The sequence below is a fragment of the Hermetia illucens genome, chromosome 6, assembly GCF_905115235.1.
Source record: "Hermetia illucens chromosome 6, iHerIll2.2.curated.20191125, whole genome shotgun sequence".
NCBI lineage: Eukaryota > Metazoa > Arthropoda > Insecta > Diptera > Stratiomyidae > Hermetia > Hermetia illucens.
Window position 1 is genome coordinate 64,571,555 of NC_051854.1, and position 68,624 is coordinate 64,640,178.

A 68,624-nucleotide genomic window follows, 5' to 3' on the forward strand; every position below is an offset into this window, starting at 1 on the left:
GACCTGTAAGGCACTTCATGAACCTAGTACCCTGAAGGAGGTTAGTAACTGGAGACCCAACTACAATGAGATCTTAACCACATTTCAGATGACATTCACAGATATACTGAGATTCTCCCAGACAGACTAACTAATCATCTTCTAATCTAAACAATGCTGAGATTCTCCGAGACACAAGGTCAAAGATCCCAAAACTAAAATTTACTCCGGCAACTACCAACAACATTGTTTTCGTTGGCAGCATTTTGGTTGATCTTTTGGTTGGCGAGACTACTACGACAGAGGTTCACAGCCTAGTCTACGTTGCAGCTGCCACAGTTGTTCGTCTCCACAATCAACATTTTGATCCGAACAACACCATTTGGATCAGGCAGAATATTTGTGGAGAAATGTTTGAAGCGAACATAGTCGTTGTAGTAGCGTGGCTCCCACATCTTATAGATTCATGTGAGATTCTCGAAGAAATGACCACGCCTGACATAACTGAAGTTGGCTTTGAAACAACCTTTGAAAACACTTGAAATTGGAAGGTGCCAGGAGTCGACAAGATTCACAAATTCTGGTTAAAGCAGTTCAAGAGCACCCACAGAGGAAATTCCTGGGGGTTTAACGTGAGTACCTGTCGTGTAGGCAGAATCCCACGGTCCTCTTCGGACACGGATTGATTTGTGACCACAATCAGAGCCCCGCCATGACTAGCATAGCGGTACTGGTTTATATTGAGTGCAGGCTCAGAATTCATACCAGTGGATGCGAGGCCTATCTAACACCTCTGCCGCAACTAAGGGGTATGGCACCCGAATAGCACAGCGCAGCTCCACGCTTGAGCTCCAAGGAGCTCTGCCCGCGATGTAGGCATAACCACAACCACCATGAAACTCCCACTAAGGGGCCAACTGCAAATAACTGGGCCGAGAACACATCCTCCAGGAATTCTCACAGAGGATCATCCCGGTTCCCATGGTGCCAGATAACCTCCAGTGAGGCTTCGTGTCAGAGCCACTTCAGATGAGTCCCTTGCAGACTCGGGTCTGATCGCCCTCCTCGAGTACCCGGGGACCCACAGGGAAGTAATTTTATTCAAATGATCCCCGGTCCGAAATTAGTTTCATAATTTTTCACCAAGGAACGGCACCCTGCCCTTCAAAATGCCAGCCAATTAATATTATTAAGAATACGCAGGTTGTAAAGAATACTATTATCAACGGCGCAAAAACCGGAACTCCAGACACCCCGGTTTTGCTTCGAGGTTCACCAATCCGATATCCTTAAAAGCTATCTGGCCATCGCTCCATTTCAAGCACGTCTTCTTTTTCTACCACAGATATTGCCCTTATAGATTTTTTGGGCTGGATCATCCTCATCAATGCGGATTAAGTGACCCGCCCACTGCAGCCCACTGAGCCAAATTTTATCCACAATCTGACGGTCGTGGTACCCTCCATATATATCGTTGTTATGTAGGCTAGGGAATCGTCGGGGCCAAAAATTCTTCGGAGGATTCTTCTCTCGAACGGGGCCAAGAGTTCGCAATTCTTCTTGCTAAGAACCCAAGTCTCGGAGGAATACATGAGGACCTGCAAGATCATTGTCTTGTACAGTAAGAGCTTTGACCCTATGTTGAGACGTTTCGAGCGGAACAGTTTTTGCAAGCTGAAATAGGCTTTGTTGGCTGACAACAACCATGCGCGGATGAACATCGTAGCTGTTATCGGTTGTGATTTACGACCCTATATAGGAGAAATGATCAACGGTCTCAAAGTTGTAGTCTCCTATCCTCATTCTTCCTATTTGACCAGTGCGGTTTGATGTTGTTGGTTGGTTGGTTTTCGGTGCTGACGTTGCCAAAATATACTTTGGCTTGTCTTCATTGAAGTGCAGCCCAAGATCTCGAGCCGCCTGTTCGATCTAAATGAAGGCAGTTTGTACGACTCGGGTCGTTCTCCCCATGATGTCGATATCGTCAGCATAGGCCAGTACGTGGGTGGACTTAAAGAAGATCGTACCTCTTGCATTTACCTCAGTATCACGGATTACTTTCTCGAGGACCAGGTTAAAGAGGACGCACCCCTTGTCGTGGGCCGTTGTTTTGAGAGTGATCCTGCTGCTGTTATCTGGCCTAGCACATTGGTCAGAGTCAACCTAGATGGTGCAACTATTGTCCAAATTCCATCAGTTTTTCCATCGCTTACCGCAGAGAGAAAATCAGATCTGTTGCTGATTTGCATGATGATGTTCTGGGCGCATGGGGCGATCCGGCCTAGCAAGATAGAGGAGAATATCTTATAGATGGTACTCAGCAACGTGATACCTCTATAATTGCTTATTTATTTATTATTTTAAGACGACTTTTAAGTTTCCGACGCGAAATTTTCTTCATAGTGCTGTAGGCGAAGTGAAAATAATGCTGATTCGTTTAAGGCATTCTTTTGAGTTGACTCAGCTAAGTAAGTGAGTCCAAATGAGTCGGCTCACCGAAAAGAGTCATATTTCCCAACACTAGAGGGAGAATGAACTGGTCAGTTGAAACTTCCCTCTCCCCCGGTCAATCCAATATGAAGAATGTTTCTGATGACGGAAGGAAAAATTATCGGTGATCAAATGTAGCCTTGGTAGACTCCGCGTTTTACTTTCAATTATTCAATTTCAGCGAAGTCTGGACGAAGTGTTACTAAAGTGCTACTAAAAAAGAAATTGAGGAACAGAGGAAGCAAAACGAGGATCTGCAAAACGGTGAAAAGAAAGAAAACGGCAAGAGAATTCGGTTCGAGAGCCCAAGTGTCGGACACGGATAGTAACTTTCATCGGAAGAGGAGATGTCCACCGACAACACGGACGACACCGGCACCGAAGAGGAAGAAGGTGGGAACCTTCCACCTCGGCCGCCACCGCCTCGCCTCGGCCGCCGACTTTGCCGTCCATAATCAAGAAAGCAGAAAAACCTAAGTCGTCGATAAAACAACCGAAACCAACAGGACAGGAAGGTCCTAAGGCAAGAGCAGGAAAAGGTACGGTACCCGTAATTCTACGGCAGCCGTCAAAATGGCCCGCGATAGAGAAGGAGCTAAGAAAGAAGAAGATTAATATCCTTCAGACTATGAGGATACACCTTGGTATAAGGATAACTCCAGAGCAGTCGAGCGACCACCGGAAGCTATCGAACTTCTTTAGAGAACATGGAATTCAATTCCATATCTATCTTCTCCCAGAAGGGAAGAATATTAATATATTAATCCGGGGGATCGAGGGAATAGCGCCCGAGGATGTAAAAGAAGACCTCGAGGACCAGGGCTTTCACCCCATCGAGTGCTTTTTCATCAAAATGAAAAACGGACCCTCCAGGCTACTCAAAGTTCTAATGCCGAAAAATGAAACCGGCATCTACAACGTGAAATCGATTTGCCATCTGATTGTACAAATCGAGTCACGAAAACCCAGAACATCTCAATCGCAGTGCCGCAACTGCCAGCAGTTTTGGCACTCTGCGAACAACTGCTACGCCGAATCACGTTGTGTAAAATGCGAGGGATCGCATCATTACAAAAAATGCGAAAGAAAACAGGAGCAGAAGGCAACCTGCACCAACTGCAATGGGGAACATCCAGCCAGCTACGGCGGATGTTCAAAAAATCCTAAGAACATAAAGAAAACCTTCGCCCAGATGCCAAAATTTATCCCTTCCCCACAGGTATCCCAACCAACTAACAAGGCGACAGGAGAAAAAGCAACAGCATCAAAAACTCCCTCTTCCACAGAACCCGAAGCCCGTACAAATGGATCAAGTGCTGAGCAGCATGCAAACACAGATCCAAAATATGATGGAGTCAGTGTCGACAAAAATGATCCAAAATCTGTTAAGGGGGTCATCCCGTGTGAAGGCCGTTTTTTTGCCTTTTTTTGAAAAATTATTCTGAAGGACTGATAAAGATAGAAACGTGATTTTTTCACCATATATTTACTGATATCTCTAGTATATGTGATAAATTTTTCAGCTTAGCTCGTAGCTAATTTTCGGAATACGTGTTAATTTATGCACCCATCTCCAAAAAAAGGTGTTTTTCTGCTGCCACGCTGGAGGGCGCTGTGTTCATCTGAGGAAAAAAAACTAAACGGCATTTTAATGTGGACAATATTCCACGGTCCGCAAACTAGGATAATTAGAAAATATTAAAAGGTAAATTTTTGGTGGGCTTTTAAATTTAATTTTTTGGATTTTGGTGTTTTTTACGGCTTTTTTTATGAATAAAAAAAAAACGACAAGTCCGATTGCAATTATCCTAGTTTGCGGACCGTAGAAATATGTAGTAAAGAAGTCGTGAAAATTTCAAAGAATTTGGTTGGATAGATTTTGAGCTATGGTGGCAGCCGATTTTCAAGATGCAGTTTCGAGAAAAACGCATGTGAAAATTTAAATGTGATTATCAACAATAAAATTTTAGCTCACCATTAATCTGCTATACCTGGTCCATAGAAAGCACCCTCCGTTTCTTCAAAAAAGTCTTGTAAGGCCGATTGTTGCTCTCTGGTTTCAATTCTGGCTTTTTAGCGAGGTCAGTCGATCGTCGTTCGGACGGCCAAATTCGCGCTTCATTATGGCGGTCGGCATAAACCTGACATATGTGACCAACTTGACATCCTATTCTCACTAGGATTTTGAGAATACCATTGAATCCTTCATTGAAAATAATTACTGTCAGAAAAGTGGCTATTTCTACGACCTTGGCCCCAGAATGAAGGTGTTTAGGAGCGAAAGTCCAGATCAATGCATTTAACGACTCATTGATATTCTGGGTCTCTCCTCCTAAACATCTGTTCAAGAGATCATCTCGTGATAAATCTTCGTCGATTGGTTTGATGACTGTTTGAACTTCTTCAGTCAAAGGTGCCTTCTCGTGGTGGAAACTATCCAGTTCTCCTTTAGCTTCCGCTTTGCGCCATTTGCACCAACTGCCCTCGCCTGCTGGACAATTTTGATGCTGAGGATTTTTGTCTGTAGAACATTTATGGAAGAACGTTTCTCAAATTTCTTGCTTCATTCCTTCTATCGAATTTGCGTGTCGACGAATAGCCAGCCTAAAAAATGTAGTGAGGTCCTTATCAGTAAGTTTTCCAGCCCCTTTTCAACCAATGCCTTTGTGATTCTTCTTTGTATTTCTAAGTCGCGTTCCCATTCTTTTCTCCACATGTCTTACGTATTCCTTTTTAAGGTTTTGTGTAAAACAAAACCTTATTAAAATCGATTCAATGTCTGTCTGTCTGTCACACGCATTTTTCTCCAAAACGGCTAAGCGGATCCGAACGAAATTTGGTGGACAGATGGAAACTATGAAATCCCACGCATACAGTGAGTGGCATAAATTTAGGTGGAGTTTAAAGGGGGGCTCCCCATACATGCAAAGGGGGGATTCAAAATTTTTTTTCACCGGATATAGTTGTGTAGGGTGTCAAATGAAAGGTCTCGATTTGTACTTTCCGAAACTGATATAAGTTTTGGCATAAATTGCAAAGTGCGTGAGTAATGAGTCAAAATGTACGCACTTGAAGTGAGACAGGACTCATTTTCGGAAACTACCCAACCTACAAATCCGGAAAAAAATCATGGTGGTGCGCCTAGATGAAATCTAGGCCTCAAAATATGTCCCATTCCGATATCTGCTCAAATAAACTTACTAATAGTATATTACTACTTTTTAGAAATTTACTGAAAAACCCCCCTTAAGTTCATCCTAGGACTTCCGAATTTTGTACCAGTATAGAGGACAATATTTTGTGTATACTTGCAAAATTTCGGAGATATCTGGCAATTAACACCAAAGTTATAGCAGTTCAAACTTAGCAATTTCGCGCGATTTTACCGCTTCCAAAGCCATGCAAATCAGATGCTGATGTCATAATTACCCGGAATAATTGACATTCGCGTGAAATATTAAAGTCGCATTTCTGAAGAATCTACTTATCAGCAGCACTTTTTAAGATTTTGTGTAAAACATTTATCTGAAATCTAATCTTCGAGAGATGTCCTATTCCGGTATCTGCTCAAAAAATTTACTAATAGTATATTATCAACTTTTAGAAATAGACTAAAAAACTCCCCTTAAGTTCATCCTAAGTGTACTAAATTTTGCACCGACATAGAGGACAGCCCCATGAAAATCCAACTATTATTGGGAAAGTTATAGCAGTTCAAACTTATCAATTTCGTGCTAATTAACAGCATTCTAAGCCATACAAATAATATGCTGACGTCATAATTAACGAGAATAATTGAAATTCGAGTGAAATATTAAAATTCCATTCAAGAAGAATCTAATTCTCCCTAGCCCTTTTTAAGGTTTTGTGTAAACACAAAACCTTATTAAAATCGGTTTACTGTCTGTCTGTCTGTCTGTCTGTCTGTCTGTCCGTCTGTCTATCTGTCTGTCTGTCTGTCTGTCTGTCCGTCACACGCATTTTTCTCGGAGACGGTTATAGCGATTGAGACCAAATTTGGTAGAAAGATGGGAACTGTGAACGCTCACGCATACAGTGAATTACATCCTTTTACGTCGAATTTAAGGGGGGGTCCCCATACATGCAAAAGAGGGCTGGAAAATTTTTTTTCATCAAATATAGTCATGTGGGGTATCAAATTAAAGGTCTCGGTCAGTACTTTTCGAAGCTGGTCTTAGTTTTCACACTTGTTAGAAAGGTGGGGAGTGCGGGGGGTTGAAAGTGACCATTCCTTTACGGGGGCCATTCTCAGAAACTACCAAACCGAAAAATCTGAAGAAAATCAGGAGGCTGCCACTATATGGTGCCTGGGCTCCGAAATACCTTCCATACTGATATCTGCATAAATAAAGTTAATAATAGTATATTACTATAATTTTTAGTAATTCGCAGCAGAACCCCCCTTAAATTTATGCTAGGACCACGAAATTTCGCAACAATATAGGGTATAACATAGAGCATGATCTTACCAAGTTTGGTGGAAATCGTACTATTACTAACAAAGTTATAATACGTCAAAGTTGTCGCTTATTTGCAAATTCAAGACTATGAATGTCAATATCATCCGAAAGTGGATATTCCCACATAATATATGCATATATTACGTGCTACGTACTAAGAAAAACACAAAACCTTTCGTACCTGAAGCGTCCAGCTTCCGGTTTCCCGACTTGTTTATATTTGATGTTGGTTAAATTCTTGGCATTTGCTAATAATATTAAACTGAGAGCGTGAAGCGTATGAGGTTGACCATTATCAACACAGGGCTTTCCATCAAATGATTTATTTAAATCGCTTTCTAGAAAATAGAGGGCAATGGAATTTTTAGCTATATTACACGGAGCTGTCGTGCACTCGTCGCTCCTCACATCTTTTTCTTTTTCTTCGGCCTTCAGTTCACAAGCGGGGGTCGGCTCGTGGTGATCGGTTTCGTCATTTTATTTTATCAAATGCCTGATCAGGATGTAATCGCGAGACCTTTAAATCCCCATCCAGCGTATCAAGCCACTATTGTTTTGGCCGGCTTTTTGGTTGCTTATCATTGCTTTCGATGTTCTGACCAATACTGGTTGTTGAATTCTCGTTAGCGTGGATTACGTGACCACACCATCGAAAGCGCCTCTCTTGCAGTTTTTCCACGATCGATGCAAACCCATGTCGATCGCGGATATTCTCATTTCAAACGTAATCAAACTGTGTCACACCACCAGTGCAATGCAACATCTTCGTCCCTATTACCGCAAGACGCCGTTCATTGTCCTTTATAGTCGGCCGACACTCAGAACTATAGAGAGCGGCAGACGGACGACATTGCAGTAAATTTTAGATTTAGTATGTGCGCTGATACGTCGATCACAAAGAACACCAGTTGGGGAATGCCACTTCATCCAGGTTGCATTAATGCGTGAGACAATTTCATTACGCAGTTCTCCATTGGCTGATAGCATTGACTCGAGATATTTAAATCGCTGAGTTCTGGCAATGGCAGTAACCTGTCCTTCGAGATATTTAAATCGCTCAGTTCTGGCAATGGCAGTAACCTGCCCAGAATTGAGCGATTTCAATATCTCGGGTCAATTACGTTATGCTCCTCACATAGGGAAACACAAAACCTTATATACCTGAAGCGTCAAGTTTCCGGTATCCCGACTTGTTTACTACTACGTATATTTTATTATTTGCAGAAATTTGCAGAAATACCGGAGAAAACTCCAGCAAAATCCAATATACAATATACAAAACTTGTCGCAATTGGAACATCCATGTTCATGCTTGCTAAAAGTTTCTTTGCTGATGTTGATGCGAAGTCCTTTTTCTTCTCTGATAACTATCGATTCCCATGAAATACTCGTTTTTTAGTGCAAGCATGACGTTGAACGTTAAAGCGATCTCCCTTCGTACGATCCATTTAAAAAAATCACTGAACACACAAACAGCACAATACTTACAGCAAAATATAACTGAGTATAGCTTGAAAGCCTTTCAGTGCTCACTCTAGACTGGATTATCCTTTTTATTCCAAACAGCAAATAAGTTTAGACAATTGATTGGTTTTCCATCTTTTTATGTTTATACCTGTGTTCGAATTTATAAGGCTCAGGTAAAAAACTAACAGTTAAAAAGAGATTCGATGCTCTTTCTCATCGAGTACTCTAGCCGCGGCTGCAAACTCCTTACCTGTTTAACCCTGTAATTTCTGAAGGACTTGGAATATCGGAAAATCCCTTTGCCCACACTAAATATAGATACAATAGATAAAATAGAAACAATAGATACAATTCCTGCAAAAAAAAAATCGATTTCTCCAACCCGACACACGGGATGACCCCCTTAAATTCGCAGATCCTTCTAGGCAACCCAACCAAGAATCACCATGGAAAGCATAAAGCTTAACATCCTCTCGTGGAATGCAAATTCCCTAAAAGGAAAAATGGGAGAATTGAAATAATTCCTTTACGAGGCAGAAGTAGACATTATACTCATCCAAGAAACGTTCCTCAAACCAACAGACCCACTAAAAATACCTACTGGCCATGGAGGAGGAACCGCAGTCATCATCAAGAGAAACATCGAGCATCACCGCCTGGAAACACCACCCATCACAGAAATGGAAGCTACAGTCATCGACGCAAGGACAGGACCAGCAGATGTAAAAATTATATCAGCCTACCGACCACCATCAGCAGATAGTTTGCCAGAGGACTTTCAACTGCTCCTCAACGAGGACAAACCGACTCGCAGGCGATCGCAACGGGCATCATCGCGACTGGGGAGCAACACGAAACACCAAAGCGGCGAGAGAACTACTCACTTTCCCAAACGGAAACGGAGCAAGTCTTCACGCACCAGAGGAACCAACACATTATGGACGTATCACAACCGGCACCATAATCGATGTGGCTCTAATAAAGAATTTCAACAACCACATCACATTCAACGTGTTGGACGACCTATCATCGGACCAAAAACCGGTGCTATTTTCAATATCATCATCAACGGCGCAACAACCAGTATCCTGTCCAGGCCTGCCTTAATAAGGAACTCCAGACATCCCGGTTTTGCGCCGAGGTCCACCAATTCGATATCCCTAAAAGCTATCTGGCGTCCTCACCTACGCCATCGCTCCATCTTATGCAGGGTCTGCCTCGTCCTCTTTTTCTCCATAGATATTGCTCTTATGGACTTTCCGGGTGGTATCATCCTCATCCATAAGGATTAAGTGACCCGCCCACCGTAACCTATTGAGCCGGATTTTATCCACAACCGGACGGTCATGGTATCGCTCATAGATTTCGTCATTGTGTAGGCTACGGAATCGTCCATCCTCATGTAGGGGGCCAAAAATTCTTCGGAGGAATCTTCTCTCGAACGCGGCCAAGAGTTCACAATTTTTCTTGCAAAGAACCCAAGTTTCCGAGGAATACATGAGGACTGGCAAGATCATAGTCTTGCACAGTAAGAGATTTGACCCTATGGTGAGACGTTTCGAGCGGAACAGTTTTTGTAAGCCGAAATAGGCTCTGTTGGCTGACAACAACCGTGCGGATTTCATTATCGTAGCTGTTATCGGCTGCGATTTTCGACCCTAGATAGGAGAAATTGTCAACGGTCTCAAAGTTGTATTCTCCTATCCTTATTCTTCCTGTCTGATTAGTGCGGTTTGATGTTGTTGGCTGATTCGTCTTCGGTGCGGACGTTGCCACCATATATTTTGTCTTGCCTTTATTGATGTGCAGCCCAAGATCTCGCGCCGCGTGTTCGATCTGGATGAAGGCAGTTTGTACGTCTCGGCTGGTTCTTCCCATGATGTCGATATCGTCGTAGTTGGGTGGACTTAAACAGGATCGTACCTCTTGCCTCTACCTCAGCATCACGGATCACTTTCTCCAGGGCCAGATTAAAGAGGACGCATGATATCGCATCCCCTTGTCGTAGACCGTTGTTGATGTGGAATGGTCTTGAGAGTGATCCTACTGCTTTTATCTGGCCTCGCACATTGGTCAAGGTCAGCCTAGTCAGTCTTATTAATTTCGTCGGGATACCGAATTCTCTCATGGCCGTGTGCAGTTTTATCCTGGCTATGATATCATAGGCGGCTTTAAAGTCGATAAATAGATGGTGCAACTGCTGTCCATATTCCGACAGTTTTTCCATCGCTTGCCGCACAGAGTAAATCTGATCTGTTGCTGATTTCCCTGGAGTGAAGCCTCTTTGGTATGGGCCAATGATGTCCTGGACGTATGGGGCTATCCGGCCTTGCAAGATAGCGGAGAATGTCTTATAGATGGTTCTCAGCAACGTGATACGTCTATATTTGCTGGACTGTGTGATATCTCCCTTTTTATGTATGTGACAGATTATGCCTCGCTGCCAATCGTCAGGCATTGATTCGCTGTCCCATACCTTAAGCACAAGTTGATGAATCAATTGGTGTAATTGGTCGCCTCCATATTTAACCAATTCGGCTGTAATTCCATCGGCTCCTGGCGACTTATGATTTTTTAACCAATGAATTGCACGGACTGCTTCTCCTAAACTTGGTGGTGGCAGTATTTGTCTGTCGTCTTCAGTTGGCGGGACCTCCAACTCACCGATGTTCTGGTTATTCAGTAGCTCATCAAAGTACTCAACCCATCGCTCCCATATGCCCATTCTGTCGGAAGTCAGATTTCCCTTTTTGTCTCGGCAGGATGAGCATCGAGGTATATAAGGCGTCATCCTGGTGACTTGTTGGTAAAACTTCCGCACCTGATGCGGTTGCTCCCTGTACTTTTCTAGTTCACAGACTTGTTGGTTCTTCCAAGCTTCCCTTTTCCGTCTGTGAAGTCGCTTCTCCGCTCCACGGAGTTCGTGATAAGTCTCTGCGTGTGCTCGCGTTCTTTGAGAATGCAACATTACTCGGTATGTGGCATTCTTCCGTTCCGTTGCTAGCTTACATTCATCGTCAAACCGGCCGTTCTGACTTCTTTTGCGGCTGGGGACAAGTATGTTTGTGGCCGTATCCATGATAACGTTCTTCAGGTGATTGTGAAGATCATTTTTTGATGCTTCATCTCCAGGTCCTCTGTTGACTGCAGTTATTGCGGCGTCAATTTCCCTCTTATAGGTGTCGCGGAGGACTGTGTTGTGGATGGCTTCAGTGTTCACTCTCACCTGATTGTCAGAGGGTATTCTAGGTGGTATTGTTATTCGAGCTCGGAGCACCATATACAACATATTTATTGAAAATCCGCCGAAAACGATCAAAAGCACAAACTGGAACACCTACCGCCACATTCTAACACAATATGTCACAACGACAAAACTTGAAACATCGGAACAGGTAGAGACAGAAATCCAAAACCAAACCGCCCACATAACTTCAGCCAAAGAGGAGAGCACAACGGAGACAGAAGCAAACGACCAACAATACTACCGGCTGCCAAGAAATATTAAAGAGAGAATTAGGGAGAAAAACCGCATCAGGAAAAGAAGAAGAAACACAGGAGATCCCAATCTGAAAAGAGAAGCGAATCGGCTCACCAACGTCATCATAGAAAAAATCAACAGATTTATAATAGAAACGCACAATAGGAATACTTCCTCCAAAACTTAGAGCCAGGAATCAACAACTTCTGGCGGCTCACCAAATACTCCAAAAGAGGCTCGAGAAAACGAATGCCTTCAATTCATGGTCCCAACGGCCTTGAATTCTACAAGGAGGGAAAGACCGAAGCTTTCGCGGACTCATTCGAACTCCAGTTCAGGGAGAACACCACATCGGACGACGAAACAGAGGACAAAAACGAGTCAGAAAATGAGGCACAAGATGACTCAACACAAAGAGAAGGCTTGGAATTGTAAACAGACCAACTGGAAGTCCAAACCATCATCCAAGGACTAAGCAGCAAAAAATCCCCAGGCTGGGATATGATTAGAAACGAGTGCATCAAGAACGCACCGACTAACATCGCAGAATTAATCACCGCAGTAATAAATGCAGTACTTCGACTTAGAACATATCCAAAAACATAGAAAAAGTCCATCATCATCCTTCTGCCAAAACCGGGAAAGAGTCCAACCTTCCCACAGAACTGGAGACCCATGAACCTACTTCCAACAATAGGAAAAATTGCAGGAAGGATAATACGTAGCAGACTGCAGGACCAACTCACCGCACTCAACATCATCCCAGAGGAACAATTCGGATTTCAACGAGAGCATTCATGCGAGCTACAACTGGCCAGAGTAGTCCAGCACATTTGCAATGGATTGAATAACCGGAAATCGACCGGACTAATCATGTTCGACATATCGAAAGCTTTCGATAAAGTCTGGCACCCAGGCCTCTTAGCCAAACTGGAGGAATTCAAAATATCACATTCACTGATAAAACTAATCGAATCTTTCATTACAGAACGGAGTTTTAGGGTGGCAATGGAGCAGCACCAATCAACCGAAAGAAGGATAGAGACAGGAGTACCCCAAGCATCACCGCTTTCACCACTGTTATACACAGTATACACGGTGGACATTCCACGAAAATTCAACCGCCTGATAAGTACCTTCTTATTCGCGGACGACACATGCATCTTCCACACTTCGAAACACGCACGCTTCATCACAGATAATCTCCAAAAGGCAATCAACCCGGAGAAGACTCAGGCAATCTTCATCACAAGAAAAAGAAAGCAGAAACCGGGAAACATCAAAATTTAGAAAACTAAATATTACGAATAGACTTTTGCTTTATAAACAATTAATTCGTCCATCGCTGCTATACGGAAGCAGCGTCTTTTACCAAACTTGCAAGACATATAAAAAACAATTACAAATATGCCAGAATATAGCTTTAAGAAAAATCTTTAATGTCCCGCGATACATTAGGAACATAAACATACATAACGATATAAGAATAGAACCTATAGATAAATTTATTAAAGGCAAAGCCCTAAAATTGTACAAAAAAATTGAGACTCATAATAACAAAAAACCAAAAATTTCAAAAATAAAAACAAATAAAAAGGAAACCTATCCAAGTTTAAGGGCATTAGTATTTTAAGATAAAATACAATTATTGTAAAATAATATAGAAGTATTGTAAAGGCCTACAAATAAGTTCTGTCGGTTTTCGCAATAGATGGCGTAGCTTGTTTTTTGTTGCATTGATCCACATTTCCAAGCATTCATCGAATAGCTACTGTCAATAGGCACAAACGTCAGTATAAATTATTTAATTGAAGTGTAAACAACAATACTTTTTTCATCAACGAAAATGGCCAATTTTGTATCAAATAACGTGTTTTTGCGGGAAGTTCTACTTCATTATTTCAATATGAAGAAAAAAGCAACCGAAAGTCATCGCATTTTGGTGGAAGTTTATGGTGACCATGCTCTATCTGAGCGAACGTGTCAGAGGTAGTTTGGACGGTTTAAAAGTGGCAATTTTGACTTGGAAGACGAAGAGCGCGGCGGACGGCCAACAATTTTTGAAGATGAAGAATTAGAGGCATTGCTCGACCAAGATCCATCGCAAACGCAAGAAGAACTTGGAAAAACACTTGGAGTCACTCAGCAAGCCATTTCCCACCGTTTAAAAGCAATGGGAATGATCCGAAAGGTCGGCAATTGGGTTCCGTATGAACTGAAGCCAAGAGACGTCGAGTGCCGTTTTTAAGGTTTTGTGTAAACACAAAACCTTATTAAAATCGGTTTACTGTCTGTCTGTCTGTCTGTCTGTGTGTCTGTCTGTCTGTCTGTCTGTCCGTCTGTCTGTCTGTCTGTCTGTCTGTCTGTCTGTCTGTCCGTCACACGCATTTTTCTCGGAGACGGTTATAGGGATTGACACTAAATTTGGTAGAAAGGTGGGAACTGTGAACGCTCACGCATACAGTGAATTACATCCTTTTACGTCGAATTTAAGGGGGGGGGGGGGGGTCCCCATACATGCAAAAGGGGGTGTAAAATTTTTTTTCATCAAATATAGTCATATGGGGTATCAAATTAAAGGTCTAGATTAGTACTTTACAAAGCCGATCTTAGTTTTGACATTCGTTGGAAGGGTGGGGAGCGCGGGGGGTTGAAAGGGATCACTTCTTTAAGGGGGCCATTCTCAGAAACTACCAAACCGAAAAATCTGAAAAAAATCAGGGGGCTGCCACTATATGGTGCCTGGGCTCCGAAATACCTTCCATGCCGATATCTGTTTAAATTAAGTTAATAATAGTATATTACTACAATTTTTTGTAATTGGCTAGAAACCCCCCTTAAGTTCATCCTAGTACCATGAAATTTTGCAGTGATATAGGCTATAATATAGAGCATGATCTTACCAAGTTTGGTGGAAATCGCACTATTACTAACAAAGTTAGTATTTGTTGCTTCTTTGAAAATTGAAGACTATGAATGTCAATATCACCCGAAAGTGGATACTCGCACATAATATATGGATATATTACGTGCTACATACTAAGAAATACACAAAACCTTTCGTACCTGAAGCGTCCAGCTTCCGGTTTCCCGACTTGATTCACGCGCGAACAACTGCTCCAACGACAAGAAAGGAAGGGTTTTCTGTATCGAATAGTTACTGGCGATGAAAAGTGGATCCATTACGATAATCCCAAGCGTCAGGCAATGTGGGGATACCCCGGCTATGCCTCATCATCGACGGCCAAAGCGAATATTCATGGTGAGAAGATCATGCTGTGTATATGGTGGGACTAGCTGGGTGTGGTCACGGACAAACTCTACCGACGTCAAATGATGCGTTTGAGCCGCGAACTCAAGAAAAAACGGCCGCAGTACTAGCAAAGGTATGATAAAGTTATTTTTCAACATGACAATGCTCGTCCACATGTTGCACAGCTCGTTAAAACATATCTAGAAACTTTGAAATGGGAAGTCCTACCCTACCCGCCGTACTCTCCAGACATTGCTCCTTCTGATTACTATTTGTTCCGGTCGATGCAGCATGACCTGGCTGACCAGCACTTCTCCAATTACGACGAACTCAAAAAATGGCTCGATGAGTGGATAGTGGCCAAGCCGGCCAATTTTTGGCGCGATGGTATCTATGAATTGCGTGAAAGATGGAAGAAAGTTGTGGCTAGCGATGGGCAATACTTTGAACAATGAATGTATAACCAATTTTTCACAATAAAGCTTCAAATTTAAAAAAAACCGACAGAACTTATTAGTAGGCCATAAGTTAACGTATAAGTATTTTAAGATAATTTTTAAGTAATCATAAGAAAAAAACGAAAACAACGCAGCGATTAAAGATTGACAACAATTTCCACAAAGAAAAGGGGAGCAAAGGTGTCGAACACCAGCTCCAGATGTATAACAGTTTCAAGGATAGCATGGCTATGCTTTAGAAAATCCTTTTATTGTATTCATTATTGTAAGCCTTTTATTAATTGAATGCTACAAACGTTATTACATTGTTTAAAATTAGTGAATGCACAAAAGAAAAAGTAAAGGGCGGGATTGAGATACATCTTTTCTAAATTATAAATTTCTGATTAAACTGAAAAAAATGTCGTTACTGCTCCTCCTCAGTCGGATGGGTTCATGATCGTTAATGCCGTGTACATAGCCTTTATTACCTGAAAAATAATTGAGAAAATACATTAAAAATATATTTAGCTGATTTTTAAAGAAGGAATTATATTCGATAACAATGGTGTAATGTGGATATAGGAGGATCAGGTCGATCATCCTGAGTGGCCGATAACGACCTAGAGGGCAGAGCTATCCCAGAAACCTAAACAAATTAGATAAGTTGACCGTGAAGGTCCGCCCGCAAAGATTAAAGCTCCATCAAAGTGCTCGGTTGACACGTTCTTGGACGCCTCTGTGCTAGCCAAGCTTGGGAAGGTGGGGGGTCCTTTGAGCGCTTTGATCCCTCACGCTTCATTACTACAAAACATACACGTTGTTTTGTAGTAATGAATGAATGCGTGGGTCCGCACCGGATTCCAAAATAGACATTAATAGGGACTTCGCGACGGCCTGTCCAATGATAAACAGAACGCGAACTAAAATTGGAAAATAGAAAAGAAAAAAAAACGGCTGGACCGCGCGCGTGGAGCCGTAAGTCTCCGGACCCGAGTGCCGCGATCAAGGAGGGGAAGATCCACGACGGATCACAGTCCCAGTTATTGCCTCTTCTACCTCAAACTTTGAATGAATGAATGCTCATACGTTACTCAAATATAATACTAGTCAATACAGCAAAAAAACATCTACTTTAGAACCTAGGAATATGCTTACTCCATTATAATCCGGTGGTCCTCTAAGCACCGTATAAAGTCTTGGAAAGCTTCCTCCTCCGTTTTCTCTGGATCATAGTGAATATCTGAAAACCATTCCATTATTATCTGCAGATGAGCACTCAACACACAAAGATACAAGGCCCCAAGGAAATCATTTGCTACCTGTTCCAGCGCGAGTTGCTGTTGGAACATGCCCTGTATAAACAACGAAATCCAGTACCGAAAGGCGTTCTTACTCCAATCGTATGGGAACCAGCTTCCAAATCCAAGTTTCGTGTCGTGAGAAAGTGCCGCAGCAAGGATATATGCTAAATTTGCCCCCAAGTAAAACACGGCAGCCATCGTCGAAATCAGTCTGCAAAAGCGGATTACCTTCTTCAATTTATCCTTTTCCTTGTCCGTCATAGGTCGGTCGTCTAGACGCTTCAGCTGTTCATTCATTTCGATAAGGCTGTGGGTCTTAATCTCAAAATTACATAGAACTTAAGCGAGCAGGCTGTCACACAAATGTTCATAGGAATATTTGAATATAATGAAGAATAGTTCGATGATGAACGAGGCGTGATACAAAATGTTGGTTTTGTGTCGAAGGCGATACTCTTCGTTTATAACCATTCCTTGGAACTTTAACGTAAAATAGATGATTCCGAACGCCTGGATGCTTTCAATTCTGTTTTCTGACGAATTTTTCGAACCGAATAACATTTTTGGATTTTGCTAAACCCTTTTATATTTCCAAATTTATATTTGCAGGCTAATATGCACAGAAATTAATTCGCTGTTCGAAACACACTAACCATCTTTTAAGCGAGCAAATCTGAACTAGCATAATGAATGATAAATACCACTTCCTTCCATTGTAGAGCTAACCGCAAAGAAGATATGCATTTGTGATACCGACCCATACAATAAGGAATTAACATTCAGAGACAGAGAGAGGTGGGATTCGTGGATATTTAATGTGATGTGTTTGACGCGAGCTGATTTTATTCTCAAGGATAGTGTCTCGGACACTTGGATTTATTGATTGTTGTAAGTTTTATTCCCATGCATTTTTCATTCAATTTATTCGGAAGAATTGGGTTAACTTTGGTGGACAAAATATGGATAAACCGAAATTCCAAGCTTCACTATACTTGATAGACAAGAAGTAGCTTCCTTCAAGCTGCACTTTTTAGTTTTAAACGTAAATATATACTCCGGGAGCGACTTACCCCCTTCACCAATACAAAGCTACTAAAAACAATTGCGATTATAAGGCTCACTAATTACTTAAATTACTTTTGAAAATGTTTAAACTATCAACACTATTACCTCAGTGTGAAGACCTTTTTTCGTTTTTTTTTTGGAATTTTTTTTGTGAGGAACTGAATAAAGGTGCAAATACGAATTTGTCACCATATATTTACTAATATCTTGAGCATGCGTAGTAATTTATTCAGCCCTATAGCATTGTTCATTATTGAAATCCAGAGCAACTTGTACACCCACCTCCAAAAAAAGGTGCTTTACTGCTGCCACGCCAGAGGGCGCTATGATCACTTTAAAAGAAAACTGTAAAGGGCATTTTAATGTGCGGACTTGACCACAGCCGGCTAACTAGGATTATTAAAAAAGATTAAAAGCTAAATTTTTGGTGCCTTGTTAATTTTTTCTTGGAAATTTTGGTATTTTTTTCAAGGCTTCTTCAATGAACAAAAAAAAATGGCCGAATGAATCGCAATTATCCTACTTTGCGGACCGTAGAAATATGTTCTGAATAAGTCGTGAAAATTTCAAAGAATTTCTTTGGATAGATTTTGGGCAATGGTGGCAGTAGATTTTCAACATGCAGTTTCGAGAAAAGAGAGGCAGTCAAAAGGTAGTATAGGTCCCAGGGCGAAACGCGGACCCACGATGGAGCATAAGACCTGGGAAACATCTACTGAACCAACACCAGCAACTGTATCACCAAACCCTATCTCCACCTCCACGTGGTGATCACTGGGAGTTCTTTTATCATGAAAAACTGCAGACGGAGAAAGATGAAGGCGGGTCCCCCGCGGCTAAAAACGAGACAAAATGTACCAGCTGGTCATCCAGGTTCCGGGTTGGATAGGGCTGACAACCCTACACGGAAAACCAACGCTACGAAGTCACAGAAGGAGCCTGGAACAGGATGGATTTTGAAACGACGAACCCGGCAACGAAAACGGGTTTTGCGTATTTCCTCATGCGCTCCCTGTACACACCGAATGCTGCTGAGCAGCTAGCCGATACCTTGTCCCAATATAAGGCTGATGTAACAGCAGAGCAAGAGATGCGATGGACAGGGACTGATTTCCTGAAGAAGAGCCGCTACACCATATATTATAGCGGCCATTCAATAAACCATGTGCACGGAGTAGGTTTCTTAGTCAGCCAAAAAATTAAATCTGCTGTCATCGGCTTCGAAAATGTAGGCGAAAGGATGTGCACGCTGCGTTTAGGATGCAAGTTTAGAAATATAAGCCTCATAAACGTTCACGCCCAACAAAGGAGACTGCGAAGTCGGAGAAGGATACTTTCTACGAGGCAGTTGAGTGGACCCTCGAAGCTTCTCCCAAGTATAATATCATAATCATACTTGGAGATTTCAACAGTTAAGTAGGGACGGAGAACGTATTGAGGCGATACGTCGGCTCCCATAGCTTACATAGGGATACCACTGATAACGGCCTGCAAATAATTCAGTTAGCAGCATCGCACGAAATGGTTGTGGAAATATCTGGTTTGCGGGGAAAGCGGTCCACACACATACGTGGGACTGTCCCACTTCCAACCAAATTGACCACGTGCTGATTGAACCCCGCCACCTGTCAGCCTTGATGAATGTCAGAACATATAGGGGGGCCAATATAGATTCGGACCATTATCTCGTTGGCTACAATCCCCTCTGACAACCAGGTGATAGTGAATACTGGAACCATTCACAACACAACCCTCCGCAACGCCTATAAGGACGAAATGGATGCCGCAATAATCGCAGTCAGAGATCCTGGAGATGAAGCATCAACATATGATCTTCGCAACCACCTGAAGAACGTTATCATTGACAGGGCCACAAACATACTTGGCCCCAGCCGCGAGAAAAGTCGGAACAGCTGGTTTGACAATGAATGTAAGCTAGCAACGGAACCGAAGAATGCCGCATATCGAGTAATGTTGCAATCTCAAAGAACGTGGCCATGCGCGGGGACTTATCACGAACTTCGTCGAGGCGAGGAGCGACTTCATAGACGCAAAAAGGAAACCTGGGAGAATCAACTAGTTTGTGAACTCGAAAAGTACAGGGAGCAATCGCACCGGGGGCGTAGGTTTTATCAACAAGTCAGCAGGATGAAGTATTAAACACCTCGATACCCATCTTGCAGAGACAGACAGAGAGACATCTAATTTGAGACTGAACGGGTATATTGGAGCGATGAGTTCAGTATTTCGATGAACTCCTGGACAATCAAAATATCAGCGAAATGGAAGACGACGGACAAATACTGTCACCACCAAGCAGAGAAGAAACAGTCCGTGCAATCCACCACCTTAAAAACAATAGGCTGCCAGGAACCGATGGAATTATAGTCGAATTGGTTAAATATAGAGGCTACCAACCATACCAAGTGGTTCATCAACTTATGCTCAAGGTGTGGGGTAGCGAATCAATGCCTGACGACTGGCAATGAAGCATTATTTGTCTAATACATAAAAAGGGGGATATCACGCAGCGCAGCAATTATTGAGGTATCACGTTGCTCACGTTGCTGATCTCTGCTATCTTGTTTGGTCGGATAGCCCCATTGGCCCAGAACAATATTGCCCCATAACAAGAGGCTTCACTCCAGGCAAATCAGCAACAGATCAAATTTTCTTAATGCGGCAAGCAATGGAAAAACTGTTGGCATATGAACATCGGTTGCTCCATCTTTTTATTGATTATGACACCACAATCAGGGTGAAATTGTACACAGTCAAGAGAAAATTCGCTATCACGAAAAAATTGATATGACTGACTAGGCTGATGAAGCAGCAGGATCAATATCGAGACCATTAAACATCAACAATGGTCTAAGACAATGGCCCTATTATACGTTCTCTTTGACCTGGCCCTGGAAAAGGTAATCCGTGATGCTGAGATAAATGCGAGAGACACGATCCTCTTTAAGTCCACCCAACTACTGGCCTATGCTGACGATATCGAATCGTGGAATCCAGATCGATTAGCCAGCATGAGATCTTGTGCTGCACTTTAAGGAAGGCAAAACGGAATATTTCGTGGCAACGTCAGCGCCAACAACCAACCAATCAGCATCATCAAATCGCACTGGTCAAACCAGGATAATAAAGATAAAAGACTATAACTTTGACACCGTTGGTAATTTCTCCTATCTAGGATCGAAAATCACAACCGATGCAATCCGCGGTTGTTGGCTGCCAATAGAGCCTATTTCAGCTTACAAAAACAGTTTCACTTGAAACGTCAGGACGCCAGACAGCTTTTAGAGATATCGAATTGGTGGATCTCGGAGCAAAACCGGGGTGTCTGGAGTTCCTTATTAAAGGAGGCCAAGACCGGATACCGGTTGTTGCCCCTTTAATGATGTTATCAGGCGTTTAGTCTGCCCCATGTATATTTTATTACAGTCTCTGCGCGTTATTCAGTAGATCCCGTTTTTTTCTTCCGTTGCCAAAGGATCCTTGGCGCTTCGCAATAAATTCTGCAAGGTGGACGATCAACTCGAACCTACAACTTTCAATTGAAACTTTTTTATCCAATTCTTGATGTTGTTAAATAAGTAGAAATACGGGATACTTATCTGTCTCGTGGTTGCCTCCTTATGCTGCGAGAATAGTGTTGTATAGGCATGCCTATGGTGTTGCTTGATTTTCCTTATGATCAGGGATTATACCCATTCTTAATAGCGGTGTCAATAATATGCTGTCGTTCCGTATTGAAGCCGTATTGTAATCAGCCGGTGAATCATGCAATTATAGGCTGCCATTTTTGGGGAAAATCTAAGGTGTGAAGTTGTTGGTATCGTAATTTAGGCTTATGGTATATCTCGAACTTAAGCTTCCCGCTAGAGTTGACGATATTCAGATCAAGGAAGGATAGAGCCACATCCTTTTCTACCTCTAGTGTATACTCGATTTTATGATGAATCCTTTTTATTGAGAAGATGACCATGTTGATATCGTCTCTTCTAACAATCACAAATACTTCGTCTGTATACCTAAACCATACTTTCGGCATTATTCCTCTCGAATCAATTTCTTCCTTGATTACGGCTAGAGGGGGTTCCACATCACTACTCCCGGAGCAATTTTGTAGAATCTATCCCGAAACGCAAAATAATTTTCGTTCACGAAGAACCTGGCAAAGTTTGCTTATATTCGAACGTTTCTTCTCCAAGTTCGAAGATTGACTCTTTCACTGGCGCGCCAGAAAACAATGCCTTCACATCGAACGACAAGATCACCTTGTCCTCACCCATCCCCTCAATGCGTTGCAGCTTCTGGATTACTCCATGAGAGTTAGCCACTGAATAATTACTATTCGTCGTCCCAAAGGCCAGGCACTCAGCATTCCGTTAAACATAATCATCCCCAAGAGTGGTCCTAGGACGGACCGTTGTGGAACTCCTCATATTGTTTGAAATTATATAGGTCCTACATCTGAATCGTAGCACAGAACATATCGATAAAAAAGTCGGCAATGATGCGCACCCAATTTAATTAGGGTCACTAATATTTTTCTCCATCTCGCTGAATTGACATACTTCAAGAGTTTTAATTGTCTAGTTTCCTTATCACGACGACATCTCCGCATCCTTCTCCGGTGCACATTAGTTAATTTCATCATTTTCTTCGACCCTTGCGGTTGGGCTAGCTAGGGACTCCTGCTGAATCGGTGGAATCCTGTCAATACTCTGTGCACTTCTTCCTTCAATTTAAACCTCTCCTTCTAACTTTCATTAGACGCCAAACGTGCGAAATGTTGCACATTACCAAATGGCGTAAAAACGCGGGCACTACAGATTTTAGATTTTATTGCAACAATAAATATTAGATCCTGATGCGATCCCAACACCCCATGTATAAAAGACTTGAAATTTTATTCACGACAAGAGGAAAACTGAAATGCCCAAAAGGACTCTCCCACTTTCCCGAGAGGTGTGATGACAATGCCTATTGACGGAATATTGCAGTGGAGCTCGACTTAAATGCTGGCCCACTTGTATGCCTATTTTCGTCAGTTTTCAGTTCTTTGGGGTAACTCCTCCCTGTGGTTTTCCAATCAAGGCGAATAGTCATTTTAGTTGTTTCCAACCTTAACATTTTTTACAAGTGGTAAGGTATTTTGGGGAAACTTCTTGCAGTTAAGTAAAACTATCAAAAGGAAAAGTTTCCAATTTAACTATAGATTTATGGCTTTTTTAAGAATTGCACGTGTCTATGTGTTTTACTTAAAACGAACTATAATATATAAAACAAAGGAACTATTATACTTATATAAAACTTACTTGCAGTTGTTACTACGCCTTCAGTGCTGGTTTGGTAATAATTTATTTCACTTGACTCTATAGCCTTATATACCTTAACCTATTAAACCAATCAACGTAACCCCTAGTATTTAATTAGTTTTTCTGAAATGGTAAAATCCCTTCATTACCTGGAATAAGCTGGATGAACAGTTGCCCATATCGGTTCAATAACCTGGCCTTAGTCTGTTTAAATATTTTCAGGCTTTCTGCGGGGTCTAGTCTGTGGACTTTATGTGTCTTTCGTATAATATCCACGTTGCCCCATGGCCGCTCTCTACTATGTTTCTTGGGACTGCTGACTTGGCATGCCCTAATGTATTTTTTGCCGCTAGTTCCGCTTCTTTGGTGTATTCTTCGAATCGTGTTTTTACCAACCGCTTAGTCTGGCCTATATATATGCTGATGCATCCGGGCATGCAATCTTATAGATCCCGCTCTCTTCTTCCTTATATTTTGGGTACTTTACGCTTCTAAGTCAACCCGACCGATGAAAGGGGTAAATCGCTCCCAAAATATATATCTACACTGAAAAATAAAAATTGTAGTTTGGAGGAAGTTACTGGTCTATCAATCTTCACAACCACCTGAAGAACGTTATCATTACCGCAAACATACTTGGCCCCAGCCGCAAGAAAAGTCGGAACGGCTGGTTCGAAGATGAATATAAGCTCGCAAGGGAACGAAAGAATACGCATACCGAGTAATGTTGCATTCTCAAAGAACGTGGACACGCGTAGAGACGTATCGCGAACTCCGTCGAGCGGACAAGCGACTTCAGAGACGGGAAAAAGGAAGCCTGGGAAAAACAACAAGTCTATGAACTCGAAAAGTACAGGGAGCAACCGCACCAGGCCCGCAAGTTTTACCAATAAACCAGCAAAATTAAGCCTTACACATCTCAATGCTCATCTTGCCGAGACAAAGAGGGAAATCTGATTTCCGACAGAATGGGCATATTGGAGCGATGGGTTGAGTACTTTGATGAGCTACTGAACAACCAGAACATCGGCGGGTTGTGGGTCCCGCCAACTGAACACGACGGACAAATGTGCCACCACCAAGTATAGAAGAAATAGTCCGTGCTTAAAAATCGTAAGTCGCCAAGAGCCGATGGAATTACAGCCGAACTGGTTAAATATGGAGGCGACCAGTTACACCAAGTGGTTCACCAACTTGTGCTGAAGGTATGGAACAGCGAATCAATCTGTCTCATACATAAAAAGGGAGATATCACACAGTGCAGCAATTATAGAGGTATCACGTTGCTGAGTACCATCTATAAGATATTCTCGGCTATCTTGCTTGGCCGGATTGCCCCATACGCCCAGAACATCATTGGCCCATACCAAAGAGGCTTCACTCCTAGCAAATCAGCAACAGATCAGATTTTCACTCTGCGGCAAGCGATGGAAAAACTGTTGGAATATGGACAACAGTTACACCATCTGTTCATCGACTTTAAAACCGTCTATGATAGCATAGCCAGGGTAAAACTGTACACGGCCATGAGAGAATTCGGTATCCCGACGAAATTAACAAGACTGACTAGGCTGACCCTGACCAATGTCCGAGGCCTGATAAAAGCAGCAGGATCACTCTCAAGACCATTCGACATCAACAACGGTCTACGACAAGGGGATGCCCTATCATGCGTCCTCTTTAACCTGGCCCTCCTCAAATCCACCCGACTACCTGCCTACGCTGACAATATTGACATCACGGGAAGAGCAACCCAACAGTCTACCTTCATCCAGATCGAGCAGGCGGCGATTGGCGCGAGCTCTTGGGCTGCACATTAATGAAGGCAAGGTGAAGTACATGGTGGCAACGTCAGCGCCAAAACCAAAAGAAAGGACAACATCGAATCACACTGGTCAAACGAAAACAATGAAGATAAGAGACTACAACTTTCAGACTGTTGATAATTTCTCCTATCTAGGGTCGAAAATTACAAACGATAACATCGATGACGATGGCGATGAAAGCCGCGCGCGGTTGTTGTCAGCCAACAGAGCCAAAAACTATTTCACTCGAAACGTCTCATCATAGGGTCAAAGCTCTTACTGTACAAGACTATGATCTTGCCAGTCCTTATATATTCTCCGGAGACTTGGGTTCTTAGCAAAAAAAACTGCGAACTCTTGGCCGCGTTCGAAAGAAGAATCTTCTGAAAAATTGTTTGGCCCCTTACATGAGGATGTACGATTCCGTAGCCTACATATCTATGAGTGATACTATGACCGTCAAGTTGTGGATAAAATTCGACTCAATAGACTGCATTGGGCTGGTAATTTAATCCGTTTGGATGAGGATGATCCACCCCGGAAAGTCTATAAGGGCAATATCTTTGGAAGAAAAAGAATGCGAGGCAGACGCTGCCTGAGGTGGAGCGATGCCGTAAGTCAGGACGCTAGACAGCTTTTAGGGATATCGTGGTGGACCTCGGTGCAAAACTGAGATGTCAGGAGTTTCTTATAAAGGCAAGCCTAGACTGGATACCGGTTGTTGCGTCGTTGATAATGATGATGAATTAGTGTCCGCGTTTCCCGTGTTTCATTACCATTTTTATGTAGCTTGGATTGTATTCTGACCCTAGGCATAGAAGGATTAGGCATGTGTAATGCGGCTATATTCTTGACATCAGGTCAACATGTTGATGGTCTACTAGCCGTGGAAAAATCGCTGTTGAATGGATTACTGAGAAAAATTAATCAGCTCCATAAAATTATAATATTTACCATGGAGACCGAACAAATGGGAGAAGTACGATTTGTGGACATCAAAGTAGATAGGGGGAAGACTTGGAGTTCGATGTATTCAAGAAGCCCACAACCACTTAACGAGTCATTGCTATCAGCTGTTTCCATTCATACCAGCATAAGTTCGCGGTTTTTCACTGTATGATACATAGAATGCTAAATATCCCCCTAACCAGATCGAGATTATATTAAAGAAGTGGCTTATATAAAAGACACAGCGAGAAAGAATGGATACAGCACCGACATTATACATGCAATAATAAGGAAGAGACAGGCTGTCAACAACGGGAAACAATTGACCTCTTTGCTAGGCTACAACGACAAAACAACAGTAATATTGAGCATTACAGTTAAGGTTAGGGTATATAAGGTTATAGAGTTCAGTGAAATAAATTATTACAAAGCTAGCACTGAAGAAGGACCCATGTTGTGTGCGGAGCACATGTCTGCATTTCTTAAAAAACAATAAATCTTTAAATCTTAAAACGAACTATAAACAAGTCGGGAAACCGGAAGCTTGACGCTTCAGGTATAAAAGGTTTTGTGTTTCCCTATGTGAGGAGCATAGCGTAATTCTCCATTGGCTTGCCAGAACTGAGCGATTTAAGTATCTCGAAGGGCAGGTCACTGCCATTGCTAGAACTCAGCGATTTAAATATCTCGAGTCAACGCTATCAGCCAATGGAGAACTGCGTAATGAAATTGTTTCACGCATTAATGCAACCTGGATGAAGTGGCATTCCCCAACTGGTGTTCTTTGTGATCGACGTATCAGCGCACGTGCCAAATTTAAAATTTACTGCAACGTCGTCCGTCTGCCACTCCCTATAGTTCTGAGTGTTGGCCGACTATAAAGGACAATGAACGGCGTCTTCCGGTAATGGGGACGAAGATGTTGCATTGCACTGGTGGCGTGACACGTTTCGATTACGACTGAAATGAGAATATCCGCGATCGATATGGGTTTGCATCGATCGTGGAAAAACTGCAAGAGAGGCGTTTTCGAATTCAACAACCAGTATTGATCAGAACATCGAAAGCAATCGTACGCAACCAAAAAGCCGGCCAAAACAATAGTGGCTTGATACGCTGGATGGGGATTTAAAGGTCTCGCGATTACATCCTGATCAGGCATTTGATAAAATAAAATGACGAAACCGATCACCACGAGCCGACCCCCGCTTGTGAACTGAAGGCCGAAGAAAAAGAAAAAGATGTGAGGAGCGACGAGTGCACGACAGCTCCGTGTAATATAGCTAAAAATTCCATTGCCCTCTATTTTCTAGAAAGCGATTTAAATAAATCATTTGATGGAAAGCCCTGTGTTGATAATGGTCAACCTCATACGCTTCACGCTCTCAGTTTAATATTATTAGCGAATGAAAACAATTTAACCAACATCAAATATAAACAAGTCGGGAAACCGGAAGCTGGACGCTTCAGGTACGAAAGGTTTTGTGTATTTCTTAGTACGTAGCACGTAATATATCCATATATTATGTGAGAGTATCTATTATACTTTCGGGTGATATTGACATTTATAGTCTTCAATTTTCAAAGAAACAACAAATTTGAGGTATTATAACATTGTTAGTAATGGTGCGATTTCCACCAAACTTGGTAAGATCATGCTCCATATTATAGCCTATATCACTGCAAAATTTCATGGTACTAGCATGAACTTAAGAGGGGTTTCTAACCAATTACAAAAAATTGTAGTAATATACTATTATTAACTTAATTTAAACAGATATCGGCATGGAAGGTATTTCGGAGCCCAGGCACCATATAGTGGCAGCTCCCTGATTTTTTTCAGATTTTTCAGTTTGGTAGTTTCTGAGAATGGCCCCCTTAAAGAAGTGATCACTTTCAACCCCCCGCGCTCCCCACCCCTCCAACGAATGTCAAAACTAAGACGGGCTTTGAAAAGTACTAATCGAGACCTATAATTTGATACCCCACATGACTATATTTGATGAAAAAACATTGTACACCCCCCTTTTGCATGTATGGGGACCCCCCCTTAAATTCGACGTAAAAGGATGTAATTCACTGTATGCGTGAGCGTTCACAGTTCCCACCTTTCTACCAAATTTGGTGTCAATCGCTATAACCGTCTCCGAGAAAAATGCGTGTGACGGACAGACAGACAGACAGACAGACAGACAGACAGACGGACAGACAGACAGACAGACAGACAGACAGTAAACCGATTTTAATAAGGTTTTGTGTTTACACAAAACCTTAAAAAGGGCTAGGGAGCATTAGATTCTTCTTGAATGGAATTTTAATATTTCACTCGAATTTCAATTATTCTCGTTAATTATGACGTCAGCATTTTATTTGTATGGCTTAGAATGCTGTTAATTAGCACGAAATTGACAAGTTTGAACTGCTATAACTTTCCCACTGATAGTTGGATTTTCATGAAACTTGGCATGTGTATGCACGAGGCTGTCCTCTATGTCGGTGTCGGTTTTTTAGTCAATTTCTAAAAGTTGATAATATACTATTAGTAAATTTTTTGAGCAGATACCGGAATAGGACATCTCTCGAAGATTAGATTTCACATAAGTGTTTTACACAAAATCTTAAAAAGTGCTACTGATAAGTAGATTCTTCATAAATGTGACTTTAATATTCCACGCGAATGTCAATTATTCCGGGTAATTATGACGTCAGCATCTGATTTGCATGGCTTTGGAAGCAGTAAACTCGGCGAAATTGCTAAGTTTGAACTGCTATAACTTTGGCGTTAATTGCCTGATTTCCATCAAATTTAGCACATATATACGAAATATTGTCCCCTATGCTGGTACAAAATTCGGAAGACCTAGGATGAATCGAAGGGGGGTTTTTCAGTAAATTTCTAAAAAGTAGTAATATACTATTAGTAAGTTTATTTGAGCAGATATCGGAATGGGACATATTTTGAGGCCTAGATTTCATCTAGGCGCACCACCCTGATTTTTTTCGGATTTTTGGGTTGGGTAGTTTCCGAAACTGAATCCTGTCTCACTTCAAATGCGTACATTTTGACTCCTCACTCACGCACTTTGCAATTTATGCCAAAACTAATGTCAGTTTCGGAAAGTACAAATCGAGACCTTTCATTTGACACCCTACACAACTATATCCGGTGAAAAAAATTTTTGAATCCCCCCTTTGCATGTATGGGGAGCCCCCCTTTAGACTCCACCTAAATTTATGCCACTCACTGTATGCGTGGGGTTTCATAGTTCCCATCTGTCCACCAAATTTCGTTCGGATCGGTTTAGCCGTTTTGGATAAAAATGCGTGTGACAGACGGACAGACAGACAGACAGACATTGAATCGATTTTAATAAGGTTTTGTTTTACACAAAACCTTAAAAACAAAGGTACTACTTTTATTAAACTTGCTTGCAGTTGTTACTATGCCTTCGGAGCCCTATTTCTAATTTGGATCAGTGGGCGGACGAAACCAATGTGATGTTGATAGCTTAATTATGCTTTTGAAAAAGTTTTTATCATTGCTATACTTGTAAATTTTTATTAATCAATAAAACAAATTTTATTACATTGTGTATGTTAAAATTACTGAATGCATGAAAATAAAGAACAAAAGGTTGATTAGAGCTACATCTTTTCTTTCTAAAGAATAAATTTCATTTTTTATTTTTTCACATAAAAGATGTCTTTACTGCTCATCACTCTGATGGGTTCAGGATCATTAACACTGTGTACATAGCCTTCATTACTTGTGCAATTGAGAAAATACATTAAACTATGTTTAGCTGGTTGTCAAAATTTGAGGAAAATATTTATGATACTAATGCGTAATTCAAATGGTTTTGGGAGAATAGAACCTTCAAATCCTGCTTCTCGAAAATTCTTGACCCTATAGGCGATTCATTCCAAGCATAATTATTAGGTGCCTTTGAAACAAGTCGGAAACTAAAAGTTTTAGGTGTGAAAGGTTTTGAGGCCACTTTGGGTAAAAATATATGGGCTCACGATGGTTTCGTTGATAACTAGTTCGCAGTGTTAAAGTTCCAGGAGATTGTTTTGGATTTTCTATTTATGTCAACACAACTTTACTCAAACGCGCTAAAGACAAGTCTCGTTAATATTATCTCTTACGTAGCAGTTATTTGACGCGAAAAGGGATAATTTAGACTTACTGTAGCTTCCATTTTCCACCAAACTTGACATTAGGGGAGCTTCGCAGAAAATATTCTAAATAAAACAATATTGTTCTATTATCTAGGGTGGTTTCTATTTTTCTATTATCTTGGGTAGTTTCTAAGAATGGGTCATTGAAATAATTGACACTGTTATACCATCGACACTGGTCCCATTTACAACGAATGTCAAAACCAACTCCTTCGAAAGGTAATCGAGACCTTTTATTTGATACTTCACATGCCTATATTCGGTGTTGTTTTCAGAAAACGTGAAAAAGTGGCTCAATTCTCTTAAAAAATATTATGTATCTGTCAGTTCCGTGCACCTCGTTTGGACCAGCAAAGCACTTGAAAGAAAATAAGAGGAAGCTGGAGGCGATAATGTGTGTTTATATTTTTCAGCGAACCGAACCTGCGGTTGTAGAACCTAAGAAGAGCAACCCACCCAACGTGCCATCCCATCGCGAGTACCATTATAGCTTCTGATTAATTAACGTTTAAATATAACAAATATAAAAAATAAATGAGACTCAATTCACAAATAATATCTTTACTTACCGACATGAAAGTAGCCAAAGTTACTGGTATCTGTTTTCCAGCCAATATAATTTTCCTTTCCTGCGTCATCTGCATGAATATAATAAGATGTTTACGGAATTTTGGTGATAAGTCCATCCAATTTGACGAGTAGAGCATGAAAACCATCTGATCCGTTTTTTCCATAAACTTGTTTGAATAGTAACAAGATGGATAGATTTCTGTAATTTCCGCCACCATGAATAAGAATACAGCCGCAGTTTCGGTTAATGATGGTGAGAATCTTAGATATATTAAACCCGTAGTTGAAAATACGAGAATAGATGTGATGAATTGAATGAAAATTGTAAAAGAGAGAGTTTTCTGTATTATTTCGAAGAGTCTGTAAAGTTGAATGGAATAAAAATCCTTCTATATTACTACATAATCAAAACAGTAAAAAACATCTCCTGGGCTAGAATCTACTTACCCCATTACAATTCGATGATCCTCTACACATTGTACGAAGTCCTGAAAGCTTTCTTCCTCCATTTTCTCAGGATCATAATGAATATTTGCAAACCGTTCCATTATTATCTGTAAATGGGCGCTCAACACATTCAGATACAACACCCCAATAAAATCATTTGCTACATCTTCCAGTCCTAATTGTAGTTGAAATACGGTCTGGATAAACAACGAAACCCAATAGCGGAAGGCATTCTTACTCCAATCATATGGGAACCAAGTTTCAAAACCAAGTTTCTTGCCATGCGAGAGGGCCGCAGCAAGGGCATGCGTTAAATTCACCCCCAGGAAGAACACGGCCACCATCAACGAAGTCAACCTGCAAAAGTTGATTTCCTTCCTCAATTTATCCTTTTGCTTATCCGTCATAGGCCGGCTGTCCAGATGCTTCAGTTGTTCATTCATTTCGATGAGGCTGGGTCTTAGTCTCAGAATTACAAGGAACTTGACGGAGCAGGCTGTCACACAAATGTTCATAGGAATATTTTCCAGTAATTGCCTCAAATTTTTAACGAAGAACAGTTCGATGATGAACGAGGCGTAGTAGAAAATATTGGTGAAAATATAATTGGCAACAACATGTATTTTATGTCGCAGGCGACAGTCTTCGGTTATAACCAATCCTTGGAACTTCAAAGTAAAATAAACGATTTCAAAAGCCCGAATACTTTCAACTTTGTTTTTCAAAGAATTTTTCGGGCCGAATAACACTATTGGATTTTTTGAGGACATTTCAACTTTTTGCTATGCCGTTTTATGTTTCACCTTTTTGTTATTAGCGAATGTGCTTATTAAATCCTTGTTCGAAACACACTAACCATCTTGTGAGTGAACAACCCTGGACTAGGCTGATGACAGGATAAATACCAGTTTCTTTCATTATAGAGCTGACTGGTAGGAAAATATGCATTTGTGATATCAGCCTGTTCAATAAATATTCCGATACACCGTTGAATGTTATACGTAACCATATAAGAAACATACATATCTAATGTGGCATTTTGACATGACCTGTTTTATTTTCAAAGATAGCCTCTCAAATCCTTCGATTTATCGATTGTTTTACGTTTTTTCCCATTGTTAATCATTGATTTTACCCGGAAAGAGTAGAATAGGTTGAGAGAAGAGATGGTAGAAAACCGTGAGTCTATACACTTAGCGCATAGGTTTCCCTATCATACTTCCTGGTATGCTTTTTTGGACACTGTCCGCTTTAAGAACTCTCCTTATATTAAAGAGGCGTCCATATTTATCCTCGAATTTATCATTCCATGGATGCATTCATCTTAAGTTTGATGAGTTGAATAAATCCACAGGAACTATAGGCCCGTCTTCACCTCTTCACCACATTGACTCTAGATAGCCGAACTCACTTCCATGATTTTCCCCAGGTTTCAGTTAGAGGGTTAACTAGTAAACACTGTAGAAACGTAAAATTCACCGCCAATTCCAATTTCGTTGCAGAATCCATTACAGAAAAGTTCGCATGTCGACAGTGGGTGGGAGGGGACAATCACTTCAATTTACTACATTCATCATCATCGACGGCGCAACAACCGGTATCCGGTCTAGGCCTGCCTTAATAAGGAACTCCAGACATCCCGGTTTTGCGCCGAGGTCCACCAATTCGATATCCCTAAAAGCTGCCTGGCGTCCTGAACTACGCCATCGCTCCATCTTAGACAGGGTCTGCCTCGTCTTCTTTTTCTACCATAGATGTTACCCTTGTAGACTTTCCTGGTGGGATCATCCTCACCTATACGGATTAAGTGACCCGCCCACCGTATCCTATTGAGCCGGATTTTATCCACAACCGGACGGTTATGGTATCGCTCATAGATTTCGTTATTGTGTAGACCACGGAATTGTCCATCCTCATGTAGGGGGCCAAAAATTCTTCGTAGGATTCTTTTTTCGAACGCGGCCAAGAGTTCGCAATTTTTCTTGCTAAGAACCCAAGTTTCCGAGGAATACATGAGGACTGGCAAGATCATTGTCTTGTACAGTCAGAGATTTGACCCTGTGGTGAGACGTTTCGAACGGAACGGTTTCAGTAAGCTATATACTCTGTTGGCTGACAACAACCGTGCGTGGATTTCATCATCGTAGCAGTTATCGGTTGTGATTTTCGACCCAAGATAGGAGAAATTATCAACGGTCTCAAAACTGTATTCTCCTATCCTCTTTCTTCTTCGTGTTTGACCAGTGCGGTTTGACGTTGTTGGTTGGTTGGTTTTCGGTGCCGACGTTGCCACTATATACTTTGTCTTGCCTTCATTGATGTGCAACCCAAGATCTCGCGCCGCCTGCTCGATCTGGATGAAGGCAGTTTGTACGTCTCGGGTCGTTCTTCCCATGATGTCGATATCGTCATCATAGGCCAGTAGTTGGGTGGACTTAAAGAGGATCGTACCTCTCAGCATCACGGATCACTTTCTCGAGGGCCAGGTTAAAGAGGACGCATGATAGGGCATCCCCTTGTCGTAGACCGTTGTTGATATTGAATGGTCTTGAGAGTCATACTGCGGCTTTTATCTGGCCTCGCACATTGGTCAGGGTCAACCTAGTCAGTCTTATTAATTTCGTCGGGATACCGAATTCTCTCATGGCCGTGTACAGTTTTACCCTGGCTATGCTATCATAGACGGTTTTAAAGTCGATGAACAGATGGTGTAACTGTTGTCCATATTCCAACAGTTTTTCCATCGCTTGCCGCAGAGAGAAAATCTAATCTGTTGCTGATTTGCTAGGAGTGAAGCCTCTTTGGTATGGGCCAATGATGTTCTGGGCGTATGGGGCAATTCGGCCTAGCAAGATAGCCGAGAATATCTTATAGATGGTACTCAGCAACGTGATACCTCTATAATTGCTGCACTGTGTGATATCTCCCTTTTTATGTATGAGACAGATTGATTCGCTGTCCCATACCTTCAGCACAAGTTGGTGAACCACTTGGTGTAACTGATCGCTCCATATTTAACCAATAAGGCTGTAATTCCATAGGCTCCTGGCGACTTGTGATTTTTTAGCCGATGAATTGTACGGACTGTTTCTCCACCTCGCCGATGTTCTGATTGTTCAGTAGTTCATCAAAGTACTCAACCCATCGCTCTAATATGCCCATTCTGTCGGAAATCAGATTTCCCTCGGCAAGATGAGCATCGAGGTGTATAAGGCTTCATCCTGCTGACTTGTTGGTAAAACTTGCGGGCCTGGTGCGGTTGCTCCCTGTACTTCTCTAGTTTACAGACTTGTTGGTTCTCCCAGGCTTCCCTTTTCCGTCTGTGAAGCGGCTTGTCCGCTCGACGGAGTTCGTGATAAGTCTCTGCGTGTGCCCGCGTTCTTTGAGAATGCAACATTACTCGGTATGCGGCATTCTTCCGTTCCGTTGTTAGCTTACATTCATCGTCAAACCAGCCGTTCCGACTCCTTTTGCGGCTGGGGCCAAGTATGTTTTGGCCGTATCCATGATAACGTTCTTCAGGTGATTGTTAAGATCATTTGTTGATCTTTCATCTCCAGGTCCTCTGTTGGCTGCGGTTATTGCGGCATCCATTTCCCTCTTATAGGTGTCGCGGCGGGTTGTGTTGTGGATGGCTTCAGTGTTCACTCTCATCTGATTGTCAGAGGGGATTCTAGGTGGTATTGTTATTCGAGCTCGGAGCACCATGCCAACGAGGTTGTGAGCCGAGTCTATATTGCCCCCCCTGCATGTTCTGATATTCATCAAGGCTGAGAGGTGGCGGCGTGCGATCAACACGTGGTCAATTTGGTTGAAAGTGGTCCCATCTGGAGAGGCCCACGTATGTTTGTGGACCGCTTTCCGCGCAAACCAGGTACTTCCAACAACCATTTCGTGTGACTCTGCTAATTGAATAATCTGCAGTCCGTTATCATTTGCTTTTTCGTGCTATGGGAGCCAACGTATCGCCTGGATACGGGCTCCTTCCCTACTTGGCTGTTAAAATCCCCAAGTATGATTTTAATATCATATCTGGGACAGGCTTCGAGGGTTCGTTCTACTGCCTCGTAGAAGGTATCTTCCTCCGACTCTGCAGTCTCCTCTGTAGGGGCGTGAACGTTTATGAGGCTTATATTTCTAAACTTGCCTCGCAAGCGCAGAGTGCTTGGCCGTTCGCTTATGCTTTCAAAGCCGATAACAGCAGGTTTCATTTTTTGGCTGACTAAGAAACCTACTCCGAGCACATGGTTTACTGGAAGACCGCTATATGGTGTAGCGGCTCTTCTCCAAGAAACCGGTCCCTGTCCATCGCATCTCTGCTGCGCTGTTATATCAGCCCTATATTGGGACAGGGTGTCGGCTAGCTGCTCATCAGCTTTATCTCGTTCCATGAGTAAATGCGCAAATCGTTAATTCGTTGTCGTTGCCGGGTTCATCATTGTAAAGTCCATCCTGTCCGAGGCTCCTTTCGTGGCTTCGTAACATCGGTTTTCCGTGTAGGGTTGTCAGCCCTACCCAGCCCCCAACCTGGAGGACCAATTGATACAGTTTCTCCCATTTTTAGGCGCGGGAGACTCGCCTTCATCCTTCTCCGTCTGCAGCGTGGAGGTGGAGATAGGGTTTGGTAGTAGAGCTGTTGGAGTTGGTTCAGCAGGCATTTCCCAGGTTTGTAATGATACGAGTGGAAATAGGCGATCAGGTCGATCATCGTTAGTGGCCGATAACGACCTAGAGGGCAGAGCTATCCCAAAAATCTAAACAAATTGGCTAAATTGACCGTGAAGGTCCGCCCACAAAGATTGAAGCTCCATCAAAGTGCTCGGTCGACACGTTCTTGCACGCCTCTGTGCTAGCTAGGCTCGGGAATATGGGGGGGGGGGTCCTTTGAGCGCTTTGATCCCTCACGCTTCATTACTCAAAACAACGTGCCTTTTCCGATGCGTGGGTCCGCACCGGATTTTAAATTCTACTTTACAATGAATTTCGCGACGGCCTATCGATGGACAAACTGAACGCGAGCTAACGTTGGAAATTAAAAGAGGAAAAAAAACCGGCTCGACCGCGCGCGTGGAGCCGTAAGTCTCCGGACCCGAGTGCCGCTATCAAGGAGGGGAAGATCCACGACGGATCGCCGTCTCAATTGCTGTCTCTTCCGCCTCAGATCTTATATGAGGAGCGGCCTCTGAGGATCCCACCCTTCTTCGACATCCTCAGGCCAGTTATTCACTTTGAGGATGTCCCTTTATAGAAATTCTGCGGGAGTAAGGAGGAATGAAAGGGAGGAAGTCCTCAAACTACGTTAAGATTATTCAGTCATCATTGTACTTGTTCAAGCATTCAATACATATTACAAAAAAAATTATTACAAAAAAAAAGAAATGAAAATAAAGATAACCAAAATGTAAGTTTAAAGAAAAAAAATGAAAATAAAATAAAAATAAATAACCAAAATGTAAAATTTACAGAAAAAGAATGGAAATAAGATAAAAATCATAAAAAGAAGAAGAAAGAAAAGAAAATAAACAAACAACATACCCAGATGTCACTCCGAGCTCGGATTGATGCTTCTGGTACCTATTTCCTTTTTACAATTCAAAACAATAATAATAAAAAAATATATAGTCCTTAGAAAAAAACTAACGTTAATTCACTTTCTCTCTATAATTTCGTACTTCACGTTTTATGTGTTTGTTTTGTTTAAACACAGCGCGGGAATTCCGACACTTTACTTCTGCAGCTAAATATTAACTTCATTCATCCGACATTTCAACTATCTGTCTTTTCAATTGTTTTTCTCCTTTTTGCCTTAAATCACTGTGCATTTATCACTTGCCAACGATTGAACGATTTGTCAACGATTTGAACTTATCCACGGAATCTTCGTTTAAAATGCACTTGCGTTAGGATTTAGCACGATATGGTTTTAGTTTTCTTCTGATTGAATTCTTTTCTTTTGTTCCTAAAATCTTCACCCCTCCGGATTAATGATCCTCTTCTCTTCTCCAAGACTTTCTCTCCTCTTTCTTTATTTCTCCTTCTATCAAAATTGAATTCCGTTCCTCTTCCTCGATTCCCAAAAAAACCCTCCTTCACTTCTCCTGTCCTCCACCAAGCAACCTCAAACCACCGTCCTCCAGACAAAGCCTCTTCCCCGTTCTTTTTTCACTCCCCCAGCAACATTCTCTCCGTTCTTTGTTCGTGCACCGCTTCTATTCCCGCTACATAGCCTTTCTCACTCGGCAATGTTGCGGCAACATGCGCATGCGCCTGCGGATGCGGCAAATCATTCGCCTCCTGTCAAGATCAATTCGCTCGAATGCATTGAATAATGTGCAATCTGCGGCGAACATTAAGGCAATTGCACACTATTAAATGCATTGTTTAAGTAAATTAATTAAGAAAGAGCCGAATGAAATTCCGCTCCCGTCGCGCAGCCGCGGTAACTACAGGTTTTATGCTCCATCGTGGGTACCAATCCACGTTTCTCCCTGGGACCTATACTACCCTTTGAGCACCAATTTACTACATTCCTTGTCTGAATCTCTACTTCATTTGTCATAGCATACTCAACAAAATCCAAGAGGGTAATGTCCAGCCGATCAGGCTAAAGAGGAGCATCTGTTTCTCGTTTCATACAAACTGTTAGTGCTGATGACGTTGACTTTTAGAGCAGTTTCGAATAGTACCATCCAGACTTTGGTTTTTTTTCAAACTATGATAGTTCAATTATCGGTGTTTCCGGAAACAGATTCGAGCAAGATCACAATTCCATCCCGGTGTTAACTCGTCTAACCGCAGTACTCGGTATTAAATCATATCCAAATCGAACAATTTCCTTTCATACAAAAATGTAGTAATGTCTGTATTTTTTTTTCTGTAGATTTCGCTATGATAAATTATCATCCATTTTGAGCGAAGTCAACAAAGAGGGGAGAGCTATCTAAACGACGTAGAAACTGGCCGAAATTGACCATGAACGTCCCCTGCAAATACTAAGGCTACCCTAAAGTGTTCCGTGGACACTCTTTTGTCCGCGTCTGTGCTAATCAGGCTCAGAAATCTGAGGGAAGGGGATGTTTTATTTCCTCACGTGCCCGTAAACCGACCGCGCCGGAATCGGAAATACGTACGGGGAATATCGTGAATTCCTAAAGGAAAACACACAGAACTAAAACTGAAAATAAACAAATACCAATTCGAGCGCCGCACAGTTGGGATCGTCAAATTCGGGACTCGAATACCGCGATGGAGAGAGAAAATCCACCACAGATCACATCTTCTATGCCTCCTCCTATCTCAGACCTGGCATCCCCAGGCCATAAAAATGCCAGATGCACCTTAATTAGTTTCCTCAATTCTATTTCAAAAATAAAAATAAACATAATCACTTCAATCTTCTTATATGATATCATGGAGTCCTAAATTACAATGCAACATTTTTAATTAACGATTTTTATTTTGTATTAATTTTTAAGCAGCAACAGATCAGATTTTCTCTCTCCGGCAAGCGATGGAAAAACTGTTGGAATATGGATATCATCATCATCATCAACGGCGTAACAACCGGCATCCGGTCTAGGCCTGCCTTAATAAGGAACTCCAGACATCGCGGTTTTGCGCCGAGGTCCACCAATTCGATATCCCTAAAAGCTGTCTGGCGTCCTGGCCCACGCCATCTCTCCATCTTAGGCAGGGTCTGCCTCGTCTTCTTTTCCTACCATAGATATTGCCCTTATAGACTTTCCGGGTGGGATCATCTTCATCCATACGGATTAAGTGACCCGCCCACCGTAACCTATTGAGCCGAATTTTATCCACAACCGGACCGTCATGGTATCGCTCATAGATTTCGTTATTGTGTAGGCTACGGAATCGTCCATCCTCATGTAGGGGGCCAAAAATTCTTCGGAGGATTCTTCTCTCGAACGCGGCCAAGAGTTCGCAATTTTTCTTGCTAAGAACCCAAGTTTCCGAGGAATACATGAGGACTGGCAAGATCATAGTCTTGTACAGTAAGAGCTTTGACCCTATGGTGAGACGTTTCGAGCGGAACAGTCTTTGTAAGCTGAAGTAGGCTCTGTTGGCTGACAACAACCGTGCGCGGATTTCATCATCGAATATGGATATCCGTTGCACCATCTCTTCATCGACTTTAAAGCCGCCTATGATAGCATAGCCAGGGTAAAATTGTACACGGCCATAAGAGAATGCGGTATCCCGATGAAATTGATAAGACCGACTAGGCTGACCCTGACCAATGTGGGAGGTCAGATAAAAGCAGCAGGATTACTCTCAAGACCATCTACAACGGTCTACGGCAAGGAGATGCCCTATCATGCATCCTCTTTAACCTGGCCCTCGAGAAAGTGATCCGTGATGCTGAGGTAAATGCAAGAAGTACGATCCTCTTTAAGTCTACCCTACTATTGGGCTATGCTGACGATATCGACATCATGGGAAGAACGACCCGAGACGTACAAACTACCTTCATCCAGATCGAGTAGGCAGAATTTGGCGCGAGATCTTGGGCTGCCCATCAATGAAGGCAAGGCAAACTATATGGTGGCAACGTCAGCACCGAAAACCAACCAACCAACAACATCAAACCGCACTGGTCAAACGGGAAGAATTAAGATAGGAGAATACAATTTTGATACCGTTGATAATTTCTCCTATCTACGGTCGAAAATCACAACCGATAACAGCTACGATGATGAAATGCACATACGGTTGTTGTCAGCCAACAGAGCCTATTTCAGCTTACAAAAATTGTTCCACTCGAAGCGCCTCACCATAGGGTCAAAGCTCTTACTGTACAAGAATATGATCTTGCCAGTCTTCATGTATTCCTCGAAGGCTTGGCTTCTTAACAAGAAAAATTTCGAACTTTTAACCGCGTTCGAAATAAGAATCCTCCGACGAATTTTTGGATGAGGATGGACGATTCTGTAGCCTACATAACGACGAAATCTATGAGCGATACCATGATCGTCCGGCTGTGGATAAAATCTGGCTCAATAGGTTACGGTGGCCGGGTCACTTAATCCGTATGGATGAGGATGATCCAGCCCGGAAAGTCTATAAGGGCAATATCTATGGTAGAAAAAGAGATGGAACGAAGGCGTAGGTCAGGACGCCAGACAGCATTTAGGGATATCGAATTAGTGGACCTCGGCGCTGTTGATGATGATGACCAATAATTCGAGATACCGCCTAGAATAAATATTAATCTTCCTTCGATTTAGACAGCTCCCCGCCTTACTAATTCTACCGCCTGCATCTGTATATGCAGATTGAGAGGGGTTAATCCCAGAGGGGCCTCCAGTTGTCGCAAACTTAATGGGTTACAGTAACAAATAAATCGCTATGCAGTTTAGGCGGTTTATATCCTTTTAACTTAACTGAGTGCTTTGTATAAAATCGAACAAGTCGGGAAACCGGAAGCTGGGCCCTTCAGGTATGAAAGGTTTTGTTTGCTTCTTCTGTAAGTATATTCGAGTAGGTAAAAACAACTTGGAGTTACTTTAATAACATGATTTTGATCAAACTGGGGGATAATGTGCTTCATGTTATATTTTATACTACTACCAACTTTTATAACTCTGGGATAAACTGACGGGGAGTTTAACTCAATTTCCCCAAAATTATATTAATATACTATTATTAACTTAATTTGAACAGATATCGATATAGAGAGTATTTTGAGGCCTGGGCACAATATAGAGGCAGCTTCATGATATTTTTCAAATTTTTCGGTTGGGTAGTTTCTGAGAATGGGTCCGTTAAAGAAATCATCCCCTTCCACCCCTCCCACTCCCCGCTTTTCTAACAAATCTCAAAACTAATACCGGCTTCGAAAAGTACTAATCGATACCTTTCATTTGATACTCCACATGACTACATTCGGTGAAAAAAATTTTTACACCCCCATTTTGCATGTATGGGGACATCCCCCTAAATTCAACCTAGAAGGATATCACTCACTGCATGTCTGGAGGGCCATATTTCCCACCTTCTTAGCCAATTTCATGTCAATTTCCGAGAAAAGTACGTATGACAGACAGACAAATAGACGCACAGGTAGACCTGTGAGTGGCCAGATCTCCCATCAGACGTGACCCCATCTGGCGGATTGGGGCATATCTATTGATGTGTAAATATGTGTTCATACACTTTTCGTTTCTGACTGTGCATGGGCTAGTTTTCGCTCATCTCTGGTGCGTGGACCAAAATGGCTATGGGAAGGATACCCAGAACATAAAACCACCATGGAAGATGAGAGAAGGAGGAAGCTTAGGGTGCAGGGGCTCGGAACCCCAGTACCGGCGGCTTTCGGGAGTGAGCAAGCGGCATCCCGGTCGTCGATATCCCTCGACCACAGTGCGTCGGTAGTGGGCAACTTGGCTACCTTGGCATATAATGTTACAAGTGATTTGGATCTGGAGAAGGAGGTGTTCAAGCGAAGTACGGCCTTACCGAGAACATCAATAACAAGACCAAACAAAGATGAACTGAAGGCAGATTTTTGGACAACAAAAACCGTGACAACACCCACCGCATATGTTCAAGATGCTCGACAGTAGGAGGTGCTCCAGGAGCAAGCAAAGGATCCATTCAAAAGAAGCTCATCAACTTTGAGATCTCCACCAATGCCAAAGACGTGCCGTGTAAAAGGAGTAATCCTGCGGGGACTTATAGGGTGCAGAGTCCCGATCCGAACGAATTACCCTTCACTCAACTTGGGGCAAAAATAGTTGAGCTGTCCGAGTTCTTCAAGGACAAGCACAATTTGCACCAAGCCATAAAAAATATGGTGAGGGCTATTAGAGTCCTCTATAATAGATCGCAGATGGAGGAAAAGAATCCTAAGGATACGCCCAACCAAGTTCGGCGGACAGGAAACTCGGAAAACCAGCACTAATAGCTCTGACGGAGGAAAGCGTACAGCGAATGTAGAAAAGTCGACCAGCGTTGCGAAGGCCAAGACGAACGGAAAAGATGGATGGACTAAGGTTACCCGCAAAAAAACGAAAGGAAAAGCAAAAGTGCGAACCCGTCCAGATGCGATTGTTATCTGCAGTAAGGTCAATCTGTCTTACGCGGAGATACTCAGAAAGGTCAAAGCGGATTCCGACCTAAAAGATATGAGCGCAAATGTGAACCGAATCCGAAGAACCCAAAAAGGGGATCTCATGTTCGAGCTGAAAAGTTCCAGCGTGGGCAAAACTGATGACTTTCGCACTCAAGTCAAAAACTCACTTGGGGAGAATGCCGCAGTGCGTCCCCAAAAGATGAGATCTATATACAATGTAAGGATTTCGATAAAGCGTCATCAAAAGGAGAAATTTGTACTGCTCTGAAGGAGCAATTCAAGTTGGAAGAACTTGCCGAGGAGTCTGTTGTGAGTTTAGGAAAAGCCTATGGCGGTACTCAAATGGCCACAATACGAGTACCAGCGGAGGCAGCCCAGAAGTTGTTGGCGGCCGGAAAAGTTCGGATTGGATGGTTTGTCTACCTTTTAAGCGAACAGACCTCACTAAAGAGGTGCTTTAAATGCCTCATGTTTGGGCACTCTGCTGTGATTGCTGGTCGTGTCAATGTTTGGGCCCTTGAGTGGAGTAGCAGAGAATCAAATGCGAGGGAGCCCAGTTTATTAGAAGCTTTTGCGCAAATGGACATAGTTTTGGCTAACGAAGGTGCTGTAAACACCTTTCAGGTCAGGTTCGGTTGTAGACCTGACCTTTGTCAGCCCTTTGCTGGCGCGTGGCATGTCTTAGTGCGTCAGCGAACGCTACACCCACAGCGATCACCAGGAAATCTTCCTTGAGACATGTATCCAGCCACAGGGCAAAGACTTATCATGCCCGAAACCGAGAAAGATTTCAGGCTGGTCTGCAAAATCTTTGGATGAGCAGACCTTCATAGAGGTGAGGTTAGATCAACCTCATAAAGCAGGCGCGTCTACAGAAAGAGCCGCCCATATGGCCCAATGCATCGCCAAAGCATGTGACGCGTCCATGCCTAGGAGGTGCTCATTCCCCTGTAGAAGACCAAACTACTGGTCGAATGGTGAACTGACTGGCTTCGATCAGCCTGCCACCGAGCCAGAAGAGCCGCTCAGAGAGCGATAGGTAGAGTCGATCAGGGGCAAAAAGAGCGCACTTATAAGGTAGCCCGCAAAAACCTCAAGCTCGCCATCCAGAGAAGCAAGAGGGAGTGCTTTAAGGAGCTCTGTTCAGAAGTGGTCATAAACCCGTGGGGGGGGGGGGTTTACAAAATCATGATTGGACGATTCAGGGGCCTTTCATCTCTGCAGATCACGTGTCCTACCCTCTTGCTGAAAATCATCCAGGGGTTATTCCCCCAGCAAGAGGAAAACACCAACACATTCCAACCAGCTCTGAATGTGACGGCAATTTCACCAGTCACCAGAGACCAGCTGTTGGAATCTGCGGTAGAATAGGAGATAATAAAGTGCTGGGACTGAACGGGGTACCGAGTAAGGCACTTAAGTTTGCCGTGAAATCCAAACTGGACATGTTCGCTTAGTTGTTCGAAGCGTGCATGTCCGAGGGGATATCTCCAGCGGCATGGAAGCGGCAGAAGTTGGTGAACCATCCTCATACCGACCGATATGTCTTTTGGACACTGTGGGAAAAAAGGTTAGAGCGGGTAATCTGTAATAGATTACTCCCGGTTGTTGACAGCCAAGGCGGCCTTTCAGATCAGCAATATGCGTTCCGTAAAGCCAGATCAACCATTGATGCCATCAAATTGGTTACTGGCTTGGCCGAAGATGCAATCCACGGAAAGGTTAATACCAGCAAATATTGCGTGGTAGTAACCCTGTACGTGAAAAATGCATTCAATTCGGCCAATTGGAATCTAATACGGAAATCTCTAGCGAAAGTTGGTAGTCCCGCCTATCTCGCTGCTATCGTCGATAGTTATTTGACTGAAAGGAGGCTCTGGTATGACACCGATGACGGACCCCAGGAATACGTTGTTTCCGCGGGTGTCCCACAGGGCTCCGTATTGGGCCCACTACTGTGGGACAACGTTTACAACGATGTACTTAATCCTCCCCTTCCGAAGCAAGCCACAGTGGTGGATTACGCTGACGACATAGCGCTGGTTGTTGTCGCAAGGCATCTCGAAGATGCTGAATTATACTCAAGCGAGGCAATCGGTGTTGTTAAAAGTTGGCTAGAGAACTCTGGTCTGACACTGGCGGACGAAAAAACTGAGGCGGTCCTCATCACGAAGCGCCGGAAGAGAAATTACGCCAGTATTAGAATCGGGAAACATATTATCACTTGCAAGTCGACCATCAAATACTTGGGGGTGGTGATAGACAAGAAGCTTACCTATAAGTAACATGTGCGGTATGTTTGCTACAAATCATCACCTATCAAAGGTTATATCAAAGTATGATGATGATGCCGAACGTGGGAGGGCCACGGCATACCTCTAGGTTGCTTATAGCCAGGGTAGTGACCTCAATCATGCTCTATGCAACCCCAGTTTGGCGAGAGGCGTTGCGAATATCACGTTACGAACGTTACGAAACTGAGTTCAGTCTACTGGAGGAGAGCCCTGAGAGTATGCTCTGCCTTCAGGACTGCCTCAGATGATGCAGCGTTCGTCATCTCTGGGATGATGCCGATTGACATCTTGGCAGATGAGATGGCGAACATATACAATGCGAAGCTAACTGCTTCCTCATCGCGAACGAGGAAGACTGATAGGGAGAGATCCATAAATAGATGGCAAGAGCGGTGGGAACGCTCGGGAAAGGGTCGGTGGACTCACAGGCTCGTTCTGTCATCAAGGAGTGGTTGGAGAGACGACACGGTGAGATTAATTATAATCTCACCCAGTTTCTCACGGGGCATGGAGAATATCTCCAATACCATCACAGGTTTAAATTGGAGACCTCACCCGACTGTCTAAATTGCGATGGAGTCCCGGAGGACCCAGAGCACTGTCCGAGATTTGTGGAAGAAAGGAGGAATTTAGAGGAGACTCTAGGAGAGGTGCTGGTACCAGAAAATCTGGTGCCGAAAATGGTAGCATATCAAGAGAATTGGGATGCGGTCAACTCCATGATCTATTCAAGATGAATTGCGAAAAGCAGAGGAAAGGAGAAAAACGCGGTCACGTGCGCCGCGTATAGTAGAAATGGGATTAAGCTAGAGTGAGCTGATTCCGTCCCGTGATGTAATACCTTATTGGAGCGAGTCGGGGGTGGTTTAAGTGGGTAAAAATCCGACACGCTGGTGTGTCCAGACCAGTGTCTTTTGAAGATTTCCACCTCCTCAAAAAAAAAAAGTTTTCTGAGGTTTTACCGAAATTTTGGCAATTCCAGTAACTGTGCAGTGAGATGAGTAATTCAGAGTAAATAGCATAGGCATGTTTTCAAACAACGTTTTATTATAATTATTATTGTAAACTTTTTATTGACTCAGTGATACAATATTGATTGCATTGTGTAAAATAACTGACGGCGTGAAAAAAGAACAAAAGGTTGATTCCGGCTACATCTCTTCTTCCTAAATAGTTCAATGAGAAACAATGTTTATATGTCTCATCGAACCGCAGTTGCTTCACTTCAAATCTCTACTTTTGAATAAAAGGTGTCCTCACTGCTCATCACTCTGATGGGTTTAGGATCGTTAACAATGTGTACATAGCCTTCATTACCTGTACAATTGGGAAAATACATTAACATATATTTGGCTGGTTGTCAAAATTTTTGGAAAATATTTATGATACTAAAGGGAAATCCAAATGTCTTTGGGAGGATAGAATCCATTCTTCTCAAAAATTCGTGACACCATTGGCTATTCATTTCAAGCTTACGTATTAGGTGTATTAACCAACTCGGAAATCGAAAGCTTTAGGTGTGAAAAATTTTGTAGTTGCTGTGTATAAAAATATTTCGGTTTTGATGGTTCCATTGATAACTAGTTCGTAGTGTATATGCATTAAATATGTCCGAAATTCAATTCGATATGGTACTGACATTTTCCCTCTTACGCAGTAGTCATTTGGCACGACAGGGAACAATTTTGACTTACTATAACTTCGCTAATATTAGTAGGATTTCCATGAAACTTTCCAATATGTTGAATGATCTTACTTTCTGGAACTAGGATGAACTTAACGGAGATTCCCAGTAAATTTTCCAAATGTATTATAATAATATTCTAGTATCAACTTAATTTGCACAGACATCACAATGGATGCCTAGACAACATATGCGATTGAGTAATCTCTGAGAATCGGTCTTTGAAGTAATTGACCTTATTCTACCACAGGCACTGCTTCCATTTACAACCAACGTCAAAATTAACTCCACATGCCTATATTCAGTGATGTTCTCACACATTTAAAAACGGGTCAATTCCCCAAAAAATGATTATGCATCTGTCAACTTGGTGCACCTTTTTTGGAGCATAAAAGCACTTGAGAGAAAATAACAGGAGGCTGGCGTCGAAAATGTCTGCTTTCAGACGATTCGAACTAGGTTCAAATGTTCTAGAACCTACGAGGTGGTTCCTACTCAGCGTGCAATCCCGTCGCGAGTAGCATTACAGCTTGTGAATAATGGACTCCAAAATATGATCTTAGATTTTATAAAACTGTTTAAAATATTGTATTCAAACCGAATTCACAAGTAATATCTTTGCTTACCGACATGAAAGTAACCAAAGATATTGGTATCTGTTTTCCAGCCAATATAATTTTTTTTTCCTGCGTCATCTGCATGAATATAATAAGATGTTTTCGGAATCTTGGTGATAAGTCCATCCAATTTGACGAGTAGAGCATGAAAACAATCTGATCCGTTTGTTCCATAAACTTGTTTGAATAGTAACAAGATGGATAGATTTCTGCAATTTCCGCCACCATAAAAATAAATACTGCCGCAGTTTCGGTTGATGATGGTGAGAATCTCAGATATATGAGACCCGTAGTTGAAAATACGAGAATAGATGTGATGAATTGAATGAAAATTGTAAAGGAGAGAGTTCTTTGTATTATTTCGAAGAGTCTGCAAAGACGAACAGAATAAAAATCCATCCAAGACCATAGTGAAAACAGCAAAACTTTTTCTGGCTTAGAACCTGCTTACCTCATTATAATCCGGTGATCCTCTAGACACTGTATGAAGTCTTGAAAGCTTTCTTCGTCCGTTTTCTCTGGATCATAATGAATATTAGCAAACCGTTCCATTATTATCTGTAAATGGGCGCTCAACACATTCAGATACAACGCCCCAATAAAATCATTTGCTACATCTTCCAGTCCCATTTGTAGTTGAAATATCGTCTGCATAAACAACGAAACCCAATAGCGGAAGGCATTCTTACTCCAATCATATGGGAACCAAGTTTCAAATCCAAGTTTCGTGCCATGCGAGAGGGCCGCAGCAAGGGTATGCGTTAAATTGACCCCCAAGAAGAACACGACAACCATCAAGGAAGTCAACCTGCAAAAGTTGATTTCCTTCCTCAATTTATCCTTTTGCTTATCCGTCATAGGTCGACTGTCCAGACGCTTCAAGTGTTCATTCATTTCGATGAGGCTAGGTCTTAGTTTCAGAATTACAAGGAACTTGACGGAGCACGCTGTCACACAGATATTCATAGCAATATTTTCCAATAATTGTCTCAAATTTTTAACGAAGAACAGCTCGATGGTAAACGAGGCGTAATAGAGAATATTTGTAAGAATAAAATTGGTAACAACATGTATTTTGTGTCGGAGGAGATAGTCTTCATTTATAACTAATCCTTGGAACTTCAAAGTAAAATGAACGATTCCAAAAGCCCGAATACTTTCAACTTTGTTTTCCAAAGAATTTTTCGAGCCGAGTAATACTATTGAATTTTTCAAGGACATTTTAACTTTTTTCTATGCTGGTTTATATTTCAAACTTTTTACTATTAGCGGATGTACTTACTAATTCCCTGTTCGAAACACACTAACCACCTTTTAAGTGAGCAATTCTGGACAAGCCTGATGACAGGATAAATACCAGTTTCTTTCATTATAGAGCTGACTGCTAGGAAAACATGCATTTGGGATACGAAACCCTTCAATGAAAAATGAATATTCTGATATACCAGTGAATATTATATTCAACCACATAGGATACATGCATATCTAATGTGACATTTTGACGTGACCTGTTTTATTCTGAAAGATACCTTCTCGAATCCTTCGATTTATTGATTGTTTTAAGAATTTTCCCATACGTTTTTCATCGACTTTACCCAGGAAGAGTAGTTAAGCGGAGAAATGATGGAAAACCGTGATTCTATGCACCGAGCGCATAAGCTTCCCTAAACCGTCTGCATCACCTATACGCTTCTTTTAATTTAAGAACTTTCCTCCCATCAAAGGGGGGTCCATATTTTTCCATGGAAATTATCATTCCAGGATATATTCGTCTCAAGTCTACAGAGCTGTATAGTTCAATAGGGATTACAGGCCCGCCTGTCCCTCTTTACCATATTGCTTCTATACAGCCGAACTTGCTACCATGATTTTCACAACAACAGGAATATCGCCAAGTTAGAGGGTTAACTAGTAAACACCATAGAAACGTAGGATTGACCGACAATTGGAATTTCGTGTCAGGATCCGTCATAGGACAGTTCGTCTGTCGACAGGGACGGAAGTGAACCAACACTCCAATTTACTGCATTCGTTGTATGAATCTCTGCGACTTTATTTTTCATCGCATACTTAACAAAATGTTGGAAAGTAACGTCCAGCTGCCTAAGTTTAAGGAGGAACATCTATTTCTCGTTTCTTACAAACTAGCTACCTTTTAGTGCTGATGACGTTGACTCTTAGAGCAGATTTGCTATTCGAATCCTTCCATCCAGACCCAATAAAATAAATACCTACGCTTATAGGATGATATTTTTTCAAAAAATTGAGCCAGTTCCATTATCAGAGTTTCCGGAAACGGCTCTCAACCACATTTTACTTCCCCTTGGAAGTGTAACCTCAGAGCCCGATATTAAATCATATACAAATTGAACAGTTCCTTTTTGTATGAAGATGGGGTAATGAGTTAGTTAATTTGGCGATGACAAATCATGAACCCGGCTGGTGGAAATCGGCAAAGAGGAGAGCTATCCCAAAAACCGCAAAAATTCCCCTGCAAATGCGAAAGGTTCGAGTATTCCATGGACATGCGCTTGTACATATCTATGCTCAGAAATGTGATTCAGGATGACACTTCAGTCCCTCCCGTGACATCTGCCAAAACTTTGCGCTTCTTTAAACCTGAAAAGTAAACTAAACAATCAAACTAAAGCTGAAAATAAACAAGTCGGAAAACCGGAAGCAAGACGCTTCATTCATTTTTTAAAAAGTCATTTACACAATTAATTTTATCTAGAAAGTACTGTATTGATAATAGTCAACAACGAAAATGAGTCCTATCTCACTTTAAGTGTATACATTTTGACTCCTTACTCACGCACTTTCCAATTCACGTCACGTTAATTCACCAATATCAGGGAGTGTGCTAATTGAGACCTTTCATTTGATACCCCACATGACTATATTCAATGAAAAAAATTTTCACATCCGCCTTTACATGTATGGGGAGCCCCCCTTTAAACTGCACGTAAATTTATGTCACTCACTGTATGCGTGTGATTTCACAGTTCCCATATGTTCACCAAATTTCTTTCGAATCGGTTTAGTCGTTTTGGAGAAAAAGGCGTGCGGCAGGCAGACAGACAGTGAATCGATTTTAATAGGTTTTCTTTTACACAAAGCCGTTCATATAGTTCATTTTAAATGATAATGACGTCATACACGTCTTGGATTGCCATACATTGACGTGAAATCCAATGTTTTGACTTTCAATAACTTTGTTAATAGTAGCTGAATTACATTCAAACTTTCCAAAATGATGTCCTATATTATCGCCTATAGTATTTTGTACTTTATTTCTGCCGCTATTGGAACGGGATGTATTTTGGGGCCTAGATTTTGAATAGATGCATCACTGTGATTTTTTTCAGACCTCTTGGTTGGATTGGCTCTGAGAACGAGACCTGTTTCGCTTTTTGGTGCACACATTTTGAGCCCTCACTCCGCTGTGTTTCACATGTTTCAATATGAGAAATAAGACTAGCATCGAAAAGTAAAAAATCCTCGCTTTCGCTTGTTTGGTGGGCCTTCCTTCGAACTCAACATAAGATTGCGCCACTTAATATAGGTAAAGCGATTCGCACACCACGTCTTCTCACGAAATTTCGTAACAATATGAAAGCCAAATTTACCAAATTAAGCTCTGAAAATATCTTGCTCGGTTATGAAAGAGTGGGACATGGTCTTAATGAATTTAAAAACAATTAAAATTTTTGTAAGATATATAATACAGATAGGCCACACTTAGTGAGGAACTCCAGACACCCCGGCTTTGCCCCGAGGTCCACCAGTCTCCGAGGAATACATGAGGACTGGCAAGATCATAGTCTTGTACAGTAAACGAAACAGTTTTTGCAAGCTGAAATATGCTCCGTTGACTGCCAACAAACGTGCGCGGATTTCATCGTCATAGCTGTTACCTGCTGTGATTTCGACCTGACGTAGGAGAAATTTTCAACGATGTTAAAGTTGTAGTGTCCTATATTTAATGTTTCGGTTTGACCAGTGCGAATTGATGTAGTTGGTTTTTTGGTTTTTGGCGCTGATGTACTTCATGTACTTCGTCTTGCCTTCATTAATGTGCAGCCCAAGATCTCGCGTTGCCTGCTCGATTTGGATGGAGGTAAACTCTACATCTCGGGTTGTTGTTCCCATGATGTCGATATCGTCAGCGTAAGCTAGTACTTGGGTGTACTTAAAGAGAATGGTGGCTCTTGCATTGACGTCTGCATCTCGAATCACTTTCTCCAGGGTCAGGTTGAATAGGACGCAACTGATGTCCATATTCGAACAGTTTTTCCATCGCTTGCCGCAGAGACAAAAACCCGAATTGTTACTGACTTACCTGAAGTGAAGCCTCTTTGGCATGGGTCAATGATATTCCCGGTGTGTGGCGCTATCCGGCCTAGCAAGAAAGAGGAGAATATCTTGTAGATGGTACTCAGCAATATGATACCTTTACAATTGCTCACTACGTGATATCCCTGTTTTTATGCATGGGATAGATAACGACTCGTTGCCAGTTGTCAGGCATTCATTGTCCCACACTTTGAGCATGAGTTGAGATGAACCACTTGGTGTAATTGTTCGCCTCCATATTTAACCAATTTGCTTGTAATTCCATCGGCTCCTGGGCACTTGTGGTTTTTAAACCGATGAATTGCACAGACTGTTTCTTTCATGGTGGTGGCAATATTTGTCCATCGTCTTCAGTTGGCGGGACCTTCAACTCGACGATATTCAGGTTGTCGAACAGTTCATCAAAATACTCAACACATTTCCCTTTCTGTCTCCGCAGGATGAGCATCGAAGTGCATAAGGTTTCATCCTGCTGACTTGTTGGTAAAACTTCAGCCTTCTGCGCCTGGTGCATTTGCTCCCTGTACTTTTCGAGTTCGCAGACCCGTTGATTCTCCCAGGCTTCCTTTTTCCGTCTGTGAAGTCGACGAAGTTCGTGATAAGTCTCTGCGTGTGCCTGCGTTCCTTGAGAATCCAAAATTGCTCGTTATGTAGTATTCTTCCGTTCCTTTGTTAGCTTACATTCGTCGTCGAACCAGCCGTTCTGACTCTTCTTGTAGCTGAGATTAACGCCCTTCAAGTGGTTGTGAAGACTATCTCTAGGATCTCTGTTGACTGCGGTTATTGCGGCATCCATTTCCCTCTTATAGGTGTGTTGGAGGGCTGTGTCGTGAATAGCTTCAGTATTCAGAAAGTGAAAGTGTGAAGTGAAGTGAAAGTGGTCCCATCTCAAGAGGCGCATGTAGCAAACCAAAAACTTCCAACAACCATTTCGTGCGATACTGCTAACTGAATAATATGCAGTCGGTTATCATTGGTATCCTTATGTAAGCTGTAGGAGCCAACGTATCGCCTAAATACGGGCTCCGTCCCTACCTGACTGTTGATATCATACTTGGAACAGGCTTCGAGGGTCCGCTCCACTGCCTCGTAGAAGGTATCTTTCTCCGACTCTGCAGGCTCCTCTGTTCAGCAGGCGTTTCCCAGGTTTTATACTCTCTCGTGGGTACCAATCTATGTTTCGCCCTGGGACCTACACTACCCTTTGACCGCCATATCTATATGTATGTATCCAAAATGTAGAGGAAAATGGCAATTAAAAACCGCTTGGACTTCAAGTAAAACTAAAACCTATCCTAACTAACCTGTTTAAACTTGATAACCTTATTGTTTACTTTATAGAATCTACAACCGAAATCCTGTCATAAAATTTCTTTTTCAATTCGATTAGATGTTTGTAGATTTGTGGAATTGGGATCGTTTCTTGATAAGTGGCAAACTGTTCGAAAACATATCCTCCCGCAGATGATAGCTACAAGTAGTGCATGACTGCGAGCCGTTGAAGCACATTGCCAGGAACCAAAAGCGATGAGGTTTAAGAATTTATGGCAACCACAGATAATAGATGCTGCTACAATCTCAACATCCAATGCATAAGACGGATGACGTTTTATACATGAGGTAAGAGCGTTTGAAAGGACTCTCCAACTTTCCTGAAAAATGTAATGCCAGGGCGTGTTTACGGGATACTTCAGCGGAATGGCACTTATATTGCTTGATCCATTTTCGTCAGTTTTCAGGTTTTTCGAATAAGTCTTCCCCCGTAGTCAACCAATCAATTCGCATAGTCAATAATCATTAACCATCTCCAACAAGCATACAAGCTTAGAAGTAATTGCCGAGGACTTGACTTTCGGGGAATCTACTTAACATACAGTTACTTCTGGGGCTTCGAAAATCTTTTTGGAACTTAAGTCTGCCGGCGGATGGAAACAATTTGATATACATTTGCTTTCGAAACAGCTTTTATTATAATTATGATTGTAGACATTTTATTGGGTGCATGAGAGAAGAAGTTAAAGTCCAGTTACATCTGTTCTTTCTAAAATATAAATTCCATTTCTGATCGACCTGCAGGTTGAACCCTTTTTTGCATGAAGGATGCCTTTACTAGTCGTCACTCTGACGGGTTCATGATCGTTAACAGCGAGTATATAGCCTTCACTGCCTGTCCAATAATTGAGAAAATACATTAAAAATATATTTGACTGATTTTAAAAATTTGAGGAAACTATATATGATAATAATGGTTCAAGTCAATGTCTTTAGAAAGATAGAATCCTCAAACCTATACTTCCAAAAATTTCCGGCATATCAGGGGATTGTTAATTTCAAACTCAGTATTAGATGCTGTTAAAAACAAGTTGGGAAACCGGAAGCTTGACGTTTCAGATATAAAAGGTTTTGTCCTTCCCTTTGTGAGGAGCATACAGCAGTTCTCCATTGGCTGATAGCATTAACTCGAGATATTTAAATTGCTCAGCGCTGTCAGCTACAGCAACTTGCCCAGAACTGAGCGAATTAAATATCTCGGGTCAATGCTCTCAGCCACTGGAGAACTGCGTAATGAAATTGTTCCACGCATTAATGCGACCTGGATGAAGTAGCATTCCACAACTGGTGTTCGTTGTGATCGACATATCAGCGAACGTTTCCGATCTAAAATTTACCGTAATGTCATCCGTCTGCCGCTCCCTATAGTTCTGAGTGTTGTGGCGACTATGAAAGACAACGAACGGCGTCTTGCGTTAATGGAGATCATGATGTTGCATTGCACTGGTGGCGTGACACGTTTTGACTACATCCGAAATGAGGATATCCGCGATCGATATAGGGTTGCACCGATTATGGAGAAACTCCGAGGAAGGCATCTCCGCCTTACCAAGATTGCTCTGAACATCGAAGGCAATGGTAAGCGACCAAAAGGCCAGTCGAAACAACGGTGGCTTGATATGCTGCATGAGGATTTAAAGGCCTCGTGATTGCATTCAGATCAGGCATTTAATCAAATAAAATGGCGAGACCGATTACAACGAGCTGACCCCGCTTGTGAAGAAGATGTGAGGAGCGACGAACGCATGACAGTGTCATATAGTAAAAAATTCCATTCCCCTCTAGCTTTCAGAAAGCGATTTAAATAAATCATTTGGTGGAAAGCCCTGTAACCTACAACAGATACAAACAAATCGGGAAACGCGAAGCTGGGCGCTTCAGGTATGAAAGGTTTTGTTTGCTTCTTCTGTGAGTATATTTGAGTCCAGAACTATCCCATTTGTACGTAGCCCGTTATGTATATGCATTTAGCATGTCTGACTACCCAATTTAGTGTAATATTGATATTTAGTTGCAGTAAATTTACAGGGTAAAATCAACTTTGAGCTACTGTAACTTTGTTACTAATAGTGTGATTTTCATCAAACTTGGGGATAATATGCTTCATATTATATTTTGTACCACTACCTTATAACTCTGGGATAAACTTAAGGGGGGTTTTACTCAATTTTCCCAAACATATGGCAATATACTATGTATTATTAGCTTAATTTTAACAGGTATCGATATGGAGAGTATTTTGAGGCCTGGGCACCGCATAGAGGCAGCTTCATGTTTTTTTCCAGATTTTTGGGTTGGGTAGTTTCTGATAATGGCTCAGTTAAAGAAATCATCACTCTGCACCCCTCCCACTTCCCGCCATTTTAACAAATGTCAAAACTAAGATCGGCTTCGAAAAGTACTAATCAAGACCTTTCATTTGATATCCCACATGGGTATATTCGGTGAAAAAATGTTTACACCCCCTTTTACTTGTATGGAGACCCCCACTAAATCTTAACGTAGAAGGATATCACTCACTGCATGTCAGTTGGGGTGTTCACAGTTTTGCAAACAAAACCTTAAAAAGCGCCAGAGAAAAGTAGATTCTTCATGAATGGAATTTTAATATTTCATTCGAATATTAATTAATCCCGTTAATTATGACGTCAGCATTTTATTTGTATGGCTTAGGATGCTGTTAATTTGCAGGAAATGGATAAGTTTGAACTGCTATAACTTTGACGCTAATGGACGGATTTCGGATGTGGAATGTGTATGCACGAGACAGTCCTCCGCGTCGGTGCAAATTTAATACCCCTAGGATGAACTTAAGGGGGGTTTTTCATTCAATATCTAAAAGTTGGTAATATACTATTCATCATCATCAACGGCGCAACAACCGGTATCCGGTCTAGGCCTGCAGCCGAATTGGTTAAATATGGAGGCGACCAGTTACACCAAGTGGCTCATCAACTTGTGCTCAAGGTATGGGACAGCGAATCAATGCCTGACGATTGGCATCGAGGCATTATCTGTCTCATACATAAAAACGGAGATATCACACAGTGCAGCAATTATAAAGGTATCACGTTGCTGAGTACCATCTGTAAGATATTCTCCACTATCTTGCTAGACCGGATAGTCCCATACGCCCAGAACATCATTGACCCATACCAAAGAGGCTTCACTCCAGGCAAATCAGCAACAGATCAGATTTTCTCTCTGCGGCAAGCGATGGAAAAACTGTTGGAATATGGACAACAGTTGCACCATTTGTTCATCGACTTTAAGGCCGCCTATGATAGCATAGCCAGGGTAAAACTGTACACGGCCATGAGAGAATTCGGTATCGCGACGAAATTAATAAGACTGACTAGGCTGACCCTGACCAATGTGCGAGGCCAGATAAAAGCAGTAGGATCACTCTCAAGACCATTCCACATCAACAACGGTCTACGACAAGGGGATGCGATATCATGCGTCCTCTTTAATCTGGCCCTCGAGAAAGTGATCCCTGATGCTGAGGTAGAGGCAAGAGGTACGATCCTCTTTAAGTCCACCCAACTACTGGCCTATGCTGACGAAAATCACAACCGATAACAACTACGATGATGAAATCCGCGCACGGTTGTTGTCAGCCAACAGAGCCTATTTCAGCTTACAAAGACTGTTCCGCTCGAAACGTCTCACCATAGGGTCAAAGCTCTTACTGTACATAGTCTTCATATATAGTCCTCATATATTCCTTGGAAACTTGGGTTCTTAGCAAGAAAAATTGCGAACTCTTAGCCGGTTACGGTGGGCCGGTCACTTAATCCGTATGGATGATGATGATCCCACCCGGAAAGTCTGTAAGGGCAATATCTATGGTAGAAAAAGAAGACGAGGCAGACCCTGCCTACGATGGAGCGATGGCGTAGGTCAGGACGCCAGACAGCTTTTAGGGATATCGAATTGGTGGACCTCGGCGCAAAACCGGGATGCCTGGAGTTCCTTATTAAAGCAGGCCTAGACCAAAAAATATACTATTAGTAAGTCTATTTGAGCAGGTATCGGAATGGGGCATCTTTCGAGGCTTTAATTTCACATAAGTGTTTTGCACGAAACCTTAAAAAGGGCTAGGTAGAAGTAGATTCTTCATAAATGCGAATCTAATATTTCACGCGATTCTCAATTATTCTCGTTAATTATGACGTCAGCATCTTATTTGCATGGCTTTAGAAGCAGTAAGTTCCCGAGAAATTGCTAAGTTTGAAGTGCTATAACTTTGGCGTTAATAGCGAGATTTGTATGAAATTCGGCGTATGTATGCAAAATATAGTAGGCGTGGTTGTCCTAAGATGGGGGTTTCTCAGTAAATTTCTGAAAGTTGGTAATATACCATTAGAAAGTTTATTTGAGCAGATATCGGAATGGGACATATTTTGAGGTCCAGATTTTTGGGTTTCCAAAAATGAGCCCTGCCTCACTTTAAGTGCGTACATTTTCACTCCTAACTCGACCACTTTGCAATTCACGCCAAAACTAGTTTCAGAAAGTACTAATCGAGATCTTTCATTTGATACCCTACACGACTATATCCAGTGAACTTTTTTTTAAATCCCCCGTTTCCATGTATGGGGAGCCCCCCTTTAAATTGCACCTAATTTTATGTCACTCATTGTATGCATGGGATTTCATAGTTCCCATCTCTCCACCAAATTTCGTTCGGATCAACTTAGGCACTTTGGAGAAAAGAGTGTGTGCCAAACAGACAGACATACGCAGATAGACAGACATTGAATCGATTTTAATAAGGTTTTGTTTTACACAAAACCTTAAAAAGACCTGGAGAGAACTAGATTCTTCATGAATGCAATTTTAATATTTCACTTGAATTTAAATTATTCTCGTTAATTATGATGTCAGCATCTTATTTGTATGGCTTAGGATGTTGTTAATTCGCACGAAGATGAAGTTTGAACTGCTATAACTTTCACACTAATGGTTGAATTTTCATGAAACTTAATATGCGTATGCACGATACTGCCCTCTATGCAGGTGCTCACTTTAAGTGCGTACATTTTGACAACTCACTCGCCCACTTTACAATTCAAACAAAACTAATGTCACTTTCGGAAAATAATAATGGAGGCCTTTCATTTGATTCCCTACACGACTATATCTGATGAACATTTTTTTTAAATCCCTCTTTTGCATGTATGATGTGCCCCTCTTTAAACTTCACCTAAATTTATGTTACTCGCTGTATACGTGGGATTTCATAGTTCCCATCTGTCCACCAAATTTCGTTCGGATCAGTTTAGCCGTTTTGGAGAAAAGTGCGTGTGGCAGACAGACAGACATCGATTTTAATAAGGTTTTGTTGTACACAAAACCTTAAAAACCGCTCAATTCTCTTATTCACCACACCCTCCCCCTGGGTTTAGCGTACGATATATGGACCAAACACTCGCCTGAAAATAAAAGGAAGCTAAAGATGAAAATGTGTGTTTAAGGTGGGGGGTAACGTTCTTAAACTTTTTCTTGCTTTTTTTTATTTGATTTTCTGAATGGAAGACCTTCCATAACTCCAAAATTACTGCACTGATTCTTTTGAAATTTTGAACACTATTCCTGTACTCCAAAGTGTTCCCAAAAAGTAAAAAATTGAAATATTCGAAAAACTTTCCCAGCGAACTTTAATTTTTTGATTTCAGGTGATTTGAGTTACAGTGAGTTATGAGGGGCACCGCAAGTCTTCTTTTTTTAGAGACACTGCTCTTATTGCCTTATTTTTTAATATTTCTTTATGAAAATTTTACATAATATTCGTCGACTGTCATACCTTAATGCACTATTGGTTTTAATAAACAGATTTCAACTGTGTCGTCAAAGAGAAATTCACAGAATTGTGCCTTATTCCCATGTAGCGTTACCTGCCTTACATTCTTAAGGCAAATCTTGGGAAACTTACGAAGTGGAAGTCACTCAGGATGGGGCACTGCCCCGAGAAGAATTATAACTTTCAATTAATTTAGCCAAAAATATGATATGACATTTTCTAAAATTGCTTAAATAACGTACGCACAACTTACAACTAATATCCTTGCTTACCGACATGAAAGTAGCCAAAGTTACTGGTATTTGTTTTCCAGCCAATATAAATTCCTGCGTCATCTGCATCAATATAATAAGATGTTTACGGAATTTTGGTGATAAGTCCATCCAGTTTGACGAGTAAAGCATAAAGACCATTTGGTCCGTTTTTTCCATAAACTTGTTTGAATAGTAACAAGATGGATAGATTTCTGTAATTTCTGCCGCCATGGAAGTTAATACCGCTGCAGTGTCGGTTAACGATAGTGAGAATCTTAGATATGCTAGACCCGTAGTTGAAAATACCAGAATGGAGATGATAAATTGAATGAAAATTGTAAAAGAGAGAGTTTTCTGTATTACTTCGAAGAGACTGCAAAGACAAATAGAGTGAGAATCTTTACACTCGACCGCAGTAAAAGCAACACAAAAAGCTATTATAGAATCTACTTACCCCAATACAATCCGGTGATCCTCTAAACGCTGTATGAAGTCAAGGAAACTTTCTTCCTCACTTTTTTCTAGATCATAATGAACATTTGCAAACCGTTCCATTATTATCTGTAGATGGTTTCTCAATATACTAAGATACAAGGCTCCAATAAAATTATTTGCTACATCTTGCAGCGACATTTGTAGTTGGAATGCGGTCTGTATAAACAATGAAACCGAATATCGGAACGCATTCTTTCTCCAATCATATGGAAGCCAAGTTCTGAATCCAAGTTTCGTCTCAGTCGAAAGTGCGGCAGCAAGAGCGTATGTTAAATTCACCCCCATATAGAATACGGCACTACAACGTGTATTTTGTGTCGCAGGCGATAGTCTTCGGTTATAACCACTCCTTGGAACTTCAACGAAAGATAAACTATTCCGAACGCTTGGATGCTTTCAATCCTGTTTTCCGAAGAATTTTCCGAAATGAATACCATCTTTGGATTTTTGAGGACTCTTTACTATGTATGCCGATTTATATTTCGAGCTTTTTATTAGTAAGCGAATGTAGCCAGGTTCACTAATTCACCGTTCATTGTTCGAAACACAATAACTATCTTTTAAGTGAGGAACTCTCGACTATCCTGGTGGCAAGATAAATAGCAGTTCCTTTCGTTATATAGCTAACCGCAAAGAAAATTACATTTGTGATACCGTCCCATACAATGAGTACTACAATACACAATTTAATATTTTACTCAACTCCACTGAAGGGTGATACCTGGATATTTAATGTGACATTTTTGACGCGACCTGTTTCATTCTCAGTTTATTGATTATTTTAGGTTCTTCCCCATGCGTTATTCAATGAATTTGCGAAAACTAGGTTACGTTAAGTAGACAAAATAGGGAAACAGTAATTCTATGCACTGAGCTCATACATTTTTAATTTTCATTTTCAAAATCATTTTTATTTAAGCCAAATGTTGAACAGTAATAATATATAGATCGAACAAATTGAATGAAAAAACAATCTTATAATCTAACAAGAAAAAATGGAATAAACATTATGGCCACTGTGAGCACTCAAAGTTTTTCTTTAATAAATAACAAACTATAATTAATATAACAAAATACATTACATTGAAAAATAATATATAAGGTTAGCTTTGTCTTGATGACGAACAAAAAAATTAAAAGAAATTCCCTAACCTAATTCTGCACTTTATATCTTAAAAAAACTAGTTCGGAAGTTTAAATTTATTCTTCAGACTAGTACAAAAATATATACAATTTTTTTATCTTAAAGCTAATAAAATGAATGATATATGTAATAAAAGATATTCCTATATTTCACAATTTTTTTCTTTTTTGATCAGCGAAATGAACACAATACAATATAATAAAATATATAATTCATAACGACCAGAGGAGAAAGTAACACCCGTGTAATATTTATATTATTTACATAGTCCAAAAAAAAATCGGAGAACTTAGAACGGCCACCGCTAACCGGCATCCAGCAGCCACCAGTACCAGGATTTCTCTTTTTCATCCCGCTTAATATCAATTGCTCTCGCTCTGGAGTATCTCCAGTCGAATCCCGGAGCCCCCATAGTCAAGTTCGGGGGGTATTCTATCCTGTTGTCCGTAGCCTGTCAATGCATATGATCCATAACTGGATCACTGGCAGAATCAAGAATTAGACCATTCATGTCAAGAAACACGAACGCTTCGGGAGGAATGAAGCCTGTCGTGAGAGTTTTCTCAAAATACCCATCATTTGGGTAGAACGGCTGTGAAATCCAAGGGTTCTCGCTATGCGAAGCAGATCGCATCGATTCGTGGCACAGCAGCAGCTGCATACATCACTTCTCCATTTGGCTAACACTCAAATTAAACTAGATAGGACACCCGTAGGTGAGCACCGGTCTAATCAAAGTAAGATAGCGAACAATCTTAACCTTCCGGCTAAGATGTGGAGCATAAAAGAGTCTTCGAAGAGACATGAATGCCCTGCGAACGCTTTCTAGCGCGACTTTAACGTGCTCGTTAAATTGGAGACGCTCGTCAAGACGCACACCAAAGTATTTAACGCACTTCTTATGAAGAATGCGCTCAGAACTATTCTCGTTCGCGACAATGTGGAAACCTCTCCAATTCCTTTTGAAGTTCTTATTGGCGTATGCATAGGAATTTCGAAACAGAACCGTTTCACACTTTTGTGCATTGATTTTCATCCGCCAGCTGTTCGTGAAGAACTTAATATCATTGAACATGTTCTGAAGTTCTTGTGTGCCGTGTAGGCTATCAGATCGTCAGCAAAGACAACCAACGACCTTTTAGGAGATTTATTAAAATCGAACGAGTTGAGTAATTCACCGGCAAATACTGCAAAAAGTGTAGCCGCAGTCATTGTCCCTTGCTGTAATCCATTCAGAACATGAAACTCTCTACTAGATTTCCGTCCGTAATGACAGCACTTTCCATACAGCATACTACACATCATCTCTACGAGGTGGCTGGGAAACTCGTTCTTCAGGAGCCTGAAAATCAGTCCATCTAACCAGACGGTATCAAACACCTTCTCCATGTTTATAATGAAAGCGCCTACGCATTCACCATTGTTAATCCGCCAGTAAATATCAGACATTACCTTCGTTATTGCATGTATTGTCGAATGTCCAGATCGAAATCCGAATTGCGCATTCGGCAATAATTTCTTCTTCTTGATATGCCCGTTCAAAGCTTTCAATACCAAAACCTCAAACACCTTGCTGATATTAGGCACCAAAGTGATTGGGCGGTAGCTCTTAGTACTTGATGAATACTTTCCACTCTTTAAAAATCGGGAACACTCGGGCTTTCTTCCATTGTCTTGGAAAGAACGAATTGTTCAATAAATTATTAAACAAAATGCAATAATTACGAATGGTCTTGTAAATGCCTGAGGACCACGTTGGGAATGCCATCCATACCGGATGATCTCTTATTGTTTACTCTTTTAAATATGGTAGTTAACTCGACACATGATACAAAGTAATCAAGCAGATTATCACTCGGTATGAGATCAGCCTGCAACGCGGAACTCAACTGGAGAACTTTGGTGCCGTTCAGGCTATATTTGAAATTATGGACATCTTGTTCTACAATTTCCGAAAGTCGCGTTAGCTCTAAGTCCGTTCTAGGCCGATACACCGATTCAAAGTGCTCCCCAAGTTTCAGAAAATCATCCAGCACGATATAATTGCCTTGCACATCAACAGTACCATTATACGTGTCTATACTTGAGTCAATAAGGTATTGTATCTTGCTGCCACCGACTTTAATTCTCGGCACAGTTACTAGTGACTTCTTCCGGAATAACGTATTTATCTTTGTAAACATCGAATCTGAATCGCTTGGTGAAATACCCTTTAACTTCTCCCGTTATTGGAAGTTCACTTCATTTACGTAATATTGACGGATAAGTCCCGCGCGATCTTTAGAAGTGAGTTGAACTCAACCAATATGGGATGATGATAGTCCCCATATCTCCGAGAGATTTGGTTGACGCGAGCGAGCAGGAAGCTTTTCACTTTTTTCAACCATTTTATAGCTGCAGTTTCATATCCTTCCATATTATTGCGAGGTTCAATCAAGGGACGACTTGTTCAATTGTATCCAGCGTCAAGTTCTCCAACTTGAGAAGATACTGAAGTCTTTCCTCGTTGCTCAAGTTCCTGTCACTTGGGGCAATTGTATTATACTATCGTTTTCCCCATCAAGAGGTGGGCATTCCTCTCGATATCCCTGAAAAAACCTCTCTTGGAATTTCTTCCAATATGTTTGTTTAAAGTTCAGCCGGTGAACGCCACTGTCCATTGGCAGAAAGCGGACTCTTCGTCCATCAAACAGAACTTCAATAAGAATAGCGTTACCGTTATTGTAAGGAAGAGTCGGTAGTTTCCGTTGAGAATTCCTAAAATTAAAGTTCAAGTGCGCGTCAGCAATGCACAAATCCAGATAGGAATTTGCCCTGGGCCAGGTTGGACTCTCTGACTCTATCTGGTATTGCTCTATCCAAGATTTGAGGAATACCCCTCTGGGATTGTTTGTGACGTTTAGTCACGAGGTATGCTTAGCATTCAAGTCGCCAGCTATAATATAATAATTATGCAGCCTGTTCAGTCGAGTATCGTAAACAGAGAATGGAATTCCTCCTTGAACTTGCTCGATTGTTTCCCACTGCATAGACTGACAGAATGTATAAACCCCCACTCTAGGCAGTGGAAACAGAATACAAGAGACTTCGATACATTTAAAGGTTTCAAATTCAGGCCTATTAGGCTGCAGAAGTATTTGAAGAAAACTTCACTTTTTTCTTACCTTTGGAGATAGCGGATCCGCCTCCCCAGCCTCCGTAAGCTTTCCATTTTTCTTGATCAATAATGTCATTTGATTTTTCAGATCTTCGAGTGTCTTCGCCAGCTCGCCATTTCTTCTTTCGAGATTGTGTAAAACAAAACCTTATTAAAATCGATTGAATATCTCCCTGTCTATCTGTCTGGCACACGCATTTTTCTCCAAAACGGCTAAACCGATCCAAACGAAATTTGGTGGACAGATGGGAACTATGTAATCCCACGCAAACAGCAGCAGCAGAGTGGCTTAAATTTATGTGGAGTTTAAAGGCAGGGTACCCATACATGCAAAGGAGGGATTCAAAAATTTTTTTCACCGGATATAGTCGTGTAGGATATCAAATGAAAGGTCTCGATTAGTACTTTTCGGAACTGATATTAGTTTTGGTGTGAATTGCAAAGTACATGAGTACGTGAGTACGATTAAGAACATCGTTGGACATGATGTTCCACAGCAGTGGGCCCAGTAGGGAGCCCTGTGGGACACCCGCGGAGACAACGTACTCCTGGGGTCCGTCATCAGTGTCATACCAAAGCCTCCGTTCTTGTAAATAGCTATTGACAATAGCTGCAAGATAAGCGGGAATACCAATCTTCGCCAGAGATTCCCGTATTAGGTTCCAATTGGCCGGATTGAATGCATTTCCCACATCCAGGGTCACTATCACGCAATATTTGCTGGTACTGCCCTTTCCATGGATTGCATCTTCGGCCGAGCCAATAACCATTTTGATGGCATCAGTGGTTGATCTGGCTTTACGGAGCAGCCCATACTGCCGATCTGAGAGACCTCCCTGGCTCTCAAAAACCGACAGTAATCTATTATAGATTACTCGCTCTAGCACTTTGCCCACAGTGTCCAAAAGACAAATAGGTCTGTAAGAGGTTGGCTCACCTGAAGGTTTGCCAGCCTTAGGCAGTAGCATCAACTTCTGCCGTTTCCATGATGCAGGAAATATCCCCTCGGACATGCACGCTCCGAACAACTCAGCGAACATGTCCGGCCTTATTCGGCACGCCATTTGGACCCGGAGCTTTGTTATCTCCTATCCTAGCGCAGATTTCCAGCAGCTCGTCACTGGTGACTGGCGTTATTGCCGTGTCGTTTAGAGGTCACTGGAAGCTGTCTATGCCCTCCTCTCGCTGAGGGAATAACCGCTGGATCATTTGTAACAAGAGTGAAAAGACTCTGAATCGCCCCATCACGATTCTATAGGCGCTCCCCCACGGGTTTACGTCCGCTTCTAAACAGAGCTCCTTAATGCATTCCCTCTTGCTCCGTTGAATGGCGAGCTTGACGGTTTTGCGGGCTTCCTTAAATGCGTGCTCTTTTCGCCCTTGGTCGATTCTACCTACCGCTCTTTGCGCCGCTCTTCTGGCTCGGTGACAGGCTGATCGAAGACTGGCCAGTTCAGCATTCCACCAGTAGTTTCGTCTTCTACTGGGAAATAAGCACCTCCTCGGCAAGGACGCGCCACACGCTTTGGCGATGCATTGGGCCACATGGGCAGGTCTTTCCGTCGAGGCGCCTGCTTTATTAGGTTGGTCTAACCACACCTCCATGAAGGTCTGCTCATCCAGAGCTTTAGCAGACCAGCCTGACATCTTTCTTGGTTTCGGGCATGATGGTCTTATGCCCAGTGACTCCACGCATAACCCAAAGAAGATTGCCTGGTGATCGCTGTGGGTGTAGTGCTTGCTGACGCACCAAGACATACCACGTGTCAGTGCAGGGCTGACAAAGTTAGGTCTATGATTGAGGTAGACCCCCCTTTCTGAAAGGTGTTTACATATCCTTCGTTGGCCAGAACGCGAAAGCGTCTAATAGACTGCGACCCCTTGCATTTGTCTCTCTGCTACCCCACTCACGAACCCAAGCATTGAAGTCACCAGCAATCACCCTTGGACTACGACCCCTTGCATCGAGAACAAGACTGTCAAGCATTTCTTCGAATTCAGGCAGTTTGAGGCTTGGGGGGGCGTAACAGCTGTACACATATACCCCGTTTATTTTCGCCTACACAGAGCTGCTGTATGTCTGATTCCCAGTACATTGTATCGCTTGTCAACCGCATGCCCATATCGCCGCTCCACCAGACGAATCTATAACCCACACGCCACCATGACGGTTTCTATAGGGTTCGCTAATGATGGCAATTTCCACCTCGGATTCGTAGATGGTCAGCTCGAGTAAATCCTGACCGACCCTACAATGATTAAGGTTTATTTGAATAAACCTCATTTTTTCATTGAAGTCAGCGCCTTCCTAAATTCCGGGCATTTAGTACTTCCGGCAATATGCCGGTAATCCCGTCCCTCACTTCCTTCGCACAACAAGCATTTAGGGTCCCTATTGCACACTTTGGCACTATGGCCTTTCTCTCCACACCTTCTGCATTGATCGGACCGATCGAAGCCGCTGGTGCATGCCTTCGCAAAATGGCTAAACGCGAGGCACTTGAAGCAGCTATTTAGAGAAATCTGCGCTCTCAGACGGCAAACAACCCATCCGATTCGAACCTTCCCGGCCGCCAATAACTTCTGCGCGGCGTCCAATGGCAATTGCAAGGTGGCCGTTTGAGTATTGCCATAGGCTTTCTGTAAACTCACGATGGGCTCTTCGGCAAGTGCCTCTAACTTGAACTGTTCCATCAAGGCAGTGCAAATTTCTCCTGTGGATGTCACTTCATCGAGATCCTTGCACTGTATATAAACCTGATGTGACATTTTCCCCAAGTGAGTTCTTAACCTGAGTTCGGAAGCCATCAGTTTTCCCCAAGCTGTTTTTTTTTCAGCTCAAACATGAGGTCACCCTTTTGGGTCCTTCGAATCTTGCTGGACATTTCCGCCTAGATCTTTTAGGTCGGGGTCAGCTTTGACCTTTTCAGTATCTCCGCGTAAGACAAACTTCCATCGCTGGAGATTACAATCGCTTCTGGGCGAATTCGCACTTTTGCCTTTTTCTTCGCCTTTTTAAGGTTTTGTGTAAACACAAAACCTTATTATTAAAATCGGTTTACTGTCTGTCTGTCTCTCTGTCTGTCTGTCTGTCCGTCTGTCTGTCTGTCTGTCTGTCTGTCTGTCTGTCTGTCTGTCCGTCACACGCATTTTTCTCGGAGACCGTTGCAGCGATTGACACCAAATTTGGTGGAAAGCTGGGAACTGTGAACGCTCAGGCATACAGTGAATTACATCCTTTTACAACGAATTTAAGGGGGGGTCCCCATACATGCAAAAGGGGGGTGTAAATTTTTTTTTCATCAAATATAGTCATGTGGGGTATCAAATTAAAGGTCTCGATCAGTACTTTTCGAAGCTGGTCTTAGTTTTTACATTTGTTGGAAAGGTGGGGAGTGCGGGTGGTTGAAAGTGACCATTCCTTTACGGGGGCCATTCTCAGAAACTACCCAACCGAAAAATCTGAAAAAAATCAGGAGGCTGCCACTATATAGTACCTGGGCTCCGAAATACCTTCCACACTGATATCTGCATAAATAAAGTTAATAATAGTATATTACTATAATTTTTAGTAATTCGCTGCAGAACCCCCCTTAAATTCATGCTAGGACCACGAAATTTCGCGACAATATAGGGTATAACATAGAGCATGATCTTACCAAGTTTGGTGGAAATCGCACTATTACTAACAAAGTTATTATACGTCAAAGTTGTCGCTTCTTCGCAAATTCATGACTATAAATGTCAATATCATCCGAAAGTGGTTATTCCCACATAATATATGCATATATTACGTGCTACGTACTAAGAAATACACAAAACCTATCGTACCTGAAGCGTCCAGCTTCCGGTTTCCCGACTTGTTCTTAACTACCTTGGTCCATCCATTTTTTTCATTCCCCTTGGATTTTGTCGAGTCGATTGCCGGAGCTCGCACTTGAAGGACCTGCTTTCTCTCTTCGGTGCCTTTAGTTCCGTTTTTCGGAACTATTTGTATGGTTTTTTTCCTCTTAGTCGACTGCTGACTTCCCAGAGGATCCACATCTCCTTCCCGCACTCTCTTGTTTGGTGGCAGGTTGATTACAATACGATTAGGTGTCACTTGGGTCGCCTGTGACACCGTTGGGGCAACAGATTTCGACTTGCCCTTGGAATTTCGTTGCTCCTGCTCCGATTTGTTGTAAAGCACTCTAATTGCTCTCACCATATTTTTAAGGTTTTGTTTGTAAAACAAAACCTTATTGAAATCGGTTTACTGTCTGTCTGTCTGTCCGTCTGTCTGTCTGTCTGTCTGTCCGTCACACGCATTTTTCTCGGAGACGGTTATAGCGATTGACACCAAATTTGGTAGAAAGGTGGGAACTATGAACGCTCACGCATATAGTGAGTTACATCCTCTTACGACGAATTTAAGGGGGGTACCCATACATGCAAAAGGGGGTGTAAATTTTTTTTTCATCAAATATAGTCATGTGGGGTATCAAATTAAAGGTCTCGGTTAGTACTTTTCGAAGCCGGTCTTAGTTTTGACTTTTGCGGGGGGTTGAAAGTGAACCGAACAACCGAAAAATCTGGAAAAAATCAGGGGGCTGCCACTATATGGTGCCTAGGCTCCGAAATACCCTCCATATCGATACCTGTTCAAATAAAGTAAATAATAGTATATTAAAATAATTTTTAGTAATTGACAGGAAAACCCTCCTTAAGTTCACCCTAGAATGACAAAATTTTGCAGCAATGTAGGCTACAGTATAGATCATGATCCTGCCAAATTTGATGAAAATCGCAATATTACTAACAAAGTTATACTAGGCCAAATCTGCACTCCTCTCTCTTTCTTTTACGTGCTACATGCTAATGGGACAAATGCACACCCAAATCTCTTTATAAAAGAAATACACAAAACCTTTCATACCTGAAGCGTCTAGCTTCCGGTTTCCCGACTTTTTTATACATGTAAAAGATCGGTGTAAAAATTTTTTTCACCAAATATAGTCATGTGAGGTATCAAATGAAAGGTCTTAATTAGTACTTTTCGAAGCTGGTCTTAGTTTTGAGATTTGTTAAAAAGGCGGGGAGTGGGAGGGGTGGAAAGTGATAATTTCTTTAACGGAGCCATTCTCAGAAACTACCCAATCGAAAAATCTGAAAAAAATC

At 42.0% G+C, this 68,624-nt stretch overlaps 3 protein-coding genes across 7 annotated transcripts; all 3 read right to left on the reverse strand.

Annotated features, from left to right (window-relative positions):
- Positions 1-15,866: 15,866 nt before the first annotated feature.
- Positions 15,867-32,062, reverse strand: LOC119659584 (odorant receptor 33b-like). Of its 5 annotated transcripts, none has more exons than XR_005250358.1 (3): positions 16,985-17,757; positions 16,747-16,928; positions 15,867-16,079 (listed from the first exon to the last, which is right to left on the reverse strand). XR_005250358.1 is itself a non-coding variant. In XM_038067742.1 (3 exons), the coding sequence occupies exons 1-3, from the start codon at positions 32,004-32,006 to the stop codon at positions 16,029-16,031; spliced, it is 1,182 nt and encodes a 393-aa protein (XP_037923670.1). In that variant the 5' UTR covers positions 32,007-32,062; the 3' UTR covers positions 15,867-16,028. The 5 variants fall into 5 exon arrangements, 3 of the variants coding, with proteins under 3 accessions (XP_037923670.1, XP_037923671.1, XP_037923668.1); XR_005250357.1 differs by having other exon boundaries at positions 16,747-16,831; positions 16,911-17,757; XM_038067742.1 differs by lacking the exons at positions 16,747-16,928; positions 16,985-17,757 and adding exons at positions 30,789-31,149; positions 31,237-32,062.
- A 13,596-nt stretch (positions 32,063-45,658) lies between these two features.
- On the reverse strand, positions 45,659-48,271 carry LOC119659747 (odorant receptor 33a-like). The gene is made up of 3 exons (XM_038068010.1): positions 47,375-48,271; positions 46,933-47,293; positions 45,659-45,939 (listed from the first exon to the last, which is right to left on the reverse strand). Exons 1-3 carry the CDS (start codon positions 48,142-48,144, stop codon positions 45,889-45,891), a joined length of 1,182 nt encoding a protein of 393 aa, XP_037923938.1. The 5' UTR covers positions 48,145-48,271; the 3' UTR covers positions 45,659-45,888.
- Positions 48,272-53,293: 5,022 nt separating this feature from the next.
- LOC119660456 (putative odorant receptor 19b) lies at positions 53,294-58,889 on the reverse strand. Its single transcript, XM_038069017.1, has 2 exons — positions 58,690-58,889; positions 53,294-53,446 (listed from the first exon to the last, which is right to left on the reverse strand). The coding sequence occupies exons 1-2, from the start codon at positions 58,846-58,848 to the stop codon at positions 53,396-53,398; spliced, it is 210 nt and encodes a 69-aa protein (XP_037924945.1). The 5' UTR covers positions 58,849-58,889; the 3' UTR covers positions 53,294-53,395.
- Positions 58,890-68,624: the final 9,735 nt, after the last annotated feature.

Excerpts from the sequence above, each read along its gene's own strand:
- LOC119659584 (XM_038067740.1), bottom strand. The coding sequence starts at position 32,006 with ATGTCCTCAAAAAATCCAATAGTGTTATTCGGCCCGAAAAATTCTTTG. Across the intron at positions 31,150-31,236 it reads GATCATCGAATTGTAATGGG|ACTCTTCGAAATAATACAGA; the intron begins GTAAGTAGATTC and ends TCAACTTTACAG. Across the intron at positions 30,578-30,788 it reads CTTTGGCTACTTTCATGTCG|TGCTTTGCTGGTCCAAACGA; the intron begins GTAAGTAAAGAT and ends TTTTCTTTCAAG.
- LOC119659747 (XM_038068010.1), bottom strand. The coding sequence starts at position 48,144 with ATGTCCTTGAAAAATTCAATAGTATTACTCGGCTCGAAAAATTCTTTG. Across the intron at positions 47,294-47,374 it reads GATCACCGGATTATAATGAG|ACTCTTCGAAATAATACAAA; the intron begins GTAAGCAGGTTC and ends TCGTCTTTGCAG. Across the intron at positions 45,940-46,932 it reads CTTTGGTTACTTTCATGTCG|GTAATGAAGGCTATGTACAC; the intron begins GTAAGCAAAGAT and ends CCAATTGTACAG.
- LOC119660456 (XM_038069017.1), bottom strand. The coding sequence starts at position 58,848 with ATGGAAAAAACGGACCAAATGGTCTTTATGCTTTACTCGTCAAACTGG. Across the intron at positions 53,447-58,689 it reads CTTTGGCTACTTTCATGTCG|GCAGTGAAGGCTATATACTC; the intron begins GTAAGCAAGGAT and ends ATTATTGGACAG.